Raw genomic sequence first — 61,683 nt, 5'->3', positions numbered from 1 at the left:
GGGTTTTTTTATGTTTTTTTTTGGTTTTTTAAGTGGGTTTTTTAAAAAAAACCCACCCAGTTTTTTTTGGTTTGGGTAAAATACCGACAACCCTGACTTTAGCACTTTGCCAAGCTTTTCATCTATCTTTCCTCTACCCAATTAAAAATTTTTTTTTTAAAGTTACGCATCATGGTTTTATCAGTGCTTAACGAGAGGGTAATTTCTATTTATCTCAAAAAGTAGTAGCCAAAACTTGTTTTAATGTTCATAAACAGATAGCCCACCCAGAAAACATGGGGGTAGAGCTAAAAATTATCCAAATATGTTGAGCGGTTCTTGTGATGTTGCCGTTTTTCTATTGCTCCTTATCTATGAAGCCACCTAGTGGCTAAGGTTATTTCACTTATAACTCGAGAACCGCTTGTGTGGTTTTCATCAAGTTTGCACCAAATGCACATCAACTGGAACAACCTCTTGACGTTGTACTGGAAAAGGTGTGGAGTGCTTGTCAAAAGTGCCTTTGTGAAGCAGAGAAACAGGACATTGACCACCTGGTCCTAACATGGGTCTGCTACTATTCGGCGAGTTCCCTATTCGGCGAGAGCCCTTTTCGGCAAGTGCCCTATTCGGCGAGTTTTTGAAATTTTTGAAAGGTAATTATCGGGTACCGTAGCCTAATTATAATTGCCGTTTTTACATCGTTTTAACGTCGCTAAACGTTGAAATCGTGCAGAAAGGAATAAAAATAAAATGTTTGAACTATTAAATTAAAATTCGTCATGTCAGTTCAGTTGTTTTTATTTCTGACCATCATATGAAAAACAATACACGTCAACATAGCAAAGGTAGAAGCGACAAAACGCGAACGTTAAAACGTGCTTGAATTCGTCATGTCAGTTCAGTTGTTTTTCTTTCTGATCATGATATCAAAAACAATACACGTCAACATAGCAAAGGTGTAGAAAAAGGTAGAAGCGACAAAACGCAAACGTTAAAACATGCTTGTGACCGAAGTAAGTTCTTGAGTGGAAAGAAATTTGGCACGGTCGCAACACTTTCAGAAAAATTTAAGATATGAAGGAAAAATAAAACAAAGAAAATGTTACAAAAAAAAAATAAAATAGATCATGTTTATGTCTATAAGTTAGTACTTTTGAATAGTTAAAATGATTAGTTTGGACCAACAAATGTGTGGCCTACAGCTTGGATTGAAAGGAAATTATCGGGTACCGTAGCCTAGTTATCCCAACCAGCAAAAAATTGTTCCAAGAACACAGTTCATTTTTACATTGTAGTAACAGAATGAAAAGGCTAAACAAATGTGTGGCCTATCGTGTTAACGTCGCTAAACGTTGAAATCGTGTAGAAAAGGGAGCTTTTGTTGACTAGGATACTTTGAAACTGAGAAACATTCACAGAAGCCCTACGATTTGTTCCAAGAACCCATTTAGCATAACATTTCGTTTGTACATTGATTCAACGTCTGAATACATTATCTTAAAAATGCAACGTATCGTAGGGCTTCTGTGAATGTTTCTCAGTTTCAACGTATCCTAGTCAGCAAAAGCACCCTTTTCTACACGATTTCAACGTTTAGCGACGTTAAAACGATAGGCCACACATTTGGTTAGCCATTTCATTCTGTTACTACAATGTAAAAATGAACTGTTAGGCTAACTGGGTTCTTGAAACAAATATTTGCTGGTCGGGATAACTAGGCTACGGTAGCCTACCCGATAATTTCCTTTCAATCTAAGCTGTAGGAGTGTAGGTCACACATTTGTTGATCCAAACTAATCATACTTCCCCACGCATATTTTCGCGTGGGAGCAACTTTTTATGCGGCATTGATACATAAAACAATAGTTGAACTAGCGATCGGCAGCAGAAAAACATTTTTAAATGCAAACCGCAACAGCTTCGCAGTAAATAATCACTAGAACGAGTAGCGATGCTACAATCCCACCCCAGACAAAAAAATCTGTCATTTTTACGTTGATTTAACGTCTGCAGACGTTGAATCAATGTAAAAATGACTGATTTTGCTGCCTGTGACATAGCAAAAATCTACCATTTTGAGTCGATTCAATGTCATCAGATGTTGAATGCACCCAAAAACAACATAATTTGCTACGTTGACGCAGCGTGCGTTTAACTTAGTGCGCTTGCAAACAGCCTCACTGTCGCTTTCGAAAGTCGAAACCTCTGCAGAGAATTGTCGCGGCAGTGAATCGGTTGCTGTGAAAATGAACTTGAAGTCTCGGCCCGAGGTTACCACTAACCAACGTAACAAGGGCCGGTACAAACCGCACTGCCCACAATCGCACAAGCGGCATAATCAACTCAACAACGGACTCGCGCAAACTGCATGGCGCACACACGTCCGTTGCCATAGAAACCCGATCAAAGGCGGGGAATGTGCGCATCTTTTGTTTCATCTGCAACACGAAAACGGGCGTATTACAGCGAATTGAAACTTGAAAGCTGGTCAGCCATAAGTTGCGATATTGTAGTGAAAAGGGAGCAATGTCAAGTCGAAAACTTAATCAAACGTCTCTCTGTAACTATTTGTCAAGGGCTGTTTACGGATGTCAGCAACTTTTAAATTTATTAAAGGTGACGTGCTGTTGAATTGATGTAAACATGAATGATTTTGCTTTCAACAGGTATATTTTCAAGCATATGATCAAGTTAGTATTTTCATTCCATTTACAGTATACCTTTTAGTAAACCTTTTCGTCTCTTGTTTCATGCTAATAAATCTAGTTCGTTGCTAAACTTTATGTCGCGCTTAGCTTAAAGAGTCACAGTCCATCAACCGCTAGCCAACGCAGACGCACAGCATGTGTTTTGGTCGAGCTTTGTTTATAATAATTAACGGTAAATCGAACGTAGCGATAACTCCGAGTGTGGCAATAAAAGCAATCCTAGTGTGACGACATAATTACGTCATCCATCTGCGTGACATTTCGCTGAATTTACGTTGCTGCTGATGAAACACGCTTTCGCCCCCACGGCCAAAAAAATAGTTAGGCGCCTATGATTTTAACTATTCAAAAGTACTAACTTATAGACATAAACATTATTTTTTTTGTAACATTTTCTTTGTTTTATTTTTCCTTCATATCTTAAATTTTTCTGAAGGTGATGCAACCTTGCCAAATTTCTTTCAACTCAATAACTTACTTCGGTCACAAGCACGTTTTAACGTTCGCGTTTTGTCGCTTCTACCTTTTTCTACACCTTTGCTATGTTGACGTGAATTGTCGCTTCTACCTTTGCTATGTTGACGTGTATTGTTTTTGATATGATGGTCAAAAATAACTGAACTGACATGACGAATTTTAATTTAATAGTTCAAACATTTTATTTTTATTCCTTTCTGCACGATTTCAACGTTTAGCGACGTTAAAACGATGTAAAAACGGCAATTGCAATTACGGACAATACTTGAGATGTGCCAACCATAGGACACTGTTACTACTATTTGAGACGATAAGAAATCTTTATGGTTTGTGTGTTGAGACTTGAGATCTACAAAATTGCATCAAAATAATATTGCCTACCAGACGTAGGGTGTTGCAGGCGCCCCTCAAAAAACTAAACTTTATCAAATTCACTTCTACTTTTTTTATATGTGCCTTTTGGTAAAAAACACATTGTGTGCAATTTCAACAAGATTGGTTGGAAATTGAACTAGCAGATTTAATTTGAATTTTTCAATGCTTAATTTCACTATTTTCAAGAAAAAATGTCAACTCACCGCCCGTAAATGAAAAAAATTGGTGTTATTTTTATATGGTTGTTTTTCAATGGTGAAAATGTTTATTAATTGACACTTGTATTTGATTGTATCATATCCATACTTTAAAAATTTTGAAAAAATTACTGCCTATGTCACTGGTTTTGAGTTTTTTTGCAAATAACTTATATCTTTGAACACTCATCTTCTATAATTAAGTGTATTTTTGGATAATTATTAACTCAAAATGATTGGTCACAACACATCCATGCCAACCAACAATCCAACATGCAATGACTTCCCTGTATTTTCTACAACTTGAAGAATGTTCTGGTGGCTTTCTTCAAGCTGAGCAGATGGAAGGAAATCATGTGCCAATCTTGACACCCTGCTCTGCAGAATCATTAACAACATGGAAGTGATCAACTTTGTTTTTTGCTTCTACATATGAGTGTTCATGACCCCACTCATCCACTGATTTGCTAAGAAAAGATAAATCGATCTTCATCAGTTGAAAGAAGTTCCATGAATCGGGACCTATGAAGCTGCAAAGCATTCTATCATTTGCACATTGTGTAAGATCAGGAAAAACCGGTTTACCAAATCCAACTCCAAATCTTTTCTTGAAAATACCATCACCTTTTGGCTGCTGCTTTAATGCCTGAGCAATGGTTGTCTTTCACTGTTGGACACAACAGAATTAAAGAGAGATAGTGGAACCATTTCTTCTGTCAGGTACCAGAGGTGTTTTAATAATGCCTTCCTTGTACTTTCTGCCACCAAAGGATCTGTGTCAGTGTATTGTTTACACAGCAAATTGAACAAATCTTTTCAGCTTCTTCAGCTGATCCTGCCTCAAAACTACATAAGGCTTTTGCAATTTGAGTATCTCATTTTCCAGAAGAACAATTTTAACAGAATAGATAAGCTTGCTCATCCAGCGGGCTCGGTGCAGTGCTCCTGGTGGTTGCAATGTTATACCAATTGAAGAAGTAGTTCCCATATACAAGTCACATAAATTTATAAGTTCTAGATAATCATTTCTTAAGAACTTGGTTGAATCAGGATATTGCTTCATCTGATTAAAGAGTAGAGATCATTCTTCTTGACTGTCTTTCAATATTCTTCTCGACTGTCTACCTTGGTTCTCTCTTGACAGCAGACGCACGATGTAAGAGAGAGATACGAAGAAGAATTGGCCTAGCTAAAGACGCTTTTAATAGACTACGACCTATTCTATTGGATCGCAAGCTTTCTATTCTTCTGAAGGTGCGACTTCTCAAAGTGTTAGTGTGGTCTGTTCTCCAGTATGGTTGTGAAACATGGACCTTCAACACAGAAACTAGGCGTAACATTGAAGCAGCTGAAATGTGGTTTTACAGGAGAATGCTCAGGATTTCATATACTGATCACATCACAAATGCAGAAGTTTTAAACCAGGTACATCAAGACAAGGAACTATTGAACAACATAACTCAAAGGCAACTCAAATTTCTCGGTCACATTATCAGAAAAGAAGATTTCGAAAATTTCTGTCTAAGCGGCCGCCTTCTCGGGAAACGTGTTCGTGGCAGACAACGAACAACATTTATATCCAATTTCAATACATCAATGAGCCAACCAAGAACACTTTGGGACACTGCGCGACAAAGGGAACACTGGAAAAATTTACGAACTGAGCATCTAGTTCATCAAAGGCCGCATCGGCTATGATACTGTTGATGATGATGTCTTTCAATAACGAATTACTTTCATGTGATTTCGATATGCAGAAACCATCTGGCGAGGTTGTAACAAACACTTTCAAAGTTATTGTGAAACCGCTCAAACACAGAAATGTTAGGACCTTTGCTGCATTCAATTTTGAGATCACTTCAAACATGACTCAGGATTACTTCACAAACGTGATGCCTGCATGCTACCCAAAGCAAACCCTTCTTAACGTCATTCTGCAATTGTATGCAGGCACCAGTTTTGTGGCCAGTATTGCTAATAGTCGTGTTAAAAACCATACCTGCAAGGCAAGCCCTGCAGTTCCAACTATCCAAGAGCTCTAGACTGGCATTTGCAACTAGCCTTCCTGCAGCTTCTGAAGAGCGTGTTGGCATATGTGGAACACTGAGTAGTTTTGCACCACCTACAGTCCTACACCGGACAGCAGTATAGGAAGCCGGTCAACTTCTACACCGGACAGCAGTATAGGAAGCCGGTATAGGAAGCCGGTCAACAAGATCCCAATAACTTCTTTATTGGGATCTTGCAATGAAGCCATTAACTTGCCATCCCAGTGGATGTTTCTAACTTCAGGGGGTAACCAAGATTCTTTAATGTCTTCAGTGATTTTGAAAATAGTCTTGATTCTACACCTGTGAGCAGTTGCAGGGTGCAGATTTATCCGATTGGTTTCTTCAGAAGAACTTTGAATTAATGAATGGATGATTATGCAGTTGGTGTTATCTTGTTGCTTATACTAGTAGCCACTAAGCCACTTGATTGCAAAGTATCATGGGAAACAAAAATTGTTGTTCCTGTTTTCATAGTATGCTTATATCTTCGTTTAGGTTCGGCAGATGAAACTGCAATACTACCGCACCAGTATCCATTAAATCTTCTTCACTGTTATTATCAGTTGAGCTCTCAAGAATGATGGTTTTCATGTCTTCTTTCTGCTTCTTTTCATTTTCCTTTCTTTGTTTCTGAACTGCATTTCTCGATAGCTTCCTTTTTACTTTTTGTTGAAGTAGCCTACTTGATCGCTTCCACCCATTGTCGCTTCCCTCGTCATTTGCATGCTCCTTAAAAATTTTCTATCTTCTATCGGAATACGTTCCATTGCATCTCGAGGCCAGAAGGGAAAGGTCAGGTGTAGCTTGTCTTTAAATGATTTGATCCTTGTAAATTGCTTGCCTTCATTCTTTTTGTAGTATTCCAGCTGAATTTTGAGAACCCCATTCATTTCATCGTAAAATTTCACTATTTCTGAGCCATTTTTACTGAGTGTAGTGTGGGAATGTTAGCTTTTTTTATAGAATATCAGAACATCACTTGTTGTCTGATTAGCTGCTTGTGTTAACATTTCTCTTTTAAATTGCTTTATTGAAGTTTCTTCCTCCATCTCTACTAGGAAAGACAGAAAGCTAAGAACTTGCCGATATGTAGGAAGTTTGCTCCCATTGATTTTTTTGTCATCTTTAGTAGGAGATCTAGTCAGAAGGAAACGCATTTTTTCTAATTTTTTAGATCCACTGGTTATAATAGTAGATTATAACACACAGTGTCTACACTACAGTACTAGATTAAATAATGTAAACTTACACAAAAATTAAAACATAAGCATTTGTTGACACCACTGCAGTGTGCTACCTAGTTAGGCCTAAAACATAGAAAACGAGCCAAAGTCACAGACCTTAAATGCAATGTTTCAAACTTAATGAAATACCATAATATAAATAAGGATTCATTCAAAAATGGAGTTAGCATATCATGCATTGTAAAATGTTTCATGACTTGTGACATAAGAAAGGTGCTCTTAAGATTGTTACAGTAGTGTATTACCAAAATTAGACTTACCAGAAAATTAACGCACTTAGCTAATGCCCACAATGGTGGGAATATGACAATTTTGTACTCGTAAAATATTCATTTGCAATCTGCTCACTCAGTTTTTCTGCAATCTCAATAAAACTCCACAAAGTGTCCTAATATGCCAAAAGGAATACCAAAAAAAGTAGAGCTGTTTTTGACCACATGAGGGCGCCTGCAACACCCTAACGTATAGTCTGATTTGAAATAAGTTGTACGAGTTATGAGTCTGTTTGTCTGTTGAAAGAGACGCTATTGCAATTTTACCCTAATTGCTGCATATTGTGACATTTAATGTCAAAATAGGTAATAAAAACAAAAAAAAAACGAATAAAAAAACGATAAAAAACAAAAAAAAACGTTTTTTTACATCTCTAATTGTGATGTCACTTGCATTCGGCTTATCGTCAGACATCAGCTGCTGGGTCAATCAATAATGTTAATTGTTAAGTTGTTAACAATTCAAGCATAGACAGTGTGCATAGGCGTCAATTTTTCTTAGAAGAGAGGAATTCTAGGTGGGCGAGAGTTTTCAAACAGATTTTATTGAATGTGTATATTCGCAATTTGGTTAGTCTTTTTCACAAAGACTGCATTTAGCGTCGCTGCAGCAATTATGCTTTAATGGGTTTGATGTTTGCTTTCTTGCGATCTTATGAGCGCTGCTAAACTAAATAAACTTCTTTTATGTTTTCCTTTGCGACCTGAAAAGCGCGTGACTCATGACCTGTTATTTTTAAACTGGCGCTTTCGGATTTGCTGCAAAATGTTCGGACAGGTGACTGTGCTGACGGAACCTTCTCGAGCCGGAAGCTGATCCGGCAGCATGTTAACGTCAAATGGAGCAGGTAGATTTCCATGGCTCATGCTGTCTTCAAATCTACAACTACCGGTGCATTGCCAGAGACATTGACTTCACCACTGTCCATCCTTGAAGCACTGCTTTTTTCATCAATGTCATCTCTACGTTCATTTGTGCTGGACGTGGCTTCTTCAGCGTTATCATCTCGACGCCTTTTGGAAGCTGGTTTTAAGAATGCGCGAACAGATGTTTGACTTTGCTTCATGTTTAACTTTTCAGTAATGAAATGACAACTTCACGCAATGCCCCAATTTATATCCAGCAACAAGTTTGTGATAAAAGATTTGTAAAAAGAGATTGTCTCAGTACCGTACGTCTTTAGTTTGTATCGGTTATTTTATTGTCATGTTCATTATGATGTCATATTCATATTCCCTTACGCTGACCCGGTGTAGCAGTCCAAGAGTTACTGCATGCCAAAAGTTACAAGAGTTGCCAAATATTTCATTTAAATTTTATTTTGTTTTGAAAAATAATTAAATTTTTAACCTCTCAAAAGGTCAGATTAATAATTATAAGTATTTTGTAATGTTAACTGAAAAGCTTGCATTAGTTTGAGAGCAATGAATTCATTACTCTTAGTTAAAACAATTTTCGCTTTTCTATCGATTGCGAAAACGCCGGGCACCGCTGGTAACTTTTGGACTGACAGTAACTTCCAGACTGCAATGCCGCAGAAGCAGTCCAAAAGTTACTGCTATTGTAAGTGGGTGTGCTTTTTCGAAATTCTTTTGGAAAAACTTGTAAATGGACTGAAACTTCACTTTTGGTCAGTAGATTAAACCCTCTGCAAGTATGCGAAAGATGAATCCTAAGGATAAATATTCTCACCACGAAACCATATTCTAGACTTTAAGTTTCGTGCCACGTGTTTTCGATGGGAGTCCAACGGAAATTCATTGGAATCTCAAAGTGTTCAACACTTTCGTAAAAGCTAAAGCCTTCCCGCGTGTGAGACTGTGATAGCCTACTTACTGAAGGTTCATGGCGTTTTGACTACCGGTTGATTGATTGATTGAATCTTTATCCTCGGACTGGGAAAGCTTCTTGCAGAGCTTAATCCTGGCAGTTTCGCATACTTGTAGAGGCTTTGAATCACTGACGCAGGCCCGGTCACCGAGATTGACAGAGTGAAGTTTCCGATTGTTGAAGTCTTGTTGCCGGAGAACTATTCCATCCATTAGATGCCGCTGAATGGAGAGCAGCCCTTAACGTGCGTTGCTCAAACGCACACCCCGAGAGTCGAACCAGCGCCGCTTGATCTTGAAGCTTCTTCGTTCCAGAAGTGACGCGCTAACCAATTGAGCTATCGGGGCGGAATTGGCCTACGTGTAGCCTAAGTTACTTTTTATTTCTTCAAAACGGTAGTTATGAAAAACCAGACCAAAAATAGGCTCAGTGCTTCATTCACTAGAAAACTTTGGTTTTAACTTTCATGAAATCATCATCATCATCATTTTCAGCCTGTGAGAGCCCACTGCAGAGCGTAAGCCTTCCCCTTTTCATGCCAATTTACATGATTATGTGCTAGTTGGTACCAATTGGTTGTATTGCATTGTTTGTCAATGTCGTCCCTCCATCTCACTTTTGGTTTTCCTTTTTTTCTTTTGGTTTCTCGTGGTGTCCATGTTGTTAATTTTTTAGTCCATCTATTGTCCTGATATCTTGCTATATGACCTGCCCAGGACCATTTTAGTTTCTTGATTGTGCTTAATATATCTCGTAATTTCGTTTGATTTCTGATCCATTCGGCAGTCTTTTTATCTCTCCATGTTAAACCCATCATGATTCGTTCATGTGCTCTCTGCATAGTTCTTAGTTTAAATGTTAATTTAAACTAAGAACATTTTCATATTTTTCATTTTCTAAGAACATTTCTAACAACATATTTCATGAAATAGGCCTACATAAAATATAGTCAAAGACTATGTTCGTCAACTACAACTCAAGACCAGCCTTCAAATGCAAACTTTGCACGATATATTAAGGCCTGTAGCTTATTAAATGCCACCGATTCACGTATAGCCACGATTTAAACTTTGAAATGTTTGGAGCGATGATCAATTAAATTATTTGTTTCAACAGAGCCATATAGCCTGCAATAAGTCAATAAAACACTCATAATACTACATTGTGAATCGTAGGTTGCATTATAGCCATGGCGATCTATACTACTGGCCATCCTAACGTGGCAACAGCCAAATAATGTGGGGGCCTATACGAAATTTCAATTTACCGACTGAGATAAGTGTTACAACATGAAATCAGCAATTTTCATTGCTCAAGTAATGTTTTTTAGCCTAAAAATTGTAAATATAGTGCCAAAACGTAAGTAAGAAGTAATATTATTAAATAAGTGGCAAGAAAGCAGGACAATAGCTGCATGTTAAGAATACCATGAAAATCAAGATATGAACAGAATCAAGGTACACGAAATCAAGAGTGACCCAACTTTCAAAACACTCAGTATGTTAAAAAATTCGTTTTCTAATCCAGAAGTATTTGTTTTTAGTAATAATTCATGCAAAAACGCCTTTTTTACGCCTAATACCTGTTAGTTGCCAAAACTTGATAGGCCCCCACATTGTTCGGCTGCTGCCACGTTGGGAAGGCCAGTAGTATAGATCGCCATGATTGTAGCACAATCAGGATGACAGCAAGACTATAGGCTAAGTGATCATCTAGTCAATCACCTCCCCATGCAAATATATTTGCCAACGCACGTATGGCACGGACACAACTTCAAATGGTATAATTTAAAATGATAGCCTACGTAAACTGTTGGGTTACAAATTCAAATTTCATTCCAATACAGCAACAATTTCTGGTACAAAACTCATCTTTTAACTTTCATCTTATTTTCGCTTCATTCTTAATTACGTTTCTGCTGTAAATCATGTTGTTAAGATGCAATGGTGGATAAACCTTCAAGTTCAACATGTTTCCAATGTTGAAATCATTTATACAAATCTGCTGCAAGCGTCAAATCTGAAAACCCTGTTTTAGTAACTTCTGGGCTGACAGTAACTTTCAAACCGCGTATACTCGGTCCAGAAGTTACGGTAGCTTTCAGCCCGCATTAATTTCTGGACCGTTACATCGAAACTGAAGTTTGAGTGTGACGTGACGTAACGAAAGTGAGACTATTCAGAGAAAAGATCAAATGTGGCTTTCTCTCATCTGGAATTGCCAGCGTGTGGCAGTTGCCATAGCAACAACAATGCAGTGAGCACCGCCTTTTTTTCAACACAGCGTTGTTGCGGAATTGCTTTGTTTAACAAAAACGGATAATTGTAACAAACACTTCATAAGTGTCATGAAAACAGGGTGGGCAAAACATATTCTGCCCACCTTCGTTTCACGACAGGGTGGGCGCCGCCCACCTGGCCCACCCTATTTCGACGCCTATGACATTGTGTATTGTGATTTATCGGGTGCTTTGACTGCTTTCCAATCCTTTGTGATTATAAGTGGCAAAATACTTTATTGACAAGGCCGCTTGCGTAAAATTTTTTTCGGAACTTCATGGCGGACAAATGCGGCCGGTGGAAGAGTGACACCCAGTGGACAAAATGTTGGTTTTTGTAGGTTAATCGCGGCGATGGCTGCCTTCAGTTCCGAGGCCTGGGTAGCCTACCAAATTGATTGTTTTTTGTTTGTTTGTTCATCAACTAATTCCATAAGTTGTACCAAACTGAAAGAATAATGTAACAAACACCACAATAAATATTGAAAATGTAGTAGAATAGCCTACTTTTACAATTCTGCTTTTGTAGCCTACACTTCAGCAAAAAAAGCGTATTCCCAGCGAATATCAAGTCATTTTGGCCATCATTCATAATCACTCACTGGGAACAACACGCGCATTGACGCTCGAGCTGAAATGCAACAGCCCACCGCATATGAAGTCTATTCGTCAGCGTTATTCATAATCACTAACCAGGGACGACATGGGCATTGATGCTCGACCGGAAATTCAACAGCCTGCCACAATATGAAGCTTTTTCTGGTAAGTGATTGCGTGTCCCGATGTATGAGGGGACGACATTGGCAGGGGACGACATCGGCAGGGGACATCGTCGCCACCCCAGTACTGGTACTTTGTGTAGAAATTAAGGATGGGCAATTCAGAATAATTCACTATTCCAGAATTATTCAGGAATACTAAATCGAATCCAGAATACCTAATCCTATTAACTTCCAGGCTCCAGCAATGCGAAAAGTAAAAAAAAAATTCATGCAATGTTTATTTACAATTTTAAACACAAAAGCATGACAATCAAAGTAGATGTTTGTTGCAGTGCAACACATTAAGGCATTCCAAATGACTGCCAGTCAAACGGGAGCACAGCTTAGTTGCCGTCAAGCCCGCACTGGAAAAAAGCATCGCTCGGAAGATGCTAATGTGGCAGGTATGCTGAGATATTTCAGAGCCAACTCCTTTAGCAGGGGCATCTGCTCAATGTTGTTACGCCACTAGTCAAACTATCGCAGAGTGGCATACGCATGTGAATTGAAAAAAGCATTGCATGATTGTGCAATGTGCATGTGTAGTGTATACAACGATACATTTATACAAAGCATGAAGAAAATTGCTGGCTTAGTTTCTTTGATTGCTCATGCGAGCGAGTGACGTAGGGATGCATGCATGCGCCGTGCGTGCACAGCGGCAGCGCATGCAAAGGGTTTTTGGAAGTGCGGATGATGTCAGTGCAAAGAAAAAATTTGAGTAATCCACACTTTTTTTTCAGTTCACTTTCTCAAGCTTGCAATTGCAAGGTTGCAAGACTTATGCATTGCATATCTTTAAAACCGAATCTTATTACCCGGTGTTATTGCCATTTTGGATTTGGACAGTTTAGGATCCGAATCCTTCTGCCCCCCCCATAAATTTAGCTTAGGCCGCCCCCCCGTAAATTTAGCTTGGGGTGGCTGCCCCCCGCAAATTATTTAAAAAAATCCTAAATCAAATGTTTCTAAGTGCAGATTTGCGTTAGTTTGACCTTCATTGCGGATCGATCTCAATTAAAATATCTACTTGTTGCAATAACAGCGCTGCTCTTAAGATAACAAAAGAAACAGAAGTACGGTAGCTGATAAACGTCAGCATGGTGCCGTTGAAGCATAATAACAATGATTGAAAAACGTTTTTCTTGATTTCTTTTGCTTTGTTTTTTCTTGGGAGTGTCAATAACGAGGTGCAGTTTGCTGTTTGCTCAATTTAGTATCTACGCGTAGAAAGAGCTAAAGTTCAGAGTGACCAGCATATAATTCAAAGTAGCCTATAAGCCTTGAAATTCGTTTTTTTTGACGGCGGACAAACGTGTCCGGTCTGAGCAGCTATCTCGGCGGACAAATTAAGTCTCACGGCGGACACACCAGTTTTAGTCGTCGATCGTCATGCTTAATCACTTTATCTTGATAATAATTCTTCGCCATTTCAGAACTATAACTACGGTTTTAGAAGGTTTTTAAAAAATTCAATAAAGTCACTCTGTCTGAAAGACTTTCATCAGACCAACGACTTGCGCTTGAAGAATCAAAGCGCCGTGTAGCTGGTCAATACGTCACATAAGGGAAGGTTCAAATATTACGTAACGCTTTTTTTCCGAATTTTTGACCCCCCCCTCCCCCATGTAACGCCAACGTAACGCTTTTTTCAATCCCCCCTCCCCCATGTAACGCTTTTTTACTACGAATTCAGCACAAAAAACTACCATTCCGTACTCGAAAGCGTTACGTAACGTTTTGCTTGAACCCCCTCCCCCCCAATGTGACGCTAACGTAACGCTTTGCATAAACCCCCCCTCCCCCTCGAAGGCGTTACGTAATATTTGAACGTTCCCTAACTGATTAACTTCCACCGAACGAGGACATGTGGCTTATTGCATCACAATGCTCTAGGCAGGAGTCGGAAAATTTCTACACTAACGCTACTATTTTCTGCTGTGCAAAGTTTCACAGGCTTTTTTCTTTAAGTTTATTTTTGCGTGTCATGTGATCGAAAGTGAATTTTCTTTGGGTTTTTCTTTCTTACTGTAATACCAAAACTTAACAAATTTTGTTGCATCTTGCTGTAATAGCCTACTCGTATAATCTAATTTAGTAACCAACCTTGCCGTATCATTATTACTCGGAGATCAAAGCCAGACATTGTGACGTAAAACTTGAACTAAATTGCGCGTGATTAGTGTAGAAGTACCTGTACTCCTATCGATTCTTAGCGAAGAATTCACCTTAGTTACGCTGATTCAATGTCATCAATCGTTGAATCAGTGTAAAAATCGAAAGTTTTCCTCCTTGAATGAAGCTAAGGGATACAGTATTCACCTTTTCTAGATGCGCGCTAGAATGTGCGGGGGATTGTATTCTCGCAACAATTGTTCGTGCTATGCAATGACGATTTGTATCGCTAGTTCCTGTGTTATTTCTCGGCGGACAAATATGACCGATCTAGATGGTACTTCCTGCAGACATCACATGCTGTGACGGCGGACATGTCCGATGTCCGCAGTGAATTTCAAAGCCTGAGCCTACATTATAAAGCTTAGCGATATACAATGGCAGATAGACGCAAGCAAACATCAATGCTGACAAACAAACATCAGCATTTTGAATGTAAGCAATCAGTCGGCTAGAAAGTTTGCCCCCCCCGGCAATTTTCAAAACCCGGCGCCTATGCATGTAATATAGCTAAAAGTGAACCATTTTACCAAACATAAACTTTATATAACCTTGAAGCAAAAGATGTATGGTTAATTGAAAATGGTCAAAAAAAATGAAGGCGGAAAAGTTTAGGGGGCACCTAAAACTTTAAAGCATCATATTTCCAAAACTATAATAGATATTGAGCTAAAATTTGTACTGCATGGCTATATCATGCCAAATAACATATTGACCTAATTTGAGCAAAATCGAAGTGGGTCAAACTGGGAACTTTATGATTGTCAGGACGTTTGGCATGGAATGACTCATATACTGGTTCCATAAAAAATGCATGTTTTTGAATTATTTATGTCAAAAACTAATGCATTTAGAGAAAAAGTTCCTTTTATGACACATAGAAACATAAGTAGGCTATTCTGCATATTTTGACACCAAACCTGACTTTCTACTATGAGTGGTGAGCAAGTTAGAGAATTTTTTACTAAATTTGACCTTTTGTGGCCTTTATTGGGGGGTAGGTGGCTGGGTTTTGGGGCCTACCAAAAAAAAAGTGGAAATGTTATTTTTTAAAGGTTTGCCAGGTTTTCAGAACCCCCCACGTTGAAATTGCAAAAAAAATATTTTTCAAACCACCCTAACCCCGAGAGTCGAATCAGCGGCGCTTGATCTTGAAGCTACTTTGTTCCAAAGGTCACACGCTAACCAAGTGAGCTATCGGGGCAATCTTAATTCGATAACCCTAACCCGAAAGTGAAGTTTGGTTTTTCAAAATTATCATTTGTAATGGAGGAGCTACAATCTTAATTCGATAACCCTAACCCGAAAGTGAGGTTTGGTTCATCAAACTAACCCTAACCCGAAAGTGAAGTTCGGTTTTCAACTACTGTACCATATTATTTCAACACTGAGCGTGATCAACTGTCTCGGCAACGGCAACTCCGATCGGTGACTTCGGTGCTTCTGTATTTTTCTCTCAATTTTTTCAAGGGAAAAATTTTAAAATGTTTGCGGCAACTCTGATCAGCGACTTCGGCTCTTATGTATTTTTTTCTCAATCTTTTCTTGGGACGAAATAGGATGCACCCTTAGGCATCATGCATGACCATATCAGTCGCCAATTCTCATTAAACTACCTTGTTTAAGTAGGCTGTTATGCATTCAACCCAGTGTCTTTTTTTTAAGACAAACACTGCATCATGCTTTACTCTAGTTTTTAATTTTTGTATATATGTAATATGTATATCCAAAGAATGATACAGTTATATACATGTTTTGGAGACGGCCTCTTTCATTGCCTAATTATCCTCTGAAAATGGCCCTGTGAAATCTTTCAGTTATTTTAGTTATACTTTATACAGGGATTCATACTATACGGATGACCAACTTGGCTGGATATCTGACAAGCGGAGTGTAAAAGTGTTGCCAAATAAATTTTAAATTTTTACAAAAACTGTTTTTTTGGCATTTTTAAAAAGTAGTGGTTGCCCAAAGCTTGTCCGTTTGAAACTAACTTGAAGTTTAAAGTTGCAAAAGAATGAGTTAAAGTAGTAAGTTTGTAGTTGTGTTACTTTACAACAAGAATGTGCTGAATTTATGTACAGAACTTAAATAAAACTTGCAGGTTTAAAAAAAAAATATTACTAACCATTTAAGAGCAAAAATAATTTGAAAAAATTAAAATACACCTCAGAAATAAAAAGCTTCATGTTTTAAGTGTTGAAGCCGGTAATTATTTTTCAAGTAATATGTTTTATGCACAAGAGAGGTTAAATTTGCCAAAAATATTGAAATTAGATTAGTTTTAATTGCTTTAGATTAGTTTTAAAATATTTATTTACGGGCAAGTTTTGGGCAACTACTACTTTAAAAATGCCAAAATAATATTCTTTTCTAAAAATTTAAAAAAATATCTGGCAACACTTTTACACTCCGTTTGTCAGATATCCAGCCGAGTTGACGGTCCCTATACTATGAATCCCTGACTCTATGGCCCTTTGCATAGTTATATATGTAGTCAAAGATGGAGTCCCAATATTTTGTGGAGTCAGTCTGATGTTTTTGATTCAAATTCACAACTTATACATATGGTTTGGAAAATATTTTCGGCACTTTACTAAAAAGTAGAGGTTCACTAGTGAAGTTCGAAGGGAGTAAGAAGGAGGCAAGATGGTGCTCACACGGCCCCGTAGGGAAAGCCTTCTTTTTTGTTATATATGTTCAAAGTGCGATAATTTTTGTTTAAAGTACCATAATAATTTGCATTCCCTATTTTAAACTTTTTCAGAGAGGTTCGATTTATACTTTAATCTTAGGTCATTGCCTCTTAATCGAACTATTACAGTTTTTACTTAGGCCTATCCGTTAAAGCCTACTATCATGCTTTTCATATTCACATATCTATTAATTCAACCCAAAAGTGAAAGTATATATTTCACTAACAAATAGCCACGACTACCTTAAACCTTGGTCAGACTATTAATTATAGGATTAGGACGCCACAGAGATTAGTAAGATAAAGTCTGATTGCCGCTTTTCGCGGAAAAATGCCTTGATTGGACATGTACTGGGACGATCACTGACAAAGTTGTGTTGTCTTAACACAGAACTAATAAACTTTTTCAAGTTTTTCCAGAGTTGTATAACAGTTGGTAGGATTGTATAAGTTGTAATGAATGTAATGTACGTTGCAGCTTATAGTTAGCACACGCATATTTCCAGCAATACCGCCAATTTACAATAAAGCAGTTTTTTGAACAAATTGGTTAAGCGTATCAATCGGATTAGTGTACAAAATATCTGACAAATAGATGATATGAACCGATTTCGTCTGAATATTTAAATATATAAATAAACGGTAATTTTACCACTTTTGATCGTTTCTATACCTAAACGTTGAAAATATCTCAAAAAACTAGAGCCAATTCTAAAAACACAAGTTCGTTTTCACTTTCAGCACTCCAAATACAGTATTCCAGAAAATCAATCAAACATCTATGGCAATAAAAGTTGTTTTGACCAGTGTAATAAGTGAATGCTGCTGTTTTTGTTACAATACCGTTTGTTTAGTTGCATTGTGTTATATTGTTATCGGATAGAAATTATTTGGTTATAAATATTGAGAGTGAACTATCATCACATTGAATTTGTTAGTGCACCCTTCACAAAGTTTGATTTGTTTAAGGTTGACATGGTAAATACCTTTTGAATGTTTCAACAACATTTGGTCCTTGAGCTGTAAGTCACTGCGTAGTTCTAAGTAACTGTCTTGATATCAATTTAATTTGCAAAATTTATGGAAAAACTTAAAGGAATTGTTGTGAAGCTTGAAGATGTTGAAGAAGATGAAGACCACAAGAATGTGAATGACTATCCAGTTGTTGCAGAAAACACTATATTGATCAAAAAATACCACTCATGTGAAAAGTCATATAACAGTGACGCATGCAACAAATGTTTTTCACAAAAAGCACATTTGATGACTCCCCAAACATTTTGCTCAGTTGCCAAACCATACACTTGTGATGTATGCAGTTACAGATTTTCACACAAGTCAAGGTTGCATGTCCACTATAGAATTCACTCAGGTGAAAAACGATACAAGTGTGATGTATGCGACAAACGTTTTTCCCAAAAATCAACCTTAATAACTCACCAAAGACTTCACTCAGGTGTAAAACTGCACATGTGTGATGTATGCAACAAATGTTTTTCACAAAAAGCAACTTTGACAACTCACCAAAGAATTCATTCTGGGGAAAAACCATACAAGTGTGATGTATGCAACAAGTGTTTCTCACAAAAACCGAACTTGATAACTCACCAAAGAATCCATTCAGGTGAAAAACCATACAAGTGTGATGTATGCAACAAGTGTTTTTCACAAAAACCGAACTTGATAATTCACCACGAAAGAATCCATTCAGGTGAAAAGCCTTACAAGTGTGATGTATGCAACAAGTGTTTTTCAAAAAAATCGTCTTTGAAAACCCACCGTAGAATTCATACCGCTGAAAAACCTTACACGTGTGATGTATGCAACAAGTGTTTTTTAGATAAAAGAAATCTGATAACTCACCAAACAATCCATTCAGGTGAAAAACCATACAAGTGTGATGTATGCAACAAGTGTTTTTCAAGAAAACTGAACTTCAACACTCACCAAAAAATTCATTCAGGTGAAAAGCCATACAAGTGTGATGTATGCAACAAGTGTTTTTTACACAAATACAATCTGATTACTCACCGAAGAATTCATTCAGGAGAAAAGCCTTACAAGTGTGATGTATGTAATAAATGTTTTTCACAAAAAACGCCTTTGAAAACCCACCAAAGAATTCATTCCGCTGAAAAGCCATACAAGTGTGATGTATGTCACAAGTGTTTTTCACAAAAACCGAACTTGATAACTCACGAAAGAATCCATTCAGGTGAAAAACCATACAAGTGTGATGTATGCAACAAGTGTTTTTCACAAAAACCGAACTTGATAATTCACCAAAGAATCCATTCAGGTGAAAAACCATACAAGTGTGATGTATGCAACAAGTGTTTTTCAAATAAACGTAGTTTGATAACTCACCAAAGAATTCATTCAAGTGAAAAACCATACAAGTGTGATGTATGCAACAAGTGTTTTTCAGATAAACGAAATTTGATAACTCACCAAAGAATTCATTCATGTGCAAAACCATACCGGTGTGATAACAGTGTGATGATGTGATGTATGCAACAAGTGTTTTTCAGTTAAATCGACTCTGATAGTTAATGAAAGAATCCATTCAGGTGAAAAACTATACAAGTGTGATGTATGCAACAAGTGTTTTTCAAGAAAACCGAACTTCAAAACTCACCAAAGAATTCATTTTTAAAGTGAAAAGCCTTACAAGTGTGATGTATGCAAGAACTGTTTTTTAAATAAAAGATATCTGGTAGCTCACCAAAGAGTTCAGTCAGGTGAAAAACCATACAAGTGTGATGTATGCAACAAGTGTTTTTCAGATAAAAGAAATCTGATGACTCTCCAAACAATTTACTCAGGTGAAAAATCATTTTAAATGTGAGATTAGCAACAAGCGTTTTTTATATAAAACACAACTGATAACTCATCACCAAATACTTGGTTGTTTGTTCATAAAATGAAGTTTTCTTCAAAAACTGCCTTAAATACAACCATCATTAGTCAGATGTGTGCTGCGTCAGAATAGTAGAAATCGTCTTCTGTACAAAGTTTTGAATTCCATTGCATCATGTTCAAATACAATGAAAACTTTCATAAAGAAGAAAATGTTGTACTAGCCCTTCTTGGGTGCACTGCAACCCGTCAGGCAGCTAGATATTTATCATCCCTTTGTTAAAAATCAAACTATCTAGTTACATTTATCGTAGGTGAGTTTGCCTTATATGTGATACAGTATTGCATGCTTCATTCCAGAGACAAACCATACAAGTTAGTTGAATGCAACAAGTGTTTGTCGTGAATGTAGTATTTTTCTCTGAATTTTTGATGAACTTCGTTTCGACTTTTTGATTTGTATTGGAATAAGTGGTTTTCATATGAAACACAATCGATAACTTATCTCCAAATACTTAGTTTGTTGTTTACAGATATGTTTACACTGATCAAGTTTGATGTGTCACAAATGAATTCAGGTAAAAGTTTTAGGTACCCCCTAAACTTTTCCGCAAACGTTTTTTTTTGACCATTTTTAATTTACCATATCTTTTGCTCCGAAGGTTATATAAAGTTTATTTTTGGTAAAATGGTTCACTTTAATTGCATTGTCAAAATGCAATTAATTTGCAACATAGTGGAGTAATCAAGCCTCAAAGTAGCTCTTTTCTTCACCAAAAACAAATTTTGTGCCATATTTGAAAGTCTGTAACTTTTTTTTGAAAAGTAGGATGTTTATTATATTTAACATGTATAATATGCTCTTTCCCTACCGGGCAACAACTTCACCAAGTTTGATAAGTAACATCATATTGATTAGAAAGTTACAATGCATCAAAATATGCACCCCAAGCAAAAAAGCCAAAATAACGCGATCTTGTGGTATAAAATACCCCCGTAAAAAAGGAGTCTGCTACTATTCGGTGAGTCCGATTCGGAGAGTTCCCTATTCGGAGACAGCTTTTTTCGGAGAGTTCCTTATTCGGAGATTTTAAATTTCAAGTAACGCGAAAACTTGATGCGCCACATCAAAATGTAATACAGATTCAGAGTCGCTGTCAAATCCTTCAGGAATCATTGACTTGAATCTTTGAAATTTGCTCTCAATCAATGTAATTTATAAAAGAATCTCTTCAGGCGAAAAGCCATGCACGATTGCACGTGTGATGTATGCAACAAACAGTTTTCATGGAACGAAGTGTGATAATGCAGTTGTGAATTGTAATAGCGACACATTTTTTCTTTCAATACATACTTATAACTGGACATGACTGTTTTTGCCAATAATAAAACACTGTTCATAATCACAGTTCCCGAAGTGCTTTTTGTCATAACACTTTCATTTGTTTGCAATGTATGCGTAATACAATTATGAATGGATGTTGTGGTCTTTGTTACAATGCCAGTTGTTTAGTTGCACAGTGTTTTGTTGTCATCGAATAGATATTGTTTGCTTTGTAATAAATATTGTGAGTGAAGTATTATCACATTGTATTTGTTAGTGCGCTCTGTAAAACTTATTGAATCTTTAAAATTTGCTCTCAGTCAATATAATTTATCAAAGAATCTTTTCAGGCAAAAAGCCATGCACGTGTGATGCAGGCCTATGCAACAAACACTTTTCATTGAACGAAATGTGATAATGCAGTTGCGAATTGTAATAGCGACACATTTTTTCTTTCAATGGCTGTTTTTGCCAATGTCCACTGTCCAGTGAAGACAAAATTGGATGGATATTGTTTGCTTTGTAATGAATATTGTGAGTGAACTATCATCACATTGTATTTGTTAGTGCACTCTGTAAAAAGTTTGATTTGTTGTTTCAGGTTGACATAGTAAATACCTTTTGAATATTTCAACCACATTTTATTGTTGAACTTTAGGCTGTTGCGTAGTCCTTTGAAGTAATTTTCTTAAAATCATTGTAATTTTCACAACTTATGGAAAAGCTTAAGGGAGTTGTTGTGAAGCTTGAAGATGTTGATGAATATGAAGACCACAGGAATATGAATGACTGTTCAGTTGTTGCAGGGTCATTTCATTATAATTCATCCAGGCCATGGAACCATAAAATTTATAATTGTCCCATTTTTTCACAGTTTAAAATGCTTGAAATTCTGAGTTATTTGGCACAAATTTTGTCAAAATTGGTCGAGCGGTTTTTGTTTTATTGCTATTTTAATGTTTAACCACCAGGTGGCGATTTTTTTAGTGAGCCGCATAAAAATGCTCATATCTTGGGACTTAGTTGCCCAATCTTCATAAAATTGGTATCTATCCCCCCATTTTCAGGGATGGGCTTTCCAAAAATGAAGGTTAAAATGAGCTAGGAGTTATACTTTTTGTGATATAAACATTTGTAGTGCTTCGATAGCATGGCCGATTTCGCCATGCGGCCACACATTTTTTTCAAAATTTTTTTGATCATTATTATTAGCATATTTGTTATATTCCAAAAATATCTTTTAAATCACTTACAATTCACAACCTCATAATAAAAATTGTGCACAAAAATGCAGAATTTTTAAAATAGTCAAAAACATTAGATTTTATTTTTTTATGAATTTTGGGATAAGATTTTAGATTTCATTACCACTACTTGTATTACAACTATTTTATGAGCAGAACTGTAGTTAAGCTTTCTTCTCAATGCTAATATTGATGTAGATAACTGACTCCTATTCCAATAATTCTACTTTAATCACTAACAATTTATCAGCCCATACTGGGTGGTCCTCCCCTCCCCCCTTACTACACCACTGTATGTCAAGCAAAGCATAGTAGTATAATACACTATTACACAAAGTGAAGGAGTCAAGACATAAAGATGAAGGAGTTTAATACATCGAAAGGATGTAATGAGCTTGTCTCATGTGGAAAATAATTATATCATTTTCCAAACATGTCTCGCTGCTACTGGTACGACAGTGTGCACAGTACAATTGTGTTACTTTAATTTGTCAGAAGTTACATTAAAGAACAGCGACAGTCTTAATAGTAAAGTGAGTTATATGCAACAATCTAAAAAATACATAACAATCTGAGAAAGAAAGGACATTACAAAATAAAGTCACACTATTCTGACGATATAACTACAAGTCTATACACTTCTGCTATCATTTCTGAATTGGAATACAGTATATAGGCTTTGTCTGCACTGATCATTGTAAAATTACATACATACATCATTGTAAGATTATTAGTGCCAAGAAGTGTACGAAACATTAAAGATAGTTTTAAGTGACTTTCTGCAATAAAATACAATTAAAAAGGATTCAATAAACCTATAGTTTTGCATGCATAACTAGTGCATCCCATTTTGCATTGAACATTATGTGACACTGGACAAAATATGCTCACTGCAGAGCCATTACAACATGTGAGGGGCAACAATCGGAATGAATAAAAACGCAATTGAACAATGAACAAGGGCCGCCATGCATGTAAATAAACCGACAACCACGGTTTCTACCATGATTGTAGCTAAACATCTGAAAGGCAGCATGAATTACTATACAATTGAACACGGGTTGTCATGCATGCGAATAAACTGCAAACCACAGTTTCTAGCATGTATTGTACAGTAACTAAGCTCTGTGAGAGGAAGCAAAAATATAAATACAATACAACATAAATGAACAAAGGTTGTTGCACACTTGGACACATAGAACAACATGCCATTATTGTAACATTAGTCAAGACCTAGACAGCAATTTCAGGCAACCAAACCCAACCTAATAGAAGCCAATCAATGCTCTTCTTGAATGCAAATGAAGCGACGATTCACAGTTTCCATGTTTGGAGCCGAAAATATGTATATTCTGCCTGTTATAGTGGAAACTGTTCAAAATCATCATGATTGAAGAAATGTGCATGTAACACTTATCTTCACGGCCAGGCTAATCGAAAGATGGAGAGGGGCCACAAGGATGCATAAAATTGACCAGAACATCACTCTTTTCTTTGTCCACAATAATTCAACAAGCCCAACCCACCACTGACCGTCATAAACACATGCTACATAAGACATGACACTTACATCTTGGATGTTTATCATTGGGGCTGCCTCGAAGAAACAATGTGTGCCAGCGAATTGTGAATCATCTGATACGCGCTTAAAACTGAAAGAACCAATACAACTTGAACTAAAGTAATGGTATCCATGAGTACTAGGCACAGTGCTTCCACGCTGGAACCTTTGTTCAAAAGTGGTCATTTTTTGCCACAAATCATGGTAAATCTCCATGTGACGAGATTGATGGAGTGGTAAAAAGGAAGCTTGGTAACGAAAGTCTAGGCAGACCAACTGCTAACCAAATTTTGACTGCTGCAGCTGCCTATCAATACTGCTCTGAAGCTGTAACAAGTGTAACTTTCTTCTATATAAAAGCTGAGGAACTGGTGCCAGTGAGAAATACTCAACAAAGATTCCAGCGTGGAAGCACTGTGCCTGGTCTTGAATTTCTTCAATCCAGATGATTTTGGACAGTTTCCACTATAACAGGCAGAATATACACATTTTCGGCTCCAAACATGGAAACTGTGAATCGTCGCTTCATTTGCATTCAAGAAGAGCATTGATTGGCTTCTATTAGGTTGGGTTTGATTGCCTGAAATTGCTGTCTAGGTCTTGACTAATGTTACAATAATGGCATGTTGTTCTATGTGTCCAAGTGTACAACAACCTTTGTTCATTTATGTTGTATTTATATTTTTGCTTCCTTTCACAGAGCATAGTTACTGTACAATACATGCTAGAAACCGTGGTTTGCAGTTTATTCGCATGCATGACAACCCGTGTTCAAATTTATGCTGCTTTTCACATGTTTAGCTACATGGTAGAAACCGTGGTTGTCGGTTTATTTACATGCATGGCGGCCCTTGTTCTTGCGTTTTTATTCATTCCGATTCTTGCCCCTCACATGTTGTAATGGCTCTGCAGTGAGCATATTTTGTCGGTTTATTTACATGCATGGCGGCCCTTGTTCTTGCGTTTTTATTCATTCCGATTCTTGCCCCTCACATGTTGTAATGGCTCTGCAGTGAGCATATTTTGTCCAGTGTCACATGATGTTAAATGCAAAATGGGATGCACTAGTTATGCATGCAAAACTATAGGTTTATTGAATCCTTTTTAATTGTATTTTATTGCAGAAAGTCACTTAAAACTAGTATGTTTAATGTTTCGTACACTTCTTGGCACTAATAATCTTACAATGATGTATGTATGTAATTTTACAATGATCAGTGCAGACAAAGCCTATATACTGTATTCCAATTCAGAAATGATAGCAGAAGTGTATAGACTTGTAGTTATATCGTCAGAATAGTGTGACTTTATTTTGCAATGTTATGTACCGGTGGGGTGTTGTACAACGTACATACTTGCTCAGATTGTTGCATATAACTCACTTTACTATTAAGACTGTCGCTGTTCTTTAATGTAACTTCTGACAAATCAAAGTAACGCAATTGTACTATGCACACTGTCGTACCGGTAGCAGCGAGACATGTTTGGAAAATGATAGAATTATTTCCCACATCGGACAAGCTCATTACATCCTGTCGATGTATTCTCCTTCATCTTTATGTCTTGACTCCTTCACTTTGTGTAATAATGTATTATACTACTATGCTTTGCTTGACATACAGTGGCGTAGTAAGGGGGGGAGGGGCTGTCGGACGGACCGCCCAGTATGGGCTGATAAAAAAAATTAAAATCCAATGTTTTTGACTATTTTAAAAATTCCGCATTTTTGTGCACAATTTTTATTATGAGGTTGTTAATTGTAAGTGATTAAAAAGATATTTTTGGAATATATCATCTATGCTAATAATAATGATCATAAAAATTTTGAAAAAAACATGTGGCCGCATGGCGAAATCGGCCAGGCAATCGAAGCACTACAAATGTTTATATCACAAAAAGTATCACTCTTAGCTCATTTTAACCTTCATTTTTGGAAAGCCCACCCCTGAAAATGGGGGGATAGATACCAATTTTATGAAGATTGGGCAACTAAGTCCCAAGATATGAGCATTTTTATGCGGCTCACTAAAAAAATCGCCACCTGGTGGTCAAACATTAAAATAGCGATAAAACAAAAACTGCTCAACCAATTTTGACAAAATTTGTGCCAAATAACTCAGAATTTCAAGCATTTTAAACTGTGAAAAAATGGGACAATTCTAAATTCTATGGTTCCAAAATTTCAATTTTCTGGATGAATTATAATGAAATGACCCTGCAGAAAACATTATATTGACCAAAAGATGTCACTCAAGAGAAAAGCCATGTAAGTGTGATATACGCAAGAAGTGTTTTTCACAAAAAGCACATTGGAAAACTAACCAAAAAATTTCTTCAGATGAAAAACCGTACCAGTGTGATGTATGCAATACCAGGTTTACACAACTGTCAAGTTTGAAATATCAACAAAAAATTCACAGCGATGAAAAACCATACCAGTGTGATGTATGCAACAAATGTTTTTCAGTTCAATCAAATCTGATAACTCACCAAAGAATTCATTCAGGTGAAAAACCATACAAGTGTGATGTTTGCAGCAAGTGTTTTTCAGACAAACGAAATTTGATCACTCACCAAAGAATTCATTCAGGTGAAAAACCATACAAGTGTGATGTATGCAACAAGTGTTTTTCAGTTAAATCGACACTGATAGTTCACGAAAGAATCCATTCAGGTGAAAAACCATACAAGTGTGATGTATGCAACAACCGTTTTTCACAAAAAACGCACTTGACAACTCACCAAAAAATTCACTCAGGTGAAAAACCATACAAGTGTGATGTATGCAACAAGTGTTTTGCAGATAAAAGATTACTAACAACCCACCACAGAGTTCATTCAGGTGAAAAACCATACAGGTGTGATGTATGCAACAAGTGTTTTTCACAAAAAACGAACTTGATAACCCACCAAAAAATTCATTCAGGTGAAAAGCCATACAAGTGTGATGTATGCAAGAAGTTTTTTTCACGTAAATCACATCTGGTAACTCATGGAAGGATTCATTGAAGTTGAAAGCCATACAAATCTAATTTATGGATTAAGTCTTGTTCATATAAATTTCATTAGATAACTCAATCGAAAATTTTATCAAAATTATTCTTTGCTATACGATTTTCTTGTGCTTCTGCCTTCACTTTGTATCATGGAGTATGTTGACAATCTTAAATTAATTAATTTGCTTAAACATTGCTCCAAATTCGTTCATCACTAGCCTGAGGTATGGTGCATGAGAATTTTGTGGATCAATGTTGGAACAAACTTTTGAATAAACTTGCATCAATAAAAAGCGTTTGTTGTGAAAGCAGTTCAATACCAAGCACTTCTTCGGTGCAAACCATTGGGCAGCTGTGAGTATGTTTTCCTTGATATGTCAATTGTTGGATGTTCAAAGTTTGATTTGAACATAATTTTCCTAAACTGAAGTTGCACCTGCCCTATGTTTGAGTATGCTTTCTTTTTTCGATTTGTTCTCCTTTACGATTTTCGATTTAAGTCTGTTGTATTGACTGCCAAGTGTAGAAAATAACGCTGGATGTCATTCTTTACATCTTATAGTGTGCCATAGCCTAGTTTATAGTCACTAAAGATTGCAAAATGTTAGGCTGCTGTTATGAAATGCCCGGTGAACAGTCTCATTCTGTATAAATGCAAATAAATATAAAAATCAGTATAAAATGCAAATTTAAATCTCAACTATCGCGAAAACTTGATGTGCCACATCAAAAGGTAATACAGATTCAGAGTCTCTGTCAAATCCTTCAGGAATCGCATTGAATCTTTGTTTGAAATTTGCTCTCAATCAGTGTAATTCACCAAAGAATCTCTTCATGCGATAAGCCATGCACGTTAGACCTCCCCAATCCCCGGACTTTCTTTTGTTTTCATCTATATTGTGACTTTTCTGCATGGGTTTTCAATGCTGATTTCAAAAATATGCATAAAAATTTTTTTCGATCAACATCTGGGAAGTTATTCGCTGTTGCTTAGCAACAACTTTTCAAAAAAATTACAAAAATCCCCTTTAAAACCCCTTTACTTTTAACCTAGTATGCTGATATCTAGATTATCTGAAAGCATTTCTTCTGCTGAAGAATTTAAAAAAAAAAATTATTAAAATTGGACAATCGGTACCAGAGTTATGACCGTTTAAGTACCCAGATTATGCAGTCACGCATGACTGATTTTTGTTAATTTTTTGCCAAATGATACTAGAAAAATGGTGAAAGTTGCTGTCAAGGGGTTTTTGAGGGTAAGGAGTTCAAAAAATATATTAAAAAGTGTCTCAGAGCAACAGAAAAAAAGTTATTAAAAAATTGATACGAACAGTCATGCATGAATGATTTTGTCGCTGTCGCTTCATTCCTACAACGAGATGTATTCCTTAGGCACCACAAACGTTAAATGCCTGCAGTCATATACAGTATAACATGGAACCGATCATCTCAATGTAGCTAACATCTGGGTACCCATTGCACTTGATGTTAAAATACACGCTTCATTGCTCGGAAAGAGCTCTGATCAAGTGCAAGATGGTCACGGTCCGCCACAATTTCAATAGCATCTCTCACCCAGCATAATGTAGTCTATGTATCTAAATCATGTGGCAAAAAATGGATTAAGTCAGCTGAACTTAACGATAACCTTCTGTAATGCATTTCAGGTATCACTATTAATCAGTTAGCATTTTCTACTTGTATCTTGTATAATATGATTATATAACGTATTGTATACACTTCTTCTGTCTAATATTCCATGTGTATTCATGTATCCATCAGGGAGCTGAGGAAGAGTAAAATGAACAATGGTGGTTTGCTTGGTAATTTGCAGCCTTTAAAACATTTTAAGGAAGGACAATTTAGACCAACTACTGGAGATGTTTAGACCAACTACAAAAACCCCTTGACAGCAACTTTCACCATTTTTCTAGTATCATTTGGCAATAAATTAACAAAAATCAGTCATGCGTGACTGCATAATCTGGGTACTTAAACGGTCATAACTCTGGTACCGATTGTCCAATTTTAATAATTTTTTTTTTAATTCTTCAGCAGAAGAAATGCTTTCAGATAATCTAGATATCAGCATACTAGGTTAAAAGTAAAGGGGTTTTGAAGAGGATTTTTGTAATTTTTTTGAAAAGTTGTTGCTAAGCAACAGCGAATAACTTCCCAGACGTTGATCGAAAAAAAATGTTATGCATATTTTTGAAATTAGCATTGAAAACCCATGCAGAAAAGTCACAATATAGATGAAAACAAAAGAAAGTCCGGGGATTGGGGAGGTCTAAATTGCACGTGTGATGTGTGCAACAAACGCTTGTCCTGCAACGAAATGTGATAATGCAGTTGTTAATGGAAATAGTGTGTCTTTACATTTTTTCTTTCAATGCCTACTTATAACTGGACATGGCTGTTTTAACACTGTTCGTAATCTCAGGTTTGTATGTGCTTTTTTCATAACACTTTCATTGTTTTGCAATGTATGCTCATTACAATTGCGAATTGATGTTGTGGTCTTTGTTGCAATGCCAGTTGTTTAGTTGCACAGTGTATTGTTGTCATCGGATAGATATTGTTTGCTTTGTAATGAATATTGTGAGTGAACTATCATCACATTGTATTTGTTAGTGCATTCTTTAAAAAGTTTAATTTGTTGTTTGATGTTTTGTAGTTGCACAGCTTAGCATTATAAATACCTTTTTAATATTTCAGCCACATTTTACTGCTTGAACCTTAGCTGCTGCATAGTCTTAAAATTTCTTCTTGATATTGCAATTTTTTCAACTTATAGAAAAAACTTAAAGGAATTGTTGTGAAGCTTGAAAATGTTAAGGAATATGAAGACCACAGGAATATAAATGACTGTTCAGTTGTTGCAGAAAACATTATATTGACCAAAAAAACATGTCATTCAAGAGAAAAGCCTTGTAAGTGTGATATATGCAAGAAGTGTTTTTCACAAAAAGCACATTTGAAAACTCAGCAAAAAATTTCCTCAGATGAAAAACCGTACCAGTGCGATGTATGCAATAGCAGGTTTACACAACTGTCAAGTTTGAAATATCACCAAAAAATTCACAGCGGTGAAAAACCATACCAGTGTGTTGTATGCTGCAAGTGTTTTTCAGATAAACGAAATTTGATCACTCACCAAAGAATTCATTCAGGTGAAAAACCATACAAGTGTGATGTATGCAACAAGTGTTTTTCACAAAAAACACGTTTGACAACTCACCAAAGAATTCATTCAGGTGAGAACCATACAAGTGTGATGTATGCAACAAGTGTTTTTCACAAAATTCAAATCTGCTTACCTACCAAAGTGTTTACTCAGGTGAAAAACCATACCAATGTGATGTATGTAACAATTGTTTTTCACAAAATTCAAATTTGATCATTTACGAAAGAGTTCATTCACGTGAAAAACCATACAAGTGTGATGTTTGTCGCAAGTGTTTTTCAGTTAAATCAACTCTGATATGCATGAATGGCACATTAGCCTCGGCAATAAAAATGCCGAGGCCACACGAGCGCTTGTAAGGACCACAAGATTACAAAAATAACATTAGTTTTCTTAGCCACACCAGACTAGGAGGTTGATTCAATCTTATTATTGCTTGATGTTTTTTTTGGGTTACTTCCTACTTCGCCGGCGCTTAGACACGTGCCCAGCTGGGAGAATTAATCTTTTATAGAAATATCACCCTATTTGCATTGATTCAACGCCAGTAGACGTCAAATTATTGTAAGCATTTACTCCTTATCGCGCTTCGCTTTCCGTTATCTCGTCCAGCTGTATCAGAAACGATCGCGCCGGTTTCACAACGAACCACACAACATCAGCAGATGTCGAATACATGTAAGTAATAGGTTAACGCGTTAACCTTTAGAGTGAGCTTTGTTAATTGCGGTTTGTGATAGATGTCTGGTTGCGTAACAACAACAGGTGTAATTTTATGCGCTGACAATGCTCATGCAAACTATAAAAAAAGTTGCAACCTTATAAATACTGGCTTAATTGTTACGCAAAAGTTATTCTTTCATCGACAGCTTGTTCTTTACCAATGTTATTGCCAATGTAAATCATGGTAAAGGAAGATACGGTTAAAAAGTGGAATTTACCTGCTATAGGTTATGAGACAGAGAGGACAGAAGGAAAGGTTAGTGTAGTATTTTGCAAAATTTGTAAAGAATTTTATGACGGAAACACGTTTCTTCCCTTCTTCCGAGCCAATGGAAGCAACTGTTTATACTACGAGACAAGCTGCAACTCCACAACGTTCTACAATTAATTGAGATATGCGTCGTTTTGCCTCTTTCCAATGCGGAAGTTGAGCGTGTGTTTTCTTCATTTGCAAGAATGCTCAGCAAAGACAGATATATGGAGTAATAAAATTACGTATGATAAATTGATAATCTATATGTATAAAGATTTACCAATGAAATGTAACTTATTGCGTACTTTTTGGTTTACACTGTACTAAATCAAGAATAAATGTAAAATAGTTACTTAGTTAGGCTGTGTTGTTGAAACTGTGTTATTCTTTTCTCTAGAATGCGTCTTAACAATGATAGCCAAAGAGCATTAATGCGAGTGCGATGTGCAGGAAGAAACATTCCTCTCAGTCGATATGCTACAGCCATAGATTTGTTCCTTAATCCAGGGCTTCCCAAACTGGGGTTTGCGACCCCCCAAGGGGTTGCGTAACGAACTTCAGGGGTCGCAGAAAGTATACGAATTTGCACAAGGTACTGCATATTAACACTTCTGTGCGAGATGCTGTGATAGTTATTGACTTTATTAAGAGTCGTGCACTCAATAGGCTGCCCGTATTTTTGAAAATTTATGAGGTGAAATTGAATCGGAGTTAAAAACTCCTTTACCGCTTCGTGAAGTGAGGTGGCTTTCAAAAGTCAAAGCTTTAAATGGTTAGCCAATTAACGTTGAAAACCGAAATCGTGACTTTTCCAACAGAATAAAATTCTGTCTTGGTCCACCATTTTCGCAATAGGCTAACATCTAGCTCAGTGGTTCTCAAACTGAGGTCCGCTGTCCTTTTGTGGTCCGCGAGGCAATTTTCTGGGACCGCGAAGCACCTTTCAAAAAAATTAACACGATCCCAAAAAAAAAAAATTGTGGAAAGTAAAACTTTTCAGGCAACTTATTTTCTAAACCAAACATAAAAGATATATTAGCTGGAGGAAAAGTTGGAGAAGAAAAGTCGCAGTGCGTGCTATGCTGTAAAGTTTTCTAGATTCTACCTTTTGAAATTATGTCAAACGTCAGATTTGCTTAAAAAAGTAAACGAATTTAATTTGTCCCTCCTAGGAGAAAACATCAATAGGCTATTTTGTGTTGAAATCTAAAATTGAACATCTGGAAACCAAAATTTCAAAATCATTTATCTGAAATGTTGTCACTTCGCTTACCGTTCCAACCTAAGCAACATTGAAACTCTTTTGAGACCAGCTTTAACTAACATGACCAGCTTATAACTAACATGACCGTTAGGGTGGCTCTTAAAATTGAGTTTTTCAATTTTGCTTGGGACACCCTTTCAAATGGTGAGGTTGTCAGAAAAAATAACTCTTGCAATTTTTTTTTTAATTTGAAGTTGATTTAGGGGTGGCCCTCCCCCCCTAAAGTTCTGTGCCCTCCCTCGAGATACCAAATCTGCGTATCTCGAAAACCACTTGAGCTAGAGATACGATTTTTGTGTTAAAAGATGCAGAAAACATGGTTTTCTATCTGCTTTCTGAACATTGAATGCACCTATCTTGAGTAGAAAAGCAGTTATTTAGAAAAAACGCATTTGACCAAATCTTGATTTTACAACCTTTTTTGTGACCACGAAACCGTCTACAAAATTTCGTTTTTTTTCTTAATTTTTGCACCTTAGAGGGAACACTGGTAACTATATTCATTTCAAAATATAATTCTGGTCAGTACTGCAAGAAGTGATATTATCGACAATATTTTACATATTGCCTTGCCTATCGTGACAGGATGTCTGCGACCTACACCATCAGACAATTTCCCTGTCCTTGCAGGCAACCAACCAGCTGAATTTCATTGCGAAGAAGCCATCCTGTCTCCTTCTCGCCGCACTACGAACCCCAACCACTTGCTCCACTCAAGTCTCTACGAGTCTGTGAGCGAGCAATTGAGCATCCTCGGCAACTGAAATCGACACCCATTTGTATGTGACGCACAACTCCTGATGAAAACCGCTGAAGACCAATCCATCAGCGCGGCTACCTGGGAGCACAACAAATGGAGCTCAGAGTGGAAGAAGAACTCCTCAAGACTCTAAAGTTTTATCTCCGACACCAGCCCCCATCCAACCGAAATGCATAATTTGCCAAAGAAGGCCTGGGTGCGGCTCAACCGCCTGCGAACTGGACTACTGGAGTCAGACTATTCCGCTCCAAAATGCACAAATGAGGGATGGCTCCATCCGCAATCTGTGAGTGTGGCAAAGAGGAACAAACCACAGACCACACCATCTGTAACTGCGCCAAATGGTATGCGTGGTCTGCTTGAACTGGATGACGAATCAATGCAATTGCTGCTCAACACCTGCTCAAGCATCTAAACCGCATCGCCACTGCCCAAGGGTGGTAAAAGACAGACCTCTTGACCCCTGGAGTAACAAAGAAGGTTTCAACGAAGAAGAATCGACAATATTGTTCTTGTTGGAATTTGGAAACAGTTTCCTGTGTTCAGTAACAACTTGCAAAAGAAACTGAAGTTGGTACTCATCTTCAGTTAAGAGTTTGTTAAAATCCTGGATTAGACTTAGAGCAACTCCTCTTTTTGCTCTGTCATCGACTGCTGAAAGTCGCTTTGCCATGTGTAAAGCTTGAATAAATGCACCATCTTCAGTCCAATGAGCAGGATCCTTTGAAAGTATAATCATTGCTTCATCTTCACCCAACAACTGAAGAAGCCATTTTGAATTAGAGGTGCAATACTGTTCTAGACCCTTATTGCTAAGAAACGCATTTACTTTGATGCTTGATCTCCTTGGTGGACGTTCTCTTGTTTCATCTAACATGGTTGCCACCATTAGCTTTTCACTTTCCACAGACAATCGAAAGTCAAACAAGGCTAGTCCAACCTTTTCTTCGGACAGATACCATAAATGCAGACCAAGCTTTTTGCATAAATCGCCTTCGCCATCCAACAAGTACGATGCATAGCACCTGAAGCTTGAAAGCAGATTCCACACTCAGGAGTTTCTCCAAGGAATATGACAAAAAACGGGCATTTTAGCTATGTATGAATGCATAAAAGTTTAGGAATACTTATTTGGTTTATTGCTTTACCAGTTTTACAGGTTAGTTTATGAACTTTGTTTATTGAATAGCTTGGGCCACAATACTTGTTTAGCACTGTTTTGTGCTAGAATACCGAAAACGGGTTTTTTCTAAACAACTGCTTTTCTACTCAAGATAGACGCAATCACTGTTCAGAAAGCAGATAGGAAATCATGCTTTCTGCACCTTTTGACACAAAAACCATATCTCTAGCTCAAGCAGTTTTTGAGATATGCAGATTTGGTATTTTGGAGGAGGGCGCAAAACTTTAGGGGGGGAGGGCCACCTCTAAATCAATTTCAAATTCAAAAATTTTTTGCAGGAGTTATTTTTTCTGACAACCTCACCTTTTAAAAGGGTGTCCCACACAAAATTCAAAATTTTTTCATTTTTTGCCAAATAAGAGCCACCCTAATGACCGTGACCATCTTGCACTTGATCAGAGCTCTTTCCGAGCAATGAAGCGTGTTTTCTAACATCAACTGCAGTGGCTACCCAGATGCTAGCTACATTGAGATAATCGGTTCCATGTTATACTGTATATGACTGCAGGCATTTACCGTTTGTGGTGCCTAAGGAATACATCTTGTTGTAGGAATGAAGCGACTGCGACAAAATCATTCATGCATGACTGTTTGTATCAATTTTTTAATAACTTTTTTTCTGTTGCTCTGAGACACTTTTTAATATATTTTTTGAACTTACCCCCAAAAACCCCTTGACAGCAACTTTCACCATTTTTCTAGTACCATCTGGCAATAAATTAACAAAAATCAGTCATGCGTGACTGCACAATCTGGGTACTTAAACGGTCGTAACTCTGGTACCGATTGTCCAATTTTAATAATTTTTTTTTTACTTCTTCAGCAGAAGAAATGCTTTCAGATAATCTGGATATCAGCATACTAGGTTAAAAGTAAAGGAGTTTTAAAGGGGATTTTTGTAATTTTTATGAAAAGTTGTTGCTAAGCAACAGCGAATAACTTCCCAGACCTTGATCGAAAAAAATTTTTATGCATATTTTTGAAATCAGCATTGAAAACCCATGCAGAAAAGTCACAATATGGATAAAAACAAAAGAAAGTCCTGGGATTGGGGAGGTCTACTACAGTATGTAGGTGTGATATATGCGAGAAGTGTTTTTTACAAAAAGCACATTTGAAAACTCACCAAAAAATTTCTTCAGATGAAAAACCGTACCAGTGTGATGTATGCAATAGCAAGTTTACACAACTGTCAAGTTTGAAATATCACCAAAAAATTCACAGCGGTGTAAAACCATACCAGTGTGATGTGTGCAACAAATGTTTTTCAGAGAAATCAAATCTTTTGACTCACCAAAGAATCCATTCAGATGAAAAGCCATACAAGTGTGATGTATGCAGGAAGTGTTTTTCAGATGAAACATATCTGGTACCTCACCAAAGAATCCATTCAGATGATATGGCTTACAAGTGTGATGTTTGCAGGAATATTTTTTCAGATAAACGACATTTGATCACTGACGAAAGAATTCACTCCGGTGAAAAACCATACAAGTGTGATGTATGCAACAAGTGTTTTTCGGTTAAATCGACTCTGATAGCTCACGAAAGAATCCATTCAGGTGAAAAACCATACAAGTGTGATTGTATGCAACAAGTGTTTTTCAGTTAAATCGACTCTGATAGCTCACGAAAGAATCCATTCAGGTGAAAAACCATGCAGGTGTGATGTATGCAACAACCGTTTTTCACAAAAAACGAACTTGACAACTCACCAAAGAATTCACTCAGGTAAAAAGCCTTACAAGTGTGATGTATGCAACAAGTGTTTTGCAGATATAAGGTTACTGACAACCCACCACAGAGTTCATTCTGGTGAATAACCATACAAGTGTGATCTATGCAACAATATTTACATGAATCAAATCTGGTAACTCATGGAAGAATTCATTGAGGTTGAAAGTTATACAAGTCTAATATATGGATTAAGTATTGTTCATATAAATTTCATTAGATAACTCAATCGAAAGTTTCACCAATGTAATTTTTTACCATACATTTTTCTTGTCCTTCTGCCTTCACTTTGCATCATAGAGTATGTTCTGTTACAATAACCAGACATTTCACTTACTGAAGTTTTAATTAACTTAAAAGTATGATATCTAAATACAGAACATAAATACATACGTAAACAGAAAAGAACATCATTACTCTGTAAACATAGGAACCTAACACCAGCTAACAAACTCAAGACTGCAACGAGTTGAAAACACAAAACACCGCGTGTACCAATAAAGAAAGAATGCCTGCGTCCGAAACAAAATAATAATGACGTCACACACGCGAATCAGAAGAGCGCAATTTCATTACAATCTCCTCCACCAAAATAGTGAGAATATTAATAGCGAATACATAGCAAATATAATAACACGGTAGCTTAAAGAGAACACATTTAGTAAGATAGCCTATCAGGAGGTTTACGTTCTCTTGATGATCGCCAACCCACTTCAGTTTGTGCTTTCACAACCTTTTTGGGCGAGTCGTCAACTTCGGCGAGCGGTAAGTCGGTAGGCCTATTATCTGCTGGGCTAACTCCCATGCTATCAGGTTCAAGCACGCCATCTTGTGACGGAGGTGAAGACGAATGTCCTGTGGGGGCAAGATCTCTGGCAGATACAGTGGCTTCATGACCATTTTCGAAACGTACACGGGCATAATTCGGATTACTTTCGAGAATCTCGGCACTGTCAACAAGGGGTTCATATTTACTGTTACGCACATGCCGTCTAACGTACACAGGACCATCTTCGAGCCAAGTCGGGACAGAAGTGCCACACGATGATCGTCGTGAAAAATTAAACAAGCGATCGTGAGGGGTTTCGTTTGTGGCAGTATTAAGCAATGATCGGATCGAATGTAAAGCCTTGGGTAACACAGCTTCCCAGTGGGCAGTACGTAAATTTTTCGATCTTAAACACAGTTTTATGGCAGTCCACACAATACCATTGTAACGTTCACATTGAGCATTCCCTTGGGGGTTATATACAGAAGTGAAACTAGTCGCAACAGACAAATTTCTCAAGTACTCTTTTAACCTCTTAGAAAATTTAAACGCTTTGGCGTTATCAGAATGGATAATGCTAGGCGTACCGTATACCGAAAACAAATTATGCAAACATGAAATCACAGTATCGCCACTGGTATCAGCACAAGGAAATACAAACGGAAAGCGAGAATACTCATCCACGATAGTAAGAAAATAACGATTTTTAGAAACTGATGGTATCGGGCCTTTAAAATCTATGTTCAGTCTCTCAAACGGTTGGGTAGATTTGATTAAAGTAGCATTCGGTGGCTTATAAAATCGTGGCTTTACTTCACAGCATACTTCACAATTAGCAGTCAAACGTCGAACGTCTTCAACTGAATACGGTAAATTTTTCATACGAATAAAGTGAAACATTCTTGTCACCCCTGGGTGACATAATTTGTCGTGAATTTCGTACAGTGTAGTGTCTGCTGTGCTGGCACAATATGCTCTTGAAATAGCATCTGGTGCTACGTTCAAAGTCCCAGGCCTATAGATAATGTCGTAAGAAAATTGTGAAAGTTCAACTCTCCATCGGAGAATTTTGTCGTTTTTAATTTTGCCATGATTTTTGTTGTCAAACATAAACTTTACCGAATTTTGATCGGTGACGAGGCTAAAACGACGGCCGTGGAGAAAATGCGACCATTTTCGAACAGCTTCCACTATTGCCGTGGCCTCTTTCTCAACACTTGCATGATGCTTTTCATGGCGATTTAAGGTGCGAGAGAAAAATGCAACCGGTTTACCGTTTTGTTGAAGTATTGCTGACAGTGCTACGTCCGACGCATCGGTTTCAACACAAAAAGGCAAATTTTCATCAATTGCTTGCAACGTCGCGTCCGCCAACACTTGTTTTAAGGTTTTAAACGCGTTTTCAGCATCTTGATTCAATGGAAATGATGCTGTTTCCGTTAGAGGCTTTATTTTATCCGAATACTTTGGTATCCAACGTGCATAGTACGCAAATAACCCGACAATTCGTCGTAGAGCCTTTGTACTCCGGGGCACAGGCATTTGAAGGAGGGGCCTTACTCTTTCTGGATCTGGAATTATAGTTCCATTTTGAACTCTATACCCTAAAAGATCAATTGTTTTACATGAGTACTTGCACTTCTTTTCATTAAAAGTAAGGTTGCAGTCTTTAGCAACATCCAGGAAGTGACGCAGATTTTCGTCGTGTTCCTGTTTTGTTTTGCCACACACTGTCACATTGTCTAAGTAAGCAAAAGTACTTTTACAAGAATGTCGATCAATAATGTCATCTATAATTCTTTGAAACCATGGCACCGCGTTAGTTAAGCCGAATGGAATGACATTGTACTCGTACAGTTGACCATTTGCTTCAAAAGCGGTGTACAAGCGATCAGCTTCGGGAATTTCAATTTGATGATAGGCACTTTTGAGATCGAGTGTGCTGAAGAACGTGTATTGGGCAATTTTGTTTACTTGATCTTGCATATTGGGTAATGGGTAAGCGTCTAAATCAGTGAATTTGTTAATTGTGCGGCTATAATCCACACACATTCTTTTCCGGTGAATTTCTTCATTTTCCCCAGACACAACAAGAACTTGGGCTCTCCATGGGGAGGTACTTGGACGAATTGTTCTATTAGCTAGTTGCGTTTGAATGGCATTTCCAATAAATTTTTCATTAGTAATAGATTGTTTTCTTGATTTTGTGGCAATAGGTTTGCAATCTGCAGTCAAATGTTCAAAAAGTTGTGGCATGAGAGGTGTTTTAATTTTTCCTAGAGCGCCAAGCTGAAGTAATGGTTCCTTTCCACCAAAATCAATTTTTACTGACTCGTGTTGTTTTAAGAAGTCTTGTCCCAAAATTACGTCAGTCAGTAAGTGTTTTAAAATCACCAGATTGACATCAACATATTTGCGTTGCTCGAGTTCAATGTTTACTTGACAGTAACCTTGACTACTTGACGCTTTTCCTTTTATCGCCATTCCAATTTTACATGATTGAGGGTGAACTACAAGATTATGCCTTCGAACAAACTCTTTATCCACATGGCTTAAACTGGATCCGGTGTCAATTAATGCATTAGCCCAAATGCCATTGATGCTAATTCTAACATTTACCTTTGTCGGGGGGTCTCCTGTTGGTTCCGACGATGATACCACCGCGAGCGATTCCATTGCAGAAGACTTCTTCCAACTCGTGCGACAAACCACCGCGTAGTGTCCGTAAGCGTTGCATTTGTAGCACTTGACTTTTCTGGCAGGGCACAGCGACCGAGCATGTTTTGGAAAACTTCCACAATATCCACATTTTGATTTGAAGCTGGATTGATTGGAACTACCCGCAAGTTGGTTTGGAATAGCAGCAGTACTGGGTTCATCATGATACTCAGAAATCGGCTTTGACACAAACGGCCTGTCGTATTGTTCGGAGTTTCGATGAGCAATTTCTAGGGAACGAGCTTGCTTGAAAATAGCTTCTAGCGTTGTGGTCTCTGGCGTGTTGTTTTCCAAAAGACGCTGTCGAATCTCGTGAGAGACAATACCAGAAATGAACGTTTCGCATATAGCTTCATTTCGATATTCTATTGCCGTCACCTGTCTATAATCACAATCTTTCGCTAACGTTTTTAGCTTTTGTAGATAGTCATCTAGCGATTGACTTATTTCTTGTTTGCAAGTTTTCAATTGGTAGCGTGAGAAACTACTGTTGATAGGTTTCTCATAAAGAGCACGTAGTGTAGCGACTGCATTGTCGAACGTGTCGCACTCACTAATATAATCATAAACGTCGGCATCTACATGCGCAATCAGGCATCTTAGCTTGTCCACATCAGTCGCATCCGGTGTACCTTCTAAGAATCCCGTGAATTGTTTGTACCAATGTAGCCAGGTTTTCTTGGATTGCGCAGAACTTGGATCAGCCTTGAAGACGTTAGGTTTATAAAACTTTAATAAGGTTTATAAAACTTAAATATAAAACAATTTAATTAACTTATTTGAAAATGGAAAGCAAGTTAATTAAATTGTTCTGTTACAATAACCAGACATTTCACTTACTGAAGTTTTAATTAACTTAAAAGTATGATATCTAAATACAGAACATAAATACATACGTAAACAGAAAAGAACATCATTACTCTGTAAACATAGGAACCTAACACCAGCTAACAAACTCAAGACTGCAACGAGTTGAAAACACAAAACACCGCGTGTACCAATAAAGAAAGAATGCCTGCGTCCGAAACAAAATAATAATGACGTCACACACGCGAATCAGAAGAGCGCAATTTCATTACAGAGTATATTGACAATCTTGAGCTTATATATTTGCTCAAACATTGCTCCAAATTCGTTCATCACTAGCCTGAGGTATGGTGCATGAGAATTTTATGGATCAATGTTTGAACAAACTTTTGAATAGCATTGCATCAATAAAAAGCGTTTGTTGTGAAAGCAATTGCAATACCAAGCACTTCTTTGGTGTTAACCATTGGCAGCTATGAATTAATCCATTATTCCTTATCCATCAATTCACACCACTATTTATAGAAGGTTTCTCGGTATAGTAACTTTGAGAAGGTTACGTAATGTTGCATCACACGAACTCATCGTTCGGTCACGTTGCATTGAGCGGCATAAACAAGCAAGTTTAAACAAGACTCTAGAACTGCACGTAGCAATCGAATGACCTAGAATACACGTTACATAATACAGATTTCGTAATCAGAGGTTACTTCAGGATAATGACCGATGATAACCTATAGCATAAGAATTTTACAATCAAAACAGCACGCTCGATCGAGATACAAGCAGCCCGTCGCAAGACCTCGCACATTGATTGTGACAGTGCCTTAAGTGCTTTTCACATCAGTGATGTCTGATAACTTGTCAAAGAATTCACTCAGGTAAAAACGATACAAATATGATGTATCCGGAATGGCCCGATTCGGCGAGTTCCTTATTCGGCGAGTTTTTGAAATTTTTAAAAGAAATTATGGGGCGATTTTTTGAAATTTTTGAAAGGTTATCATTGCCGTTTTTACATCGTTTTAACGTCGCTAAACGTTAAAATCGTGCAGAAAAAAAAAAAAATTTGAACTATTAAATTTTATAGTTTATAGTTTTATAGTTCAGTTTATACTGATGAAGCCACACTTGTGTGGCGAAAGCTCTGTATTTAAATAAACCGATTCTTCTGATTTGGTGTGATATTGTTTACTTTATTAAATTAAAATTCGTGATATTTATGTCATTCTTTTATGTCTATAAGTTAGCACTTTTGAATAGTTAAAATGATTACTTTGGATCAACAAATGTGTGGACAGCTTAGCTTGGATTGATAATAATAATAAATAATAATAATAATAATCGTGTTTTTATTTGCGCCCATTGCGATAACATACAGTACACTGCGATCACAGATGCGATACAACAGACAGACAGGAAGCAGCAAAGTGACATATAGTCTTCGAGTCAGCTGCTCCCCTTATTTTGGCTTGCCATTAAGTGTCTTTGCCGATACGCAGCCGCGTGCTCTGGAGCGGTGTCGAACCCACGTTCTTTCGAACGTCGCGCAGACGTTCTCACCATTGAAAGGAAATATCGAGTACCGTAGCCTAGTTATCCCGACCTGCAAAAATTTGTTCCAAGAACCCAGTTAGCCTAACAGTTCATTTTTACATTGTAGTAACAGAATGAAAAGGCTAACCAAATGTGTGGCCTACACCTTGGATTGAAAGGAAATTAGCCGATACCGTAGCCTAGTTATCCCGACCAGCAGAAATTGCCGTTTTTACATCGTTTTAACGTCGCTAAACGTTGACATCGTATAGAAAAGAGAACTTTGCTGACTAAGATGCGTTGAAACTGAGAAACATTTACAGAAGCCCTTCGATTTGTTCCAAGAACCCAGTCAGCCTAACAGTTCATTTCTACATTGATTCAATGTCTAAATATTCAATCGTTGGAGTTGCACAAGGCGTCCTTGGATTTTCAAAAACTCGCCGAATAGGGTACTCGCCGAAAAAGGCTCTCGCCGAATAGGAAACTCGCTGAATAGTAGCTGACCCAATGTATCCTACTAGTTACATGTTTTACAAGTAACATGTTTGGTAAATCACCAAACAATGAATTTATGTGATAATTTGTAGAACTATGTCAAAAGTAGTTTTCATGCAATGCAGGTTTGATTGGTAACCAAACCTTTTATGCAGACCAATACCAAGCATGATATATACATTGCCAAATTTTTGTGTCGATCAAGTTTGATGTTGAATGAATAAGTTCACGTTGAGATGTGACGTATGCAGTTTAAAGATGCTTTGTGAGAACTTCTTACTTCCCTCTTTAGTTTCTGTCCTTACCATCTGAGTCTCTTTAAAGTCATACATTTTTTTCCATTTCTTAACTATTGCATGTTGTGCAGTGGTCATGCTATGAGTTAGTGCGTTTCCCCAATTTTGGAAACAAGTCAATAATGTTGTGGCAGTGGCAAAGAGGTTCGCCTACTGTTATTGCTATGGCCAGGTCCCAATGTCACTTTCTGTGATGACTTACAGAGATTTCGCTCATGAAAAACCAAACAAGTGTGATGTATGCAGTTGCAGTAACAAGCACTTCTGCAGTGTAAACAGTCAGGCAGCTGTCACTCAAAGTCTGCCTTGATATGTCAATCGTTTCATAAAAGAGCTTGTGTTGAATATAATTTTTCAAAAAGGTATTTCTTTGGTGTAAACCACAAGGTATCTGTGCCTTCAAGTCTGGCTTGATATGTCAGCTGTTTTATATCCAAAGTTTTAATTGAATGTAATTTTTCCTTAACTAAAAGCTCACCTGCAGGATATTTTAGTATGCTTTCTTTTTTGTTCAGCAAAGGGATGCTGCAGTCTTTGTCACAATGCCAGTTGTTTAGTTGCACAGTGTTATGTTGTTATCGGATAGAATTTGTTTGCTTTGAAATGAATATTGTGAGTGAACTATCATCACATTGTATTGGTTAGTGCACCCTTCACAAAGTTTGATGTGTTGTTCCAGGTTGACCTAGTAAATTCCTTTTAAATATTTCAACCACCCTTTGCTGCTTGAACGTTAGGCTGTTGCATAGTCCCAAGTAATTGTATTGATATCAACGTAATTTTCACTTCTCCCCATTTACAGTGAGGCATTTTCATTTCATTGCAATGTCTAAAAATAAAAATATTGCACCCACATTATTAGCTTTTCAGAAGAGCTAAACAAAAGTATTTGTTTGTTCTTCAAGATTGCCATTTAAAACAGTAAATCACACATAGATATATTGTTGTCAACGTTTTCTTGTCATGGGATAGATGTTGTTTGCTTTTTAATGAATATTGTGAGTGAACTATCATCACATGGTATTTGTTAGTGCACCTTTCACTAAGTTTGATGTGTTGTTTCAGGTTGACGTAGTAAATTCCTTTCAAATATTCTAACCACATTTTACTGCTTGAACTTTAGGCTGTTGCGTATGTAATTTTCTTCATATCAACGTAAATTTTACACACACAAAAATGTTTGAAGGAATTGTTGTGAAGCTTGAAGATGTTGAAGAATATGAAGACCACAGGAATATGAATGACTATTCAGCTGTTGCAGAAAACATTGTATTGACCAAAAGATGTCACACAAGAGTAAAGCTTAGATGTTGAAGAATATGAATGACTGTTCAGCTGTTGCAGAAAACATTATGTTGAACCATAGGCATACGAAGCCAAGTAACATGATCAAGTTTAGCATCTTCAAGTTTATTACATATAGAAACACAAAACTTCGCAACAAATTAAGTATCGAACGTTTTCGACATCACTAGATGTCCTTTTCAGGAATAATATACATACAACTTAACTACATCTGAATAAAATACAATGGTTAACTAAATCTATAAACAAGAAAACACAAAAACTGCACAGTACTTCTGACTAGCTCAAATTCAATGACATAGGCTCCACGAGATTCAAAGATAACTGCATCAAAAGGTGTTAAACAGATCACATGATATGGTAGAAAGGCAAGGTGCGAATTTGTTGCGTAGTTTTGTTTTTCTATATGTAATAAACTTGAAGATGTTAAACTTAATCACGCTACTTGGCTTCGTATGCCTATGGTTCAACCAGACAAACTCTCTAGCGAAGCTCTAAAATATTATGTTGATAAAAAAAATGTCACTCAAGTAAAAGTCATATAACTGTGACTTATACAACAAGTGTGTTATAAACTACATAACAAAACCTTAGGGAACGTTCAAATATTACGTAACGCCTTCGAGGGGAAGGGGGGTTTATGCAAAGCGTTACATTAGCGTCACATCGGGGGGGAGGGGGTTCAAGCAAAACGTTACGTAACGCTTTCGAGTACGGAATGGTAGTTTTTTGTACTGAATTTGTAGTGAAAAAGCGTTACATGGGGGAGGGGGGATTGAAAAAAGCGTTACGTTGGCGTTACATGGGAGAGGGGGGGGGTCAAAAATTCCGAAAAAAAGCGTTACGTAATATTTGAACGTTCCCTTATTGTAAGGTTTAACAAACTAGGAATCTGAACAAAACCATAAGAAACAAATCAATAGTTAATACAACTCTAGATGTACTGTTCTAAACACAAAAGCCACTACCTCAAACATCGGCTACCTTACACCAACTATGCATTGTGAAATGAAAGAACTTTAAGAACACAAACAAGCATTTGCAGTGCGTCGCCGCCTGAGGTGAATACGGGCACTAAACTAAAACGTCTTACGTAACAACAGAAGAGATTTCACAACAAAGTGTTTTTCACAAAAAAGCACATTTGATGACTTGCCAAAGATTTCGCACAGGTGCCAAACCTTACAAGTGTGGTGTATGAAATAAATGTTTTTCACAAGAAATACATCTGTAAAAATACTAATTCACAATAGAACTGTGATATATGCAACAAGTGCCTTTCATGCAAAACCGTGTGTGATGTATGTATTGTCAAGATAGTTTTTAACCAGGGAGAAATTTCATAATTTTAAGAGTGTAATTTTAACTCTACGCATGGTCTTTAGAATTACGGCCAGCTATGAGACATTTTGTGGGAAGTTTCTAAAAGGCCTACTTTCGTTTTCTTGATCTTTTCAAAAATGTAGAAATGCTCTGTAGATTGCCAATTGCCCACAATAATAAAATTAGAACAACCACAAAAAGTTTTTCCGCGAACTGTCAGTAACCTCAACCAACACCACTTTTGAAAATTTATCTTTGAAAAGATGGAAAAAACAAAAGTAGGCCTTTTAGAAATTGCCCTTATAATTGCGCGTTTTTTTGGCCCAAGTTTTCTTTTGCATTTACAACTCTAATTGCGTGTTTTAGGTTTATACTGGTCTTTCCATTTAAAACACATCTGTAGTGGGAGCTAAACATACCTTCTTTAAAACTAAACGAATATGTCCAGATTAATGCAGTTCGTATTACAGGATTCATAGTTTTGAGGATTGATTTGGGGATTGGGTTCCTCCTTGTTGGTGTTGGTTTTATTTTGTCTTCTTATGAATAGACATGGCTGTTTAATCTTATATAAACATTGTTTGTAATTATTGTTATCGATGTGCATTTTGTTCATAACAATCACATGTATTTGCAGTGCATGCTCAACACAATTATGAATGAATACTATAGTCTTTGTTACAATGCCAGTTGTTTAGTTGCACAGTGTTATGTTGTTATCCGATAGAAATTGTTTGGTTTGTTATAAATATTGTGAGTGAACTATCCTCACATTGAATTGGTTGGTGCATCCTTCACCAAGAATAATTTGTTTTTTCAGGTTGACGCAGTCTTTGCTGCTTGAACGTTAGGTTGTTGCATAGTCCTAAGTAATACTTTTGATAAATGACATCAACGTAATTTCCACAACATATGGAAAACCTTGAAGGAATTGTTGTCAAGCTTGAAGATGTTGAAGAATATGAAGACCACAGGAAAATATACCAAAAACCATACCGGTGTAGTTTATACAACAAGTCTTTTTCACAAAAACCAACCTTGAAAAGTCACCAACGACTTCACTCCGGTGAAAAACCATTTAAGTGTGATGTATGCAACAAGTGTTTTTCACAAAAACCGAACTTGAAAACTCACCAAAAAGTTCATTCAGGTGAAAAGCCATACAAGTGTGACATATGTAACAAATGTTTTTCACAAAAAACGTCTTGGAAAACCCACCAAAGAATTCATTCCGCTGAAAAACCATACAAGTGTGATGTATGCAACAAGTGTTTTTTAGATAAAAGAAATCTGGTAACTCACCAAAGAATCCATTCAGGTGAAAAACCATACAAGTGTAATGTATGCAACAAGTGTTTTTCACAAAAAACGAATTTGATGACTCACCAAAGAATTCATTCAGGTGAAAAACCGTACAAGTGTGATGTATGCAACAAATGTTTTTCATACAAACCGCACTTGACAACTCACCAAAGAATTCATTCAGGTAAAAAGTCATACAAGTGTGATGTGTACAATAAGTGTTTTTCACAAAAAACGAACTTGATAACGCACCAAAGAATTCATTGAAGTGAAAAACCATACAAGTGTGATGTATGCAACAAGTGTTTTTCACAAAAACCGCACTTGACTACTCATCAAAGAATTCGTTCTGGTGAAAAGCCATATATATAAGTGTGATGTATGCAAGAAGTGTTTTTAAGATAAAAGATATCTGGTAGCTCACCAAAGGATTCACTCAGCCGAAAAGCCATTTAAAATGTGAGATATGCAAAAAGTGGTTTTTATATAAAACACAACTGCATCAAATACTTGGTTGTTCGTTCATAAAATAAAGTTTTCTTCATAAACTGCCATAAATACAACCATCAGTATTATTATATGAATACTGTCACAATTTCTTTCTATCTCTTAACAGGAAAGAGACTTGGAAAGGATTAATGACGTAGTTTAATGGGATTTACCGAAAAGCAGTCAATTAAATGTCGAATAGTTCTACTAGTGAAATGATAATAAAAATTGTTGAAGGACTTTGACGAATGGTTCAGCAATTCCAGCAATTTATTCAAATAGAAATTGTATTAGCATCAACTCAGCTTTACTCATATTCAATGACTTCAACTCTCGATCAACAATAATCTTTGCGTCTATTGCCAACTACCACTACTACAATAATGATCAGCTCTCACAATCAACTCATAATAATAATAATGGTTACGCAAATTACACCACTATTTATAGAAGGTTGTTCGGTCTAGTAACTTCGAGAAGGTTACGTAATGTTACATCATAAGAACTCATTGTTCTGTCAAGCTGCACTAACGTAAACAAGCAAGTTAACGAAGCTTCCAGATTGTCACGTAGGGTAAAACGTTCTAGAAATACATCGCATAATAAAGATTTCGTAATCACAGATCTACTAGTAAACATCCTTAGGACATCATGACAAACGACATTCGGCATTTGTGAAAAATGGAATGTTCCAGGTTTGCGTGTTACAGAATGTTCTGGAAATATGTTACATAATAAAATTTCGCAATCAGAGGTTACTACAGGTCAATGACCGAAAATAACGCATCGCCCAGTGAACACAATCAAAACAGCACGTTCGATCAAGATACAAAGCAGCCCGTCGCGAGGCCTTGCACATTGATTGTGACACATACTAATTATTGTTATCAAAGTGCATTTTGTCATAACATCCTCATTTATTTGCAATTCATGTTCAATACAATTAAGCAATGAATGTGGATGCTATTGCTATAGTCTTTGTTACAATGCCAGTTGTTTGGTTGCACAGTGATATGTTGTTATCAGATAGAAATTGTTTAGTTTGTTGTGAATATTGTGAGTGAACTATCCTCACATTGTAGTTTTTACTCTTTACAAAGTTTGATTTGTTTTTTCAGTTTGACATAGTAAATTCCTTTCAAATATTTTAACTACATTTTGCTGCTTGAACGTTAGGCTGTTGTGTTGTCCTAAGTAATTTTCTTCATCTCAACGTAATCTTCACTTGTCGCCATTTACAGTGAAAAATTTTCATTGCATTGCAATGTCTAAAAATTAAAATATTGCACCCACATTATTAGCTTTGTGTCAGTTTCAAAAGAGCTAAAAACAAAAGTATTTAAATAATAGGAGATGTTCTACTGGTGCAAATTGAGCTAAACCAGGGGCGGGGAACCTTTTTAGTATTGCGGGCCACATAAAATGAGAAATAACACGGGCGGGCCAATAAAAATTTCGAAATGTTATTTACAGATAAAAAACGTAGCGAAGAAGACAATGATTTATTTCACTTTCACAGTTAGTAGGATGGCTGAAAGTTTTTTTTTTAGTGAGTCGTGTGATGTCTGCTGACACAGAAGATGTTGCAACTCTTAACTGCATCTCCACGTTTTTATCAGTCAGTCTGGAGCGAAGACGACTTTTTGTTAGATTCAATTTGGAAAAAAAACTGCTCGCAACGGTAGGTGCTTCCAATCCAAACAGACACATATTTCAAATCATATTTCCACATGACTGGAAAATCATCAGCATTTATGTAGCGTTGATAAAAGTTTAGCAGTGGAATGTTTTGGTACATCGCTTTCAACGTACCGTCACTCTGGATCTCTACTATTTCATGTTGGAAGTTACTAGGAACATCAGTTGCAACCACATTGAAAGGAGAGACAAAAATATCAAACTCCATTTCTTTACTCTTGCATTAAATGTCTCCATAAGATTGACACATTCATGGGCATATTTGGCTGTAGAAGGCTTTTGCTCTTGCAAGGTAGGGAAATGTGCGGTGTCATTGTTTTCAAGTTGTACTTTCCACAGACGTAGTTTAGCTTCAAATGATTTCACTTTTGCAAACAAGAAGTTCAAAAGCTGACTCGGTCCCTGCAACTTGAAGAAATTTTGACATTAACAACAGTAAAAAAATTTTGACGCGGGCCACATGGAACAGTCACGCGGGCCGCATTCGGCCCGCGGGCCGCAGGTTCCCCACCCCTGAGCTAAACTATCACAAGATGTATACAGTGACAATTTGCTTTTATTCCGACGTTTCGTCAATCAGACAGGACTGACTTCTTTAGGGGCTAGACCAGGTAGTGACTACCTGTCTAGCATGGCAAAACACAGGACCATGTTGTTGAAACCAACTAAACACGCAAAATGAAAATTCAACTCTAGACAAAATTGTCGCGCGCAAAGTTTGAATTAAGTTAGAAAAAAGGAAAGATTTAAATTTTAACAATTAACAACCCAGACAAAAATCTGTCATTTTTACATCTACCCAACGTCCGCAGACGTTGAATCAATGTAAAAATGATGGATTCTGCTGTCAGGGAAGAAACTGAAATACTGACAAGAGAGGAGAATGAACGGCATGAGTCATGATGAAACGAGTTTAAAAAACGCACTACTGCACAGTTTTACAATCAGCGTGAAACCAATTTAAAAAACGTAAAATAACTGAAGTTATGGCATGCATGCAAGGAGCAGAATGTTCCGGGCATTGATATTTGAAAGCTCTTTTGTGTTCATTAATGCGAGATTTAAGATCTCGTTTTGTTTGGCCAACATCAATTAAATTACAATCAACACAAGAAACTTGGTACACCAAACCCGAGATTTCGCTTTGTTTCAAGGGGTCTTTTAAAGACGGCAAAAATTTACTTATTTTCAAGAAAGGTTTCAAAGCGACTTTTACACCAATTTCATTTAGGATACGCCGAATATTTTCAGAAACTCCCTTGATATAAGGTAAAGAAACAAAAGACTTAAACTGGGTAGATGGAAGTGCTAAACTTTTTGGTTGTCGTTGGCAAGCATGCTTTCTTGGAAATCCATTGAGGCGCAGCGTTTTTGCTATCAACAAAAAACTATTGTAAGTGGTTATTTTACGTTTTTTAAATTGGTTTCACGCTGATTGTAAAACTGTGCAGTAGTGCGTTTTTTAAACTCGTTTCATCATGACTCATGCCGTTCATTCTCCTCTCTTGTCAGTATTTCAGTTTCTTCCCTGACAGCAGAATCCATCATTTTTACATTGATTCAACGTCTGCGGACGTTGGGTAGATGTAAAAATGACAGATTTTTGTCTGGGTTGTTAATTGTTAAAATTTAAATCTTTCCTTTTTTCTAACTTAATTCAAACTTTGCGCGCGATAATTTTGTCTAGAGTTGAATTTTCATTTTGCGTGTTTAGTTGGTTTCAACAACATGGTCCTGTGTTTTGCCATGCTAGACAGGTAGTCACTACCTGGTCTAGCCCCTGAAGAAGTCAGTCGTGTCTGATTGACGAAACGTCGGAATAAAAGCAGATTGTCACTGTATACATCTTGTGATAGTTTAGCTCAATTTGCACCAGTAGAACATCTCCTATTATTTAATTTAATGCCTGGTGAACAGCCTCATTCAATTTTCAACAAAAGTATTTGTTTGTTCTTCAAGATTTCCATGTAAAACAGTAAATCACAGATAGGTATATTGTTGTCAACGTTTTCTTGTCATCAAATAGATATTGTTTGCTTTGTAATGAATATTGTGAGTGAGCTATCATCACATTATCACATTGTATTTGTTAGTGCACCTTTCACTAAGTTCTGATGTGTTGTTTCAGGTTGACATAGTAAATACCTTTTAAATATTTCAACCACGTTTTACTGCTTGAACTTTAGGCTATTGTGTTGTCCTAAGTAACTTTCTTCAACTTTTTCACCAAAGAATTCACTCAGGTGAAAAACCATGCAAGTGTGATGTATATATGCAATAAGTGTTTTTTAGATAAAAGATATCTGATAACTCACCAAAGAATTCATTCAGGTGAAAAGCCATACAAGTGTGATGTATGCAACAAGTGTTTTTCACAGAAACTACATCTGACAACTCACCAAAGAATGGAACCATGTTCACAGTTCTCAAGAAAGATTTTAAGATGAGCCTATTCAAACACATTATGAAACAGTTGCTAAATGCCAATACCATTGAGAAACGTCTCTCCAGAGCCAGAATTCTGCTCCCACGCATTGAAGGAGGAGGCACTCTGCCAAACCTTGTGTTCAGCGATGAGAAGAAATTTGATGTCCAGCATCATTTTAACAGTCAGAATGATCGTGTTTAGTCAAGAGATTGTGATGTGGAGCCCCGGGTAGTCACTAGGAGACAAGGGGCGTCATCAGTGATGGTGTGGGCCGCAGCCAACGAATCAGGAAGTTGTCCATTGATTTTTATGAACCAAGGAGTGAAATTGAACCAAGAAAAGTACCGAATTGATATTCTTGAGGGTTCACTGTTGCCTTGGGCAAAGAAACACTTCAAAAAACGTAATTGGTCATTCCAACATGATTTTGCCTCTTTACATGGAGCTTTAAGAGAACGCAAAACTGGCTTTCAGCCAATGTGCCGTTCTTCATTTCCAAGGAAGAATGGCCTCCTTCATCTCCAGACCTGAACACTCTAGACTTTGGCATCTGGTCTTACCTAGGAGAACAAGGTTACGACTAAACACCACCAAAGTTTGGATGATCTGAAAAAAAGAATGAGCCAAAATACCTCAGAGTTATTCGTGACTTTTGCAGATCCTTTTCGAAGCGTCTCTGATTTGCTATCGACACAAATGGCGGACGCATTGAGTAAAACTTGTTTTTCCTAAATATTTATTTATTTGACAATAATATTATATGTTTTTTACTCAAAAATTGTCTACCATTTGATACAGTTGTTTGAAGTTATAACGTTAATTACACAGGTCAACAAAAAAATATTTGGTACAAAAGGTGAGAATCATATTAGGGTATTTCAGTGCCCCTGATTCTGAAAATACAAGTGGTTTTTTCGATTTGGTTCTAGTTTTCGTGATATTCCATAGTGAAAATATTTTTGAAATCGTTACTCAAACGCTTTCAATTAGCAAATTACTTATTTTCAGCACCGTTTACTGCTATGATGTCATAATTGCACTTGTCTGGTTCGATTGGTTAATATTGTACGAAAGTTCAAAACGCAAGCAAGGGTTGAAATGAAATGTGATTAATGTAAGGGAGACATGAATATTCAATGAAAGCGGTTGTGAATCAGTACCGGTACATCACAAGAAAAAGAAAAATAGACCGAAAGGCATGTGTTTATGAATGCAGCTTTATATTGAAAAGGTGGGCGTACTGAAATGGATTTTATTCTAAGCCTTTGCTAAGGCCAAGTCATTACTTCAAAAAGTTTTTTTTCTGATCTTTAGGCTAATAAAATATGCCTTTGACAAACAGGATGCTGTCCTAACAATCCAGATATATTTTAATGCAACTGTGACAAATATATGACAAATGAAACGCGCTTCAGTCTGAAGTATTTCATTAAAAGATATTACCAAAGCTTAGTGGTTAGTGCGTCCACCTCTGAATCGGTAAGCATGTGTTCCTCCTTAAGTATGCAAACATTGCAATCAAACCAGTTTCTGGGCTCAAGGCTAAGAAGAAGTTCAGAGGGCCATGGTGTAAAGAGAGCCGTGGAATCACCATGACAATTGATACTTTTGTACTGTGAACAATGAACATGTTCGAATGAAGTTGTCACAAAAGAAGTTGGAACATCATGTTTACATGGAGTGTGCAAGGCGGCCATTGCGTGGACGTTGCCATTTCTGTTTCAAGTGGTGATTCGCTTGAAACAATAGTAAAATAGGCATGACCGAGAATAACCTCAATACCTTCAGTAATGTTTTGGAGCAAGGTCAAGCTTTTTTTCTCAAAACCATTTCTACCACTTGCTGTAGTTAGAGATTTAGTTATCAAACGTGGCAGCTGGAATCATGGCTCCTCATCTCGATCAACGCATGGTGGCATTCTTGACTCCGAGGCCAAGATTACGTTCTTTCGTAACAAGGATAAAATTCTAAGCTGCTACTTTACTGAAGAACATAACTTTGCATTCTGTAATTATTAGGGTGGCTCTTAATTTTGAAAGTTGGAAATGTTTCGCTCTCACCCTCTGAGTTGGATCCAATTACTGAAAAAGCCCACCATGCCAAATTTTAGGCCATTTTGATAATGTTTAGAGGTAGTCCACGCATAGGCCTACTCAAAGTTTAGGGCACTAGCAGGGCCATTCCATGTCAATTCACACAGTCAAGAAATTCAACCTCTCCGATTTCCCTTAAATTTTACACACCTTTTTACTATCCTATATAATGAACAACTGCAAAATTTGAGGGAAATTTATTGAGAAACACGAGAGTTATGAGGCATTTAGTTTGGGGGGTCTGCCGAGGGGGCATGATTTTTTATTTTTGGCTATGTTTGAGGCCCTATTACTGCTAAACTAAATTAGGTAACAACCCAAATTTTTTGCAGGTGATAGTACTTCTGCCAAAAATTGACAAAATAACATCGTTCATACTGTAACACTAAAAGGTCAAAGATCATAGGCATCCAAAGTTGGCCATTTCCAGCTCTCGGCTACAATTTTCCAAAATTTTAAAACCTTCCCAATACCCCATTTTTGATTGGTTTTGGCTGAAATTTGGTAGAAATGTTGTTTACAGGATTTTCTATGAACTGAGAAAATTTCAGTACCGGTACAAAATATTAAAGGGGTTGGGAGGTATTTAATGTGAAACATGGGGCGAAATGAAAAAAAGCAAAAAGTGAGGTCCTTTTAAAATCCAGGTTACCCATGACCCCAGTGAAAATTTGCAATGACATGTTTTTTCAATATTTGGCAGAAGTACTATTACTTGTGAAAAATTTGGGTTGTTAAACTAATTTAGTTTAGCAGTAAGTTAATAGGACCTCAATCATGGCCAAAAATAAAAAAATCGTGCCCCCTCGGCAGACCCCCCCCAAACTAAATGCTTCATAATTCTCGGAGTTGCTCTTGTGCAGTCTTATAACCGACTGTTGACAAAAGATGAAGAGCAGCTGCAGTTTCTATTGCAAGTGGTTACTGAGCATCGACGCATCTTTCCAGATGCACATAAAGAAACTCTCATCCAGCCCAAACAATGAACAGAGCAGCATCCGTTAACTTTGATACGCTCATACTACCACTGATACATTTCTATATTAACGTTCATATGCAATGAGCAAACGAATCAACTTTGAGCAGATTATGCCCATTGTTGGGAACCTTTTGCAACAACTTTGTTGGACTGTTTATTTGTATCATTTATGTTCCATTTTTTCAAATTAATTTTAAACCGAGGTTTTGAGCATCATAAGTTAGTGTAAAATAAGTCGTTTTAAACTTATAATGTAAGATAACATTGAAATGATGAAGACATGATATTACTGATAAAACAATGCCCATAAGTTTGCTTATGTTGGAAATGGGCCTTTTTTGCTGAAATATGATAGCTGTTTATCTTTATCTGCAATTAAACCTGAACACGATTTTACAAAAGTTACACCCCTCTAGACTACCTGTAAAGACCAATCAAAATGCATCAAATTTTGGCTGCAGTATTTTTATATCAATTGTATCCAATTGACACCCTGAGAGCTGCAAAAAAATCAGTTTAAATTTTTACCCTCATATAAGAGCCACCCTAGTAATTATATATAAATGGCCTTCATACCTTGATGGGGTGTTGCTCAGTAGGCTTTGGCCTACTATAATGTAGAGTTGCATTTGTTCATCGATAGCTTTGTTTTGCTTATTTGTCTAGTTTGTTAAGCAAAACAATGCATGCATTTTGTTTGTACTTAGTACCGGTACCTTACTTAGTAAGTCTGATACTGTTGAAGTCAAAAAATATCATAACGCAAAACGCAAGTTATATATTCTACATCATGTATCCTCAGGCTTGCTTCAAGTCGTATTTTGATTGTTACTAGGCCAGTAAACGTTAAATAGCTGTTTGTTTGGGTTATAAAAAAACCTTTAGTTTTAGAGAAAATTTTCTTTTTAATACAGATAGGAACATAATCCATAGAACCAAGTTTCTATTTAAAACGCAAATATCTCGCCAACCTGATGTGCCAGGAAAAAGTTAAGAAAATTTTCCGAATCAGCGTCAAAAACCATTCAAGAATCACCTAATCGGATCTCCATTTAACATTTTCTATTGACCACTGTCATTCTTTTTATGTAAGTAAAGTGCTTGCTTGAAAAAGATCGATTTATATGCAAAATGTGCATTTTTCAAACTTTATAAAAAACCTTTAGTTTTAGAGAAAATTTTCTTTATTATACAGATAGGAACATTGTATTTCTGAATCTATAGAACCAAGTTTCTATGACCTACGGTTTACAAGTTATACCAATTTTATGTATTTGCCCCCTCAGGTTGCACGGGCAGTGTTGGATGCAACCTCCCATAAATATGATAGAACATGTTTTTTAGGCCTAGGCCACCATTTCAGAACTATTCTTTTTCAAATTCAATTTTTTTTTCACCGCACCCTAATACACATCTCACAAAGTTTAATTTGTTGATGTTTACAGGTTGATATTGCAGGGAGTGACGTTGTAACAACATTTAGAATATTTTATTTCCATTTTGTTATTTTTTGGTTAGTATTCTTCGCTTCAGTAGTGCAAAGTTATTTTGTTCTATCAACTGATGTTTCCCTGAGTATGGAAAACATGAAAGGAATTGTTGAGAAAGTTGAAGATGTTTTAGAACAGGGGTCACCAAACTTTGGCCCGAACTGATTTCATCCGGCCCGCTAGGTGCTGCGGAAATAACAGCTGCACTACAACTGTTAAGGAAAAAAAGATGTAATGTTTTTTCAAGAGCACGATGCCCTGTAGTGTATCACGGCAGGGGATAACTTTTCCTGCAACCTTTCGATTTTCATCACAACTTTGCTATTCCACCGCTGACTTTGTTATTTATTCATGTCAAATTCAAGTCAATGGAGATTCTAAATAGTGGTATATCTTTTCGCAATTTGCATCCGGCCCGCAGCTGTTAATCTCGCAGCAATCCGACCCACAGAAAAAAAGTTTGGTGACTCCTGTTTTAGAATATGGAGTCCACAGGAATATTAATCACTGTTCGAATGTTGCAGAAAACTTTGTGTTGACGGAAACAGTTCACTCAGTTGAAAAGGCATGCAAATGTAGTGTATGCAAAAAGTGCTTTTCATGTAAAATACATCAGATAACTCACCAAAGAGTTCATTCATTTAAAAAACCATACCAGTGTGATGTATGCAACAAGTGTTTTTCAGATAAATCAAATTTGACAACTCATCAAAGAATTCACTCAGGTGAAAAATCATACAAGTGTGATGTATGCAACAAGCATTTTTCACAAAAAGAAAATTTGATAACTCACCGAAAGAGTCACTCCCGTGAAAAACCATACAAGTGTGATGTATGCGGTAACAGGTTACACAACGGTCAAGTTTGACATATCAAAGAATTTATTCAGGTGAAAAACCATACCAGTGTGATGTATGCAACAAGTGTTTTTCAGATAAAAGAAATCTGATAACTCACAAAAGAATCCATTCAGGTCAAAAACCATACAAATGTGATGTATGTGACAAGTGTTTTTCACAAAAAACAATTTGGTGAAACACCAAAGAATCCATTCAGGTGAAAAGCCATTTCATAGTGATGAATGCAATAAGTGTTTTTTACAAAAAACAAGCTTGATAAATCATCGAAGAATTCACTCAGGTGAAAGCCACACGTGTTTTCCTGACAGATCTACTTTTAATTCTTACAAAAGAATTCACTCTGGTGAAAAACCATACAAGTGTGATTTTTGTTATAAGATTTGGACATATTGATACAAATCCATTTCACTGTAGAATTCATGGGTGTGATAAGCCCATACTATGTTGTCGTATATTTTCTATCTTTCATTGTTCTACTTGAACGCACTGTCAGCCTGTTTCAATAGAAGCCGTAATTATTACTAAAAGCGTAGCATTCTCTGAAGTGGCTCATACTACCTTCAAGTGAGTCAGCTTTCAGGTTAGTGTTAGCTCATTCGACTTTCTCTATGACCAATGTTTGCATCAAGTCCTTAATGTTGTTGTCTTACCAAAACAGGTTCCTTGTTATGTGACATTGGTACCTTGACCAATGTAATTACTGTCATAGTAAAAAAAACACAATTGACATAAGTAAGTGTCTTGTCTTGCGGCATTCAGATTTTGAGTTATTTATGTCTTTCAGCTTCGAGCTATTTAATGTATTTATGTCTTGCGTCATTCGAATTGCGATGAAAAGTTGTGTATCAATCAAAACAGCAGTAGTTGCATAGTGTTACTTTGTTGTTTAGTTGCAGTGTTACTTTGTTATCCAAAAAAAATTGTTTGGTTTGTTATAAATATTATGAGTGCATTGTCATCACATTGTATTTATTGGTGCACCCTTCACCAAGTTTGATTTGGGGTACCGTATTTACATGTCACATCATCCAGAGAATTTTGTAAAGTTTGGTTTGATCATTAATTTTAGTGCTTTTTTTAAAGTTTTGTAGAGATTTTCACGCTGATTCTAGAGAAAGTTCTTTTTTTAGATTGGACCACATGTGACAAAGTTATGGGCGTTTCAAACATGATCTATTTTGTGATCGCTCAACTGTAAAATTTCATAAAAGTATTGCATAGTCAACTTTAAACCCTGGTATCTCAGTCCTGGTTTAACAAAAATCATTTATTTTGGCAGTTTTATACTTTGACCTGTGCTTGAGCTTTTCTAATGGCGGCTGGTAAATCCAATTTTTGCTCCTCAAGTAATCTCTGTCGAATGTATTGGAGTTGATGCCATTAATAAAAGCATCTCTTGTAATTTCGTCTTTGTAGGTTGCGTCGTCTACGTTTTCGAATTCGCATTCTCTTGCTAGTTGGCGTAATGCGTGAATGTATTCATCGATGGTCTCTTCAGGATTTTGAACTCTGGTCATTAACAAATGTCTAGCAAACACAACATTTTTCTTTTTATGACAAGCATTGTCGAGCGCTATCCTTGCCTCGGCGTAGGTCCCTGCATCTGCGATTAAGGCGTAGGTTCTGTGTGAGAGTGAGTTTGCTAGTAACCCCAGCTTGTCAATGTTCTCTGGATTTCCTTCGTTTCTTTCAACCGCAGTTAGAAAAGTTTCAAAAGTTTTTTTCCAGTGATCATATATTTTCTTTGCTTCTAGCTCCTCTGGAAGGAGTTCCAGTCTGTTGGGTCGCAGCAACTTATCCATTAATACAAGTGAATAAAATTGTGATGAAACATTTAATAACCCAATTGAGGCTTTTATTCACTAAAATATAGAAACACAAAACAATAAGAACTAAAGACAAACTAATAGCAATAGGTAATTCGTAGTAGGCATACAACACAAACTTCTACTGTAACATATAGTTTCAAACATAAGACTGCGACGCTCTGGCAAAGCAGTTGAAAGGAAAGATTGCTTGCGGTGCCAGAGGTATCGCGCTTTTTAATCAAGCAGCAGATGACGTAACTACCAAACACAAATCCCAAACGTTGTCAAGACGTAAATACCACACATCATAAACTTTATTTGGATTTTTGTTCTAAAACTGCTGTAAATTTGTTCATCAGTGTGATGATAAATTGATTTATGATACGTGACAATTTTAATGTCTAATCAAACTTGATTGATAAAAAAATTTATTGCATCACTAGAAAGCCTTCGTTGTGAAAGCAGTTGCAGCACCAGGTGTTTCTTTGGGTAAGCCACAGGGTATCTGTGCCTTCAAGTCTGCCTTGATATGTCAGTTGTTGCATATCCAAACTTTTAATTGAATGTAATTTTTCCTAAACTAAAAGCTCACCTGCAAGATATTTTAGTTCGCTTTCTTTTTTGTTCAGTGAAGGGATGAAAGGATTTTAGTTCGCTTTTCTTTTTTGTTCAGTGAGTAGCATCTACTTTAAAATATCTTGGTTTGTGATGGTGGGAATGTGAAAGTTGATATTGTAAGCAAGCCAAAAAATTTTATTGTTTTTTATCAACTTTTTGCTGTCGCTCAATGAAGGGTCATCTTCTCGACAACAATGATTAAAAAGTTTTTGTTATGACAATTACAAACTCAGGAATAACATAATAAAGATGTTAGCTTGATGCCATTCCTCACTACAAATCGACATCTTCGGAGGTCTATCGCAATGGCTAAAAGAGGCAAACAATTTTAAGACAAGTCTGAAAAAATTAATTCAGAGTTTCCAACTATTAGTTTCAAATTAATGAAATTAATAGAAAATAAAATTAATAGATGCTGCAACTGAAAAATTGTATCAAAATATTACGTTCTTCTGGCATAAAGTCATAATGTATTTTGTGGCACACATGCGTGCCACTGCATCAAAGAAGAGGGACCTATCTTGAATACAGATGTACCGTTCAGAGCATTTAGCCACAACACGTAGATTGCAATACAGCATGTAGCAGATCCACAACAATAAGAGTGGATTTAAGCATCAAGCCCTCATCATCCTCCTCCAGGAGACTCACTGTGCATCTGTGGATAAGTTGGTAATAACCAACTTCACACTCGCAGGCGCAACCTGCAGCAGGAAGCACGGCCTCGCCACGTTTGTCCATGACCGGCTGAGCTGGTCCTTGGTTGACCAATCCCAAGCTCAATCGGAGATCGAGTGGCTTTGTGTAGATGTAGCAGGCTACAACATCGTCAATGTCTACAAGCCCCCACCTTCGCGGATAACATCAACAGCCATCCCAGTGTTCCCCCACCCCAGCCTCTACGCTGGCGATTTTAACTGCCACCACACTGACTGGGGGTACAACTCCATCAACAACGACGGAGATAGTCTGGCCGCTTGGGCAACCAACAACAACCTCGCCCTCTTATACGATCCTAAGGGCGCACCGAGCTTCCACTCCGGTCGTTGGAACACTGGCACGAACCCAGACCTGGCCTTCGCAAGTGATGACCCCGATGATCGCCAGCCGGACAGACGTGTGTTAGAGAAGTTCCCAAGGTCTCAACACCGACCCTCGCTAATCACGGCCCCCTTGCTTGCCACACCTATTCCGAGCAAGCCTGTCAAGCGATGGAACTTCAGAAAGGCCGATTGGGAATACTACGGCTTCCTCACAAACGAAGCTACTCAGTACCTCCCAACCCCACACACCATCAAAGTGGATGAAGCCTACCAGGACTTCTGTGATGCAATCATATCTGCGGCAAAAGACTCCATCCCGCGAGGTCGACGGAAAAACTACATACCTTGCTGGGATGTGGAGTGCAACAGGCTTTACCGCGACTTCCTCCGTTCCCCCCAGGGTACCGCCACCACCAACTCAGCAACAGCCCTGCTGGCAAGATTGGATTCAAAGAGGAAGAAGCGCTGGACAGAAGCCATAGACTCAATCGACTTCACGCACTCCAGCCGCACAGCTTGGAGTACACTCAACAACCTCACTGGCAGATCACGTGCCTCTCGTCGCCAATGCCCCATTTCAGCAAATGCCATCGCCTCACAACTTGTGAAAAATGGAGTGCACAGAACGAGAGACCGTGAATCAGACAAGTCCGTCCTCAAGGAAATGACGGACCTCTGGAAGGTCCCAACACCTGTCGAGGGCAACATCTCTGGTGAGTTTACCCCAGAAGAATTTGCCTCCGCCCTCCAGCACCTAAAGCCAGGCAAATCCCCGGGCCTTGACCACCTATGCCCGGAGCTAATACTCCAAGCTGCCCCCTCTATGAGGTCCTGGTTAAAAGAATTCCTTTCCTGCTGCTTGCGTCACCTGCGCATCCCAAGAATCTGGAGAAGAGCCCTAGTGGTTGCAGTCCCAAAGCCGAAGAAGCCCCCAGGGGATCCGAAGAGCTATCGTCCCATCTCTCTGCTCTGTATCCCCTTCAAGATACTCGAAAGACTTATCTACGCCCGTGTCGAACCGATAATAGACCCTCAGCTCCCTCGGGAACAAGCCGGCTTTCGCCACGGAAGATCAACTGTAGACCAGGTCACTCTGATGACCCAAGACATCGAGGACAGCTTCTCGGCAAAAAAGAAGGCTGGCGCCGTGTTTGTCGATCTCACGGCTGCCTACGACACTGTATGGCACAGCGGCCTTACCTGCAAACTACTCCGTCTCCTTCCTGACAGGCACATGGTCCATATGATTATGGAACTTGTGCAAAACCGCAGCTTTACCCTTTCCACGCTCTTTCCTTTAGCGGCCGACGAAGTAGACTACGTCGACTCAGGAACGGCGTCCCACAGGGCTCTGTCCTGGCTCCCCTCCTCTTTAACACTTACATCTATGACCTGCCTGACACCATCTCCAGGAAGTATGCTTATGCAGACGATCTGGCTCTCCTGCATCCAGCCGGAGATTGGCAGTCAATGGAGAGGAACCTAAGCC

The 61,683-nt window shown here is 37.4% G+C and overlaps 2 protein-coding genes and 1 pseudogene across 2 annotated transcripts; all 3 read left to right on the top strand.

Moving 5' to 3' along the window:
* The first annotated feature begins 18,356 nt into the window (after positions 1-18,356).
* On the top strand, positions 18,357-19,731 carry LOC145772285 (uncharacterized). The gene has a single exon (XM_082584154.1). The coding sequence runs from the start codon at positions 18,517-18,519 to the stop codon at positions 19,552-19,554; it is 1,038 nt and encodes a 345-aa protein (XP_082440280.1). The 5' UTR covers positions 18,357-18,516; the 3' UTR covers positions 19,555-19,731.
* A 6,546-nt stretch (positions 19,732-26,277) lies between these two features.
* LOC145771765 (uncharacterized) lies at positions 26,278-36,223 on the top strand. The gene is made up of 5 exons (XM_082583496.1): positions 26,278-26,300; positions 26,572-27,019; positions 29,828-30,287; positions 35,840-35,978; positions 36,064-36,223. Exons 1-5 carry the CDS (start codon positions 26,278-26,280, stop codon positions 36,221-36,223), a joined length of 1,230 nt encoding a protein of 409 aa, XP_082439622.1.
* A 10,075-nt stretch (positions 36,224-46,298) lies between these two features.
* Positions 46,299-57,231, top strand: LOC145771764 (uncharacterized; annotated as a pseudogene).
* Positions 57,232-61,683: the final 4,452 nt, after the last annotated feature.

The sequence above is a fragment of the Aplidium turbinatum genome, chromosome 6 (genome assembly GCF_918807975.1).
Source record: "Aplidium turbinatum chromosome 6, kaAplTurb1.1, whole genome shotgun sequence".
Taxonomy (NCBI): domain Eukaryota; kingdom Metazoa; phylum Chordata; class Ascidiacea; order Aplousobranchia; family Polyclinidae; genus Aplidium; species Aplidium turbinatum.
The sequence above is the reverse complement of the archived record's forward strand: the minus strand, read 5'-3'. Positions and strand labels throughout refer to the sequence as shown.

Bases quoted from the DNA above. Each gene is read 5' to 3' on its own strand.
- LOC145771765 (XM_082583496.1), top strand. From the start codon at position 26,278: ATGTCACTCAAGAGAAAAGCCAT. The intron at 27,020-29,827 runs GTAACTCATGGA...TTCAACTTATAG, and splicing joins TTTCACGTAAATCACATCTG to AAAAAACTTAAAGGAATTGT. The intron at 30,288-35,839 runs GTGAGAACCATA...ATATTTTTTCAG, and splicing joins TCACCAAAGAATTCATTCAG to ATAAACGACATTTGATCACT.
- LOC145772285 (XM_082584154.1), top strand. From the start codon at position 18,517: ATGTGTGATGTATGCAACAAATGTTTTTCACAAAAAGCAACTTTGACA.